A 72089-nucleotide genomic window follows, 5' to 3' on the forward strand; every position below is an offset into this window, starting at 1 on the left:
CCGCAACTAACATGCTTTACGGGTGTAACAGGACCTGTCCTATTAATAGCCCCAGTTTGTGGTTCACACATCTACCCAGCAACCAACACATTTTACTCAATATCAAAACCTATGCTCAAGTGAATGACAGTAAATGAGACACTTAAGTATGAGCTGCACAATTATATGGCACGATTCAGGTATGGCATTCCCCTGTTGTCTGAGGGCTTCAGTGAGCTTGTGATGTGACTGAACTCCTCCTTAAAGCATTTTTATGTTTTGGAGCAAGACAACTCGAGGATATTGAAATTGACAGCACAGGGGATGATTTACACTGGTGGGATAACGGGCTTAATATATCGGCACACCCTTGGATTCGTATTATTTCACACGCTCTGGTAGTTCTCCAACTTGTAATGGCAGTGCATTTGATGTATGTAACTCACGTAGTTAAAAACTATGTTAAAGAAGCTCGACTGTGGAAGGGGTTTAAATAAAATAAAAAGAGAACCCTTCTCCACTGGCGCATAAGCCAATTGTGTACTCATGCCTATGACTAACCAGCACTAACAAATGAATTGAGCACACCAAAAGAGTAGATCCAAGACAAAGTAGAGGAAATCCCAGGTGGGGTAAGATCAGAAAAGATAGAAGAAACATCGGATTCCCCAGGCGGGGAAGAATTGGAACACCGGAACAGTGAATGGAATTTGAGTGAGGGGTCGGAGGACTGCTCCCCCCCCTCAAGTGTGTGGACTGTGAGAATACTGGGAAAGTCTCCATTTCACATTCACTTACTAACTAACCTGAAATAGACACACTGATTGAACCATCAAACCAATAATCTAGAGTTGGCACGGATGGAAGAAGGCCGAAAATGAGAGATCGAATGGAGTTTTCTCCCTCTCCCTCAAGGTGGGGAGTCTGTTAGAAATTAGGGGTACCTAAAATGGTACCTTTAGACTAGTATTAGAGTAGCTGGATAGATGCTTAAATAAATAACCATCTTATAAAGCTAAGTTAGGATTTTGACTTTGTTTAACAAAATTGCTTGCTAAGATGCATAAGTTAACCAGTGTGTGAGAATAGAGGATATCTTTATGAATTTAATGATTCATTTCATGGTACAATAGTCTGATAATGAATTGAAATAGTTAGTTTTACAGCTGGCTACCTGAACAGCTTTGAACAATGGGGCCTCTGACTGGAGAAATCTGAAGGCCGAACTTGGTATGTCTGAGTTGTTGACTCAAGGCTGGGGAGGACAAGGCAGGATGAGATAAGGGAGCTTTGGAAGGACAGGACCATATGAGATATGGGGAAAACAGTTCTCAGCATACTGTAAGGCCATGATTGGTTAGGTACAGAAACCATGTGTAATGGCTGCGAGGACCCCTGACAGGTGGAAGATAACATGAGGGTGGGCCTTTTTTCCATGGCTTAAACAAAGAACTTGACATAACATTGGGCACCTTGTTTTAAGGGGAACCTCCATAGGTTAAATGGTCTTGTCCATATTCTACCCCAGGTCCACCCCTAAAAAAAGTATAAAAGAAAGACCTGAAAAGCCCCCAGCGCAGATGGTGGAGTGGAGAGCTCCCGAGGGTGGATCCATGCTGACTCTAGTCTAACACTCTTGGGTAGTTCAAAAAGAGAGAGAGAGGAAGAGCTGTTCGTGCATGCCAGCCATTCTACCCGACTTGGACCAGTATCCACTACTTGTCACGGTCATATGTTATTGCTGTATAACTAGTGTGTTATATCCGTCTTAAACTTCAATTAAACACAACATATCCACCATATTGGCTGCAGTCGACCCTGATTATTTGAAAGGACCAGAGATAAGCTAGTCTCGTACAAGTGACTTACACCATAAACTTTCAACTGGAATCATCTACAGTACCCTACTTGTCTTGTAAGTGTGATGCATTACACATTGTTTTAACGCCGTGGAAAACAGTGGGAAAAATCACCATCTCCCCTGCCTCTTGCCAAGCCAATTTTCTCTTCATACCCATGTGGCTAAGCAGTTGGCATTAGACAGGCAGGCATCACTGAATTGTATTAGTGAAAATAGATTCTTTCAGGGTGAATGTAAGCAAAGATGGATTATTGCTCTCTTCTATAAATATCATCTTCACACTCAGAATTATTTTTGAGTTTTATTTTTCATTGCATATCCATTTCCTTATGAGTGTATGAGATTTTAAAACTGCATTGTTGTGATAACCCATTAAAGCAAAATGTGACAGCTGCATGCAAGAGTTTCCATAATCCATACTACATCTTGTGCTACTGATGCACCATTAATAAATCTAGATAAAGATGATCAAACTATAGCTCCTGAGCTGCAGAGATCATGGAAAGTCACCAACACTTTGTGATATAATCCAAACATTATATACTGCTGCTAACCCATCTGTTTCACTAATGTCCTTTAGGGAAAGGAATCTGCCGTCCTTACCTGATCTGGCCTATATGTGACTCCAGACCCACAGCAATGTGGTCGACTCTTAACTGCTCTCTGAAGTGGCCAAGCAAGCCACTCAGTTGTCAAGAAGGCGGCTCACCACCACCTTCTCAAGGGCAATTAGGGATGAGCAATAAATGCTGGCCTTGCCAGCGATGTCCACATCCTGTAAATGATTTTTTTTAATGGAGAAGAGCTAATGGATTGCATTATTTGTTACCAAATAATGTTTGCTCCATGAAACATGGCAGAGGTATAATTGTGCAGTACAGTGAGGGAATAGAATTCCATACAATGGTAACATACTGTGATAAGTATTGCTTAGAGCATGTATAGTCGTACAATAATACATATTTAACCAAATTTTCTGAACTTTTGGAACACTCAGTGTGTGCTTGGTACAAATTCAGAAGGTCTGATCTTCATGACTGTGGATTTTAGTGAATACCACCATCCATGCCAGGTGTACCAAACAATTCCATTATCTGTCCTTGAAGTGAAAGGTCCTCTATTGTAATAATGCCCATTCAAGTTAGCAGAGTGGCATCTGGAAAAATCAAAGAAAGTTACAAATTGTTGAAGAAGCTGGAATACTACAAAATAATGATTGACCATTTCAACTTAAATTAAGAATCTGTAAATACAGCACAAGATTGCATACCAAACAAACTTTATTTTGCTGACTACTGCTAGTGCACACAATTTGTATTTCAGAGTAACAGGATAGTCTATCTATGGTGTAGCCTTAAAAGCTAATAGCCCAGAAATTACTGTTTGCAATAATAGTCTAAGTACACTTAGCACTAGCTGTCATTATGTCTTGCTCTGTTTCTGCTTGTATCTGTGTCATCACTTGTTTCTCTCTTTCTTTGTGTACTTTTGTAGTTCTTTCCGTGTTATGTTATTCATTCTCTCATTCCTTTGTCTCCTTTTTAAATCTTTCAATCTTGTGTCAATTGAAGTTGTGGGTGCTGGTTGGTTGGAGGATGGGGTGGTGGTTAAGCCGGGCTGTATGTACGTTTAGAGTGGCAGGTGGAGGGAGGGATTTGACTTGGGGTACAAGACAATTTTAGTGATGGGTGGTGAAATTACATAGCCACAGGGATGTCAAATTTTTAAAGAAGCAGAAGTTAGGCTCCACTTTCACCATTGAGATCATCTGTAACTAAGTTCATCCCAGCATGCAGGGTGCTCAGTGATAGGGACGCCAGGGCTGAGGAAACTCCTGGTGTGAAAATTTATTCCCCACACCCCTGCCCCCTCCAACACCATAGGCCATGTTTAGGAAAGACAAAGGGTCTGCCCCAAACAGATCACAATGGAAACTAGTGGCCTAGGCAAGGACCTGATGTATCTGGGACCCAGTTAATTTCCTAACCTATCCACTGCACTCAAAAGTGGTCCCAGAGTCATTTTTACCCCATTACCTCTGGGTTGCTCGTCCAGTACCATAACCACTAGGTTACCATACCTGCCAAACACCCATCAAACAACCTTTCTGCCCTGCTGGTGATATTTTCATAGATTGCAACTGTGATGAACATTAGAAGGCAGATTTTTTGCCCATGAGTGTCTGGATTTTTTTTAAATTTTAATGTTTCCTTTGTTTAAATGGTACATGCAGTGCACAGCCCTGTCCAATTGAGGATGGTATTCTAAGTTGTTATCATGGTTTTAGCACTGAAAAATAATTGAACTTGCAATGGCAACAGAGTCAATTTGTGCCTGGCCTTATTTCCACCAGCAATAAACATTGTGCAGCAGGTCAATAATTTTGTCCTTCTAACTGCTTCCATGATGAGAAATAATATACATGGGTAGAACATAAGAACATAAGTAATCGGAGCAGGAGCAGGCCATTTGGCCCTTCGAGCCTGCTCTGCCATTCAATAAGATCATGGCTGATCTTCTTCCTCATCTCCACTTTCCTGAACTATCCCCCAATCCCTTGATTCCCTTAATAATCAAAAATCTATCAATCTTTGTCTTGAATATACTTAACGACTGAGCCTCCGCAGCCCTCTGGGGCAGAGAATTCCAAAGATTCAACACTCTCTGAGTGAAGAAATTTCTCCTCCTCTCAGTCCTAAATGTCCGACCACTTATTCTGAGACCGTGACCTCTGATTCTAGAATCCCCAGCCAGGGGAAACATCTTCTCTGTATCTACCCTGTCAAGCCCTGTAAGAATTTATATGTTTCAATGAAATCACCTCTCATTCTTCTAAACTCTAGAGAATATAGGCCTAGTCTACTCAATCTGTCCTCATAGGACAATCCCCCCATCACAGGAACCAGTCAGGTGAAACTTCATTGCACTCCCTCTATGGCAAGTATATCTTTCCTTAGCTAAGGAGACCAAAACTGTACACACTACTCCAGGTGTGGACTCACCAAGGCCCTATATAATTGCAGTAAGACGCCTTTACTCTTATACTCAAATCCTCTTGTAATAAAGGCCAACATACCATTTCTATTACGTCCGTGTATAATTGAGACAAGGACTGCAAGAGTTGATTATAACAAGTCTTTACTGAATGGAGACAACCTGGAAACTGAAACTACAGAAGCCTGCTAGGGCCTTTTATACAGGGGTGGTCACTGCCGGTACTGCAGTCTGAGACCAGTTATTCCCTTAAAGGTACATACACAACAATTCCTCCCCTTTTAGATAAACAGTACATAACATTCATTTAACAACTAAATAATAACTAATTACAATTACAATTACGGTTGCTAGATACATTGGTTGAAGTTAAGCAATTATAAGTTCAGTCTTTGAGGAGGCTTCCTGATTCTGTCTGGATAACGCCTCTTTGGGATATCAGGTTCTTCTGGCAAGGTTGAGTCGGGATCAATGTCGTTGTTTGGTTCGTCTGCTTCCAATATCACTGATTCTGCGGTAGATGCAATTGGTACTTCGGTTTCATCGCCAGGTGTATCAGATCGTGGTGTAGAGTTGACGTTTTCCAGTGACTCTAGAATCTGGTCAGCATGGCGTCTTACAATGCTCTCTCCAACGTCCACGGTATATATTAGAGGTCCTTGCTGTGTACAGATCGTTCCTGGCTGCCATTTCTCTGTGCGGTAGTCCCGGGCCAAAACTGGTTGACCTATCTTAAAACTCCTGGTCGGCCTTTCATTCATATTCTGAAACTGCCTGTTCTCCACATCTCTTCTGACGTTTGGCTTAACCAAATCCAAGCGACATCGTAGTCTTCGATTGAAGAACATCATGGCTGGAGTTTGGTTGGTAACCGCATGTGTCGCATTCCGGTAGGCAAAGAAGAAGTTATCCACCTTGTGTTGTAGGGGTATATCTTCATTACACATTGCCTTGATAGCCTTCTTGAATGTTTGAACAAACCTCTCGGCCAATCCATTAGTGGCTGGATGATATGGGGCGGATGTGTAATGCTTAACACCATTGTTCTTTAAGAACCTCCGGAACTCTTCAGACACAAACTGTGGTCCATTGTCAGAGCAAATCTGTTCAGGCAGCCCATTCCTGGCGAATATGGTTCGTAAGACTGTGATAGTTTTTTCTGTGGTGGTTGAGGACATTTTTGTTTTTTCTGTGGTGGTTGAGGACATTTTTATTACCTCTGGCCACTTTGAATGTGCATCCACCGCAATTAAAAACATCAAGTCCATAAAGGGACCAGCAAAATCAATGTGCACCCTTTGCCATGGAGATGAGGGCCACTCCCATGGATGTAGAGGGGCTTGTGGTGGGGCGTTTTGGACCTTCTGGCATCCTGTACAGCTCTTGGTCATCTCTTCGATTTCTCTATCGATTCCCGGCCACCACACAAACGCTCTGGCTAAGTTCTTCATTTTTACCCCTCCCAGATGACCCTCATGAAGCTCATTGAGCACTCTATCCTTCAATTTGGGTGGAATTACTACTCTGGATCCACACATCAAGGTTCCTCTGCACACTGACAGCTGTTCTCTTCTTGGCGAGAATGCTGGCAGCAGTGGTTCGCCATGTGCTGGCCATCCCTTCACCGTTAAATCATAGACCCAGGAGAGTGTCGGGTCATTTCGTGTTTCCTTTTCTATGTTTGCATTCGTCACAGGGAGACATTCGACTATAGTCGAGTGGAATAACTCCACTGGATCCACTGCCAGTTCTTCTTCCACCGTCGGCAACGGTAGGCGCGACAATCCATCAGCATTCCCATGCTGTTTAGTTCCTTTGTACTCGATGTCATATTGGTGTGCCCCTAGGAAAAGGGACCACCTCTGTAGCCGTTGTGCCGTCATTATCGGTACGCCCTTCTGAGGGTTGAAAATGGAGACGAGAGGTTGATGATCAGTTAGTAGAGTAAATTTCTGACCGTGCAGGTAGTGATTGAACTTCTTCACCCCCCACACTAGGCTGAGGGCCTCTCTGTCAATCTGGGCGTAGTTACGCTCGGCTGAAGTTAACGAGCGTGGCGCAAAAGCTATCGGCCTCTCTGAACCATCAAGGAATTTATGTGACAGTACCGCCCCAATGCCGTAGGGAGACGCATCACACGCCAGTCTTATCGGTAGTGATGGGTTGTAGTGAGCCAATACTTCTCTTGAAGTGATTAGGTCCTTACTCTTCTGAAAGGCCCGCTTACATTCATCGCTCCATTTCCATGCTACTCCCGTTCGTAGTAGGGCGTTCAGTGGATGCAGAATTGTGGACAAATTCGGCAAAAACTTATGGTAGTAATTCACCAATCCAAGGAATGACCTCAGTTGCGACACATTTTCAGGCGCTGGAGCCTTAACTACCGCTTCAATTTTGTCAGGGGACTTATGAACCCCTCTTCATCAATCACGTGGCCACAATACGATATCTGTTTCTTAAAAAAACTCACACTTGGGGCGATTGGCTCGTAGCCCATGTTCACGTAGTCTAGTGAGCACCTGCTCTAGGTTGGCAAGGTGTTCACTGTCATCTTCACCTGTCACTAGGATGTCGTCCAAGTAACACTGAGTCCCCGGAATCCCTTGCAGGACTTGTTCCATCGCTCTTTGCCATATCGCCGGAGCTGATGCTACTCCGAATACCAGTCGATTATACTGGTAAAGACCTTTGTGAGTATTTATCGTGACATACTTCCTAGAGGATTCTTCAACCTCCATCTGCAAATATGCTTGTGCTAGGTCAATTTTTGTAAAACGCTTCCCTCCAGATAGTGAGGCGAAGATATCTTCTATCCTTGGAAGAGGATATTGTACTGTGTGAAGGATTGGGTTCACCGTCACCTTGAAGTCCCCACAGATGCGAACCTTCCTTGGCTCCTCAGACTTATTGTTTAACGTTTTCTTCATGACAGGAACGATGGGTGTCACCCACTCGCTCCAGTCTACCTTAGATAACACGCCTGCATTCTCCAGATTCTCCAGCTCTGCCTCGATGGCTGGGCGAATTGCATATGGTACCGGTCTTGCTTTGAAAAATTTGGGAATTGCATTCTCCTCTATTTTTATCGAGGCGGTTACGCCTTTAAGAGTGCCCAGTTCTTGTTGAAATACCTCTTTGGCATCAGCTAAGATTGTTGACAATCGTCCAGGAGTGACGTCGTCATCCTTTTTACCAGCCACCATCAGTGCCTTAATGGAGTGCCAGTCTAAACTTATCTTTCTGATCCATTCACGTCCCAATAACGGTGGTCCACCATCTTGCAGAATGTAGAGATACAATTTCCGTATTTCCTTGCCGTTGTATTCGACAGGCACCCTTATTTTTCCTCTGGGGTATACTTTTTGCCCCGTATACGTCCTCAAGACAATGGATGTCTCTCTCAAGGGTATGTGTGAGAATAGCCGCTCGTAGTCTCGTCGATTCATGACGGTTAGAGCTGATCCTGTATCCAATTCCATTTTGACTTGGGACCCTGCTATTGTGAGGGTGACCCAAATGGTTCGGTGATCCTCTTTTGCGATTACGTTGTGAAATTTGAGACAGCTTAGTCTCTTGTTCCCGGATTCACTATCGCTCATCTGGTCTTCGGAACTACTGTCCGTCATCTTTTGTACTTTCCTGTACAGTTCCTTAGTAGCCTGTTTGTTGTCGTTGGTCTTCTTCCCAGACCTGCAAACTCGTGCAATGTGTCCCATCTTTCCGCATTGCCTGCATATTTTGTCCTTGGACCAGCAGTCCTTCTGGTCATGGTTTGTTCTGCCGCAGCGATAACATTTTGCAAATCCCCCGTGTCATTTCATGGGTGCCATATTCCTGTGGCTTTTGTTGTATTTCCGCAGCTCCCCTTGCTGCTGCTTCATACGATACTGCCACACTGAAAGCCTTATCTAGCGTCAGCTCTTTCTCTGAGAGTAACCTCTTCTGGGTTCCTTCACTCAGGAGTCCACAGACAAATTTGTCCCGTAAGGTATCTGCCAGTCCTGCTCCGAACTGGCAGTGCTTTGATAGCTTGCGTAGTTCCGTAAGGTAATCAGCATTGCTTTCATTTTTATGCTGATTTCTCCTGTGGAATTTAAATCTTTCTACTATCAGCAGCGGTGTAGGATTTAGGTGTTCCTGTAGGATAGCAACAATTTTGTTAAAACTCTTCGCCTTCTGTTTGGCTGGAGTAATCAGGTCCCGCAATAGGCCATACGTTCTTGCGCCCATTAAATTTAGCAATACCGATGCCTTTTTCTCATCGGCTATTTCGTTTGCCTCACAATATACCTCGACTCTTTCCACATACGTGGTCCAGTCTTCTATTGCATTATCGAAGGCAGTGATAGCGCCAGTCTTTGGCATCTTGAAAATCTAAGTTGGTGCCTCCCGCGCTTTGCCTTCGTCCCCGATGGATCAAAATGGCGCCTCCCGCGCTTTTCCTTCTTCCCCGCTGAGTTAAGATGGCGCCTCCGGCGCTTTCCCGCCGCTGCCGCTGCTGCCAACGCTGTTGCTGGCGATTATATTTATTTTACTATCCTGTAATGGCGCCGCCCTATGGTCTTCGCGCCTCCCCGATCGTTGCTGCCACGCCGCTCTCGGCGGTATTTTTATTTTTCTATCGCGCTTCAATATTTGCTCCGTTAATTGAAGAACCGTTCCCATCGTGGAGCGGGCCCTCTGGGACACTTCCCTCCCTCTTCTTAGGTCCGAACGCTGCCCGGCTTCGAAGCACCGGCCGCGCCCTGTGTGCTCCACCCTCTCTCTCTCTCTTTGCTTCCCGACTCGCTGCCCGGCCCCGTTGCAGAGCCACCCGATCGCGCTCTAGCCCACCGCAGCCCAGGAAGGACCTGCCACCAGCCCAATTAGCTGGGAAACCACAGACTGGAGAACCAAGCCTGGCTCTCGACAGTCTCTCCTGCACTTTTCAATTCGATGATTTGGAGGGCGGTTGTCCACGGTCGACGCCCGTTTCTCGAGTTTCTTTGGATTATTTTTTTTTCTTTCTTCTGGCTTCGACCTTCAATAACGTCGTCTGAGGTGCTGCTGAGTTGCAGGTAAGTTCGTTTCTTACTCGTCGCCAGTATTATGTCCGTGTATAATTGAGACACGGACTGCAGGAGTTGATTATAACAAGTCTTTACTGAATGGAGACAACCTGGAAACTGAAACTACAGAAGCCTGCTAGGGCCTTTTATACAGGGGTGGTCACTGCCGGTACTGCAGTCTGAGACCAGTTATTCCCTTAAAGGTACATACACAACAATTTCCTTTCCTAATTGCTTGCTGTACCTGCATGTTAACTTTCAGTGATGCGTGTACAAGGACACCCAGGTTCCTCTGAACACCAACATTTCCCAATCTCTCACCATTTAAAAAATACTCTGCTTTTCTATTTTTCCTACCAAAGTGGATAACTTCACATTTCTCCACATTATATTTCATTTGCCATGTTCTTGCCCACTCTTAGCTTGTCTATATCCCCTTGAAGCCTCCTTGCATCCTCCCCACAACTTACATTCCCACCCAGCTTTGTATCATCAGCAAACTTGGATATATTACATTTGGTCCCCTCATCCAAATCATTGATGTAGATTGTGAATAGCTGAGCCCCAAGCATTGATCCTTGTGGTACCCCACTAGTTAAAGCCTGCCAACCCGAAAATGGCTCGATTATCCCTACTCTGTTTTCTGTCCATTAGCCAATCCTCATTCCATGCTAACCTCACTCCCATGAGCTCTAATTTTGTTTAATAACCACTTGTGTGGCACCTTATCGAATGCCTTCTGAAAATCTAAATACACCACATCCACTGGTTCCCCCTTATCTATTCTGCTAGTTACAACCTCAAAGCACACTAACAGATTTGTCAAACACGATTAACAGATTTGTCAAACACGATTTCCCTTTCATAAATCCGTGTTGACTCTGCCCAATCCTATTATTATTTTCAAAGTGCCCTGTTACCACATCCTTAATAACAGATTCTAGCATTTTCCCTACTACTGATGTCAGGCTAACTGGTCTGTAGTTCCCCGTTTTCTCTCTCCCTCCTTTCTTAAACAGTGGGGTTACATTTGCTACCTTCCAATCTGCGGGAACCGTTCCAGAATCTATGGAATTTTGGAAAATGACAACCAATGCATCCACTATCTCTATAGCCACTTCTTTCAAATCCCTGGGATGTAGGCCATGATGTCCAGGGGATTTATTGGCTTTCAGTCCCATTAATTTCTCCAGAACTATTTTTTTACTAATACTAATTTCTTTCAGTTCCTCATTCTCGCTAGAGTCTTGGTTCTCCCACTATTTCTGGGAAGTTTTTTGCATCTTCTTCCATGAGGACAGACACAAAGGCTGCGATTTTGCCTGCGCTCAGAGGGCGGGTTTGGAGGCGGGTCAGAGGTTAAAGTCATTTTGATTGACAGCGGGTTCGGAACCCGCCGTCATCCCACCTCCACGCAACCTTCCTAAGTGTCGGGTCCCCGATTTGCAAATGGACCCGACACCTAGCGGCGGGAAACAGATTAAAGGCAATTAACTGCCTATTAACAGGTACTTGTGAGCAGTTTTCAGGGTCTTTTTCAATTTTCCAGATTCTAGGTCGGGTTTTACGACGTCCGGACAACACGCCAGGTAAGTGTGGCATGTTGTGAGTCTGTTCTGATGTTTGTGAAAAGATGACAGCTGCAGAAGTGGTGTCAAGGATGCCATGTTGCACATGGTGAGTTTCAGAGCAAAGAAAATGTTGGTTAGTGTGTTCTTTATACATATACAGATTTCTTTAGCTTACAAGTTTTTAAATCCAACTGTAGGTCCAGTGCCACCTCATTGGGAGAACCTCTCTCACCAGTGACAGATCGCTTCTGTCATCTCACCTGCAACTGCCATCTATTCCAGCAACATTGGAGCCAATGAAACAATCAGACCTTGGTCCTCCGAATCCTTCCACAATCATCCTCAACACCAACATCACCAACCTTCACCGCCATCACCTGATGCGGCACAGGACACACGGTATCAGCCCCTGACAAAATTGCTGGCCGGGAGGCCAGCGATGGCATCAACAAGGCCAGACTTTCTTCACTTGATGCCGTAAACCCTGGCTGCCATATAATGCGCCAGGTTGACACCATCCCACACCAGCACCGTGAAGCATCCCTTTAATGTCCAAGCCATTCCATGCACACACATCACTATAGCGGGGCGGGGTGTGAGTGTGGGGGTGGGGGGCGGGGGGGGGGGAAGTTATGACTGAACAATCACTGGAACTCAGTAAGACACTTCTCAATGTGCGCTCAGATCTGTCCAATAAGGGGCACTTTTTGAAAAAGAGATTTCACTGTATGACAACACATTACCAGAAACTCCACATGGACATTGGCTAAACCTCTCAAGTGCCCACCCTTGTGTGTTGTTAGTTGGTATGCTTGCAGCAGAATGAGGGGGAGTGTGAGGGGTGGCTAGTGAGATGGGGAAGTGATAAAGTAGATAGAGCATATGGAGGGTGTCATTGGAGGGTCTGGCTGCAAGAGTTCACCTTTGTGCAGTGATTTTCAGTGTTTTCAGCACCTCAATGCTGTCAAACACTGAAAAATCAACTGTCAAAATAAAATTGTGCATGGTCCCTTTAAGGAAACCGGCAGATGACGCATCATCAAATGACATCATCAGACCCTGTTTCCTGTTAATTGGCTGGTAAGCCCGCAGGGGCAGGCTTAACAAAGCCAATCAAGGGAAAATCATGTCTGCAGAGTGGAGGCAGCTGGGGGTGGGACTGGATACCGGAAACCAGCTGACCCGCCCCCATCCTGACACCGATGAGAAAAAGTATTTGTTTAATTTCTCTGCCATTTCCTTATTCCCCATTATAATTTCTCCTGTCTCAGCCTGTAAGGGACCTATATTTATTTTTGCTAATCTTTTCCTTTTTATATACCTATATAGAAGCTTTTACAGTCTGTTTTTATGTCTCTCGCTAGTTTACTCTCATATTCTATTTTCCCTTTCTTTATCAATTCCTTGATCGTCCTTTGCTGAATTCTAAAATCCTCCCAATCCTCAGGCTTGCTGCTCTTTTTGGCAACATTATAAGCCTCTTCCTTTGATCTGATACTATCTTTAACTTCTCTTGTTAGCCACGGTTGGACCACTTTTCCTGTGGGGTTTTTGTGCCTTAAAGGAATGTATCTTTGTTGTAAGTTACGTATTAATTCTTTAAATGCTAGCCATTGCTTCTCTACCATCATACCTTTTAATGTAGTTTCCCAATCTACCTTAACCAACTTGCCCCTCATGCCTACATAGTTTGCTTTGTTTAAATTTAAGACCCTAGTTTCAGATTTAACAAAATCACTTTCAAACTCAATATAAAATTCTATCATATTATGGTCACTCTTCCCTAAAGGCCCCTTTACTACAAGGTTGTTAATAAACCCTTTCTCATTGCACAATACTAGATCTAAAATAGCCTCTTCCCTAGTTGGCTCCTCAACATACTGATCTAGAAAACTAACTTGCATACATTCCATGATTTCATCCTCCACACTATTACTGCAAATTTGGTTTGCCCAGTCTATATGTATTAAAGTCCCCCATGATCACTGTATTACCCTTGTTACATGCACCTCTAATTTCCTGATTTAGACTTTGCCCTACATTACAACTACTGTTAGGGGGCCTATAAACAACTCCCATCAATGTTTTCTGCCCCTTGCTGTTTCTTAGCTCCACCCAAACTGATTCTACTTCTTGATTTTCAGAGCTAAGATCCTTTCTCTCTACTCTCTTTATCCCATCCTTTATTATCAGGGCTAACCCTCCTCCTTTTCCATTTTGCCTATCTCTTCTAAAAGTTAAGATCCTGGAATATTTAGTTCCCAACTTTGGGCACTTTGCAACCATGTCTCTGTAATGGTTATTAGATCAAACCTGTTAATTTCAATCTGTGCTATTAATTAATCTATTTTGTTGCGAATGCTTCGCGCATTCAGATATAGTGCCTTTAGCTTTGACTTATTTCTATTTTTCCCTGATGTCACCTTAGTCACTGATGCCTTATTTACCTTTGTTACTCTCTCTGTCCCTTCCTGACCCACTCTGCTTATTTTTACCCAAAACTCTACTCTGCTCTAGAGCCTTGACATTTCTCTTGCTGCTTTTAAATGTACTCTTTCCTGAATCCTCCCCGCTTCATTAGTTTACAGCCCTGGCTACTGCCCTAGTTATTCGGTTCGCCAGGACACTGGTCCATGCTCGGTTTAAGTGGAGCCCGTCCCAACAGAACAGCTCCCTCTTTCCTCATTACTGGTTCCAGTGCCCCATGAACTGAAACCCCTTCCTCCCACACCACTCTTTGAGCCAAACATTTGCACCTCTAATCTGTTTGTCCCTATACCAATTTGCGCGTGGCTCAGGTAACAATCCAGAGATTATTACCTTTGAGGTTCTGCTTTTTAATTTGGATCCTAGCTCCTCAAACTCCCTCAGCAGAACCTCATTCCTAGTTCTACCTATGTCGTTGGTTCCTACGTGGACCACGACAACTGGATCCTCCTGTTCCCACTCCAAGTTCTACTCCAGCCACGAGGAGATGTCTTTAACCCTGGCACCGGGCAGGCAACACAACCTTCGGAAATCTCAGAAGCAGCTGCAGAGAACAGTATCTATCCCCCTGACTATACTGTCCCCTACCACAACTACATTCCCTTTCACTCCCCCCACTTGAATGGCCTCCTGAACCATGGTGCCATGGTCAGCTTGCTCATACCATCCTGCAGGCTTTTCCCTCATCCACACAGGCAGCAAGAACCTCATACCTGTTGGATAAGGCAAAGGCTGAGGCTCCTCCAGCACTGCACCTGGGGTCCCCTTACCTGCCTGAGTTGCAATCACACCCTCCTGTCCCTCTCCCTGACCACTAACCAGGCCTGTACCACAACCTAACCTAAGGGATGTGACTGCCTCCTGGATCAAAGTGTCCAGGTAACTCTCCCCATCCCTGATGCCCCACAATGTCTGCACCTCAGACTCCAGCTCAAAAACCCTGAGCTGAAGTTCCTCAAGATGCAGGCACTTACTGCAAACGTGGTTGTCCGGGATCACAATGCTCTCCACAAACTCCCACATGCTGCAGTTGAGGCACACCACCTGCACTGCCATCCCTATATGACCTTGTTTTATTTAATTACATTTAATTGAATTTGAATTAGGTAACTTAGTTCACAGTATAGTTTCTTGACTACTTACTTGATCTAGATTAAGTTAAGGGTACTGAAATTAATTATCTACCTGTAACACAAAGCACTACAAGTAGTGTAGGCAAAAAGCAACAATTCCTTCCCCCTCTTCTCCGAATTCCCACTCTTTCCAAATGAGTAATTCAATGGTTGTTGAATGACAGTCCGTAAAATAAGCCGCAGCTTACATCCTGCCAGTGCCTTAAATACTGCAGACACCACCACCCAGTGGAATATCCTAAGTATCATTCTCTGGGAAATATTACATTTATTCTCTTGCAGTTTTTGCTGTAAAAGAGCAAAATGGAGGAACGATTCTTCAGTTTACATGTAGATTTTTAACTCCCCAGCTTCAAACAAAATGTTTCGGTTAGTATGGCTCCAGTATTTGTCTATTGCAAAATTAACTTTCAATGTGGCACAGACATTGTTGTGTGCTGTGGTATAATGGATGGAAATCACCCTCTTAAAAAGCAGCAGATGTAAAACCTGGAGAATTCTGGTCTAACACGACTGCCGATAATAGATGAACTAAAATTCATTGTACTGTACTTCAAAAATAATTAATTTTTCAGAAACCTGTTAAACCACCATCCAGCACTATCTTCCTTTGCACAGTTGCCCTCATAACGGTCATTGTCCCTGTCCTTTGTGCTGAACTTCATGCCATTGTGATTGGCCCACCATGCAACCTCTGGGTGATAAGCACCACTCAGAGAGTCTCCTGCAGTTCCAGAATATGCACCAAAACTTAACTGGTATAAATTCTGTGAAATAAAAAGAAATAAATGAAGAATAGATTAGAAAGAATAGATCCAAAACAATTTCCATGAGTAAGAATGATACCAAAGCCTGTCGAACCCAAGCTCAACACAGTGCCATACGAAACCACTGAAATGTGCTGTGCCACAGACAATTTGGCCATGTATCAGATCCAGGATTCTGTGGAGGGTAAAGTTTTGATCTGACCTTGATTGTCAGATATGCAGCTTCTCAGAACAAGGATTAAAAGGTGAGCAGATAGAAGACAAGTCAACAAGGGCAGCTCTGCAAGTCAACCATGCAACAGGTCTAGCTGCAGGTTCTCAACCTGATCTCCTGATCAAGAAATAATGGGGTTCGCAGGTTGATGCAAATGGGGTGCAGCAATCAATCCCTGCACCTGAATGAGTCGGCCTCATTTAACTTACACCAGTGAGCTGTGGACCCTTGGTAGGCAACCCCAGGCAGCTCATCGACAAAGAGGAATGAAAGATCGGGCCGCAGCAGCCCTCAGGTAAGTGGTTAAAGAAGATCGGGAAGGGGTGCGATCAGGCCGGAAGGGAGCATAGTTGTGTTCTGGAGGGAGGGTAATTGGATTAGAAGGGAGGTTTTCTACATTAAAGGTACTACATGAATGCAACTTGTTGTTGTCACTTTGTCTTTAACCATTACATGAAGTGGCCTGGTAGCTCTGGTAATACATTTGGATTAATCTAATCCATGAACAAAATTGATAGATTTTTGACAAAGCTGCTGTTTAGATCACTTGACAGCACATGCTCCTTCTCAATGCCCGTAAAAAGATCGTCAGGGAAACAAATCCAAATTTAAAAGCTTGCTTCCAGTTCACCCATGTAAACTGGTACAATATTAACGACTATAACCAAAAAAAGAGCAAAAAACACACAAGTAAATTTGCTTATCCCAGTCATTTACTAGTCCTTACCTGCTCATTGTGAACTTTGAAACTTTTGTACTGTGCATAGCGTTTTCCACCATCCCAGTCAGTGAGATCAAATTTCACAGCATAGTCTCCTGATAGAAGGAAAAAATGAAAAGTTGAATTTTCCCTCTATCCTTTCGGTCTGTCAAATAAGAATCCTGGATTAACTTGGCTGTCATCTATTTCAGTTTCAAAATAGTACAGTGTTTATATTATTTCTTGAGCCATGATTTTCCAGGTGCAATTCCTAATCCATAATCTAGTAGCCTTATTCAAATTGCAAAGTTTAAAACTAAAACTTTGGAATACAAAGTATTTAAGCAAGCCTGGTTTGTCCTCAAACCACAACTGGGTGTTGCTGTGTTCAGTGTTAGGCCACCTCACAAGTCCCAGGGGTTAAATTTCTCCTGCAGATAATTTTAACAACAAAAAAATCAGTTTAATCAACAGAGATATTTGACCTCAAATGTCCAGTGAAACCAATTGTAGAAAGAATCAAAGGAATTCAATTTAGATAGCTTGTCAATATACAGTATTACAAATACAGGGTAGTGTTCTGTCCAAGGTATCTTTAAACTCGTTTTGTAACTATAAAATAATTGTAATTTTACGACATGGAAGATGGCCATTTGGCCCATCATGCTTGCTGTGGCTCTTTGAAACAGCTATTCACTTAATCCCATTCCCCTGCCCTTTCCCATACCCTTCAACATTTTTCTTTTTCAAATATTTATCCACTTCCCTTTCAATAACAATGATGGATTCTGCTTTGACTACTGTTTCCAGTAAGACATTCTGTCCTAAAAATCCTCTGCTAAAAAGAAAATCTCCAAACCCCCCCCTTATAATAGACTACTTATTACATCTAGTGATAAAGCAAAAGAGTCTGGTTTACAATTATTACATTGACAGGTTGTCAATGTTGGACATTTTTGATCATTTCTGTGGTGCCTAACCATAATGTCAACATGGACAAATAAGTAAATCTAACAGCTTCATTAGTTTATTAAGTCATGAGACCCTGGAATAAAGAAAATGCTATAATTTCAGATTTCTAATATTTTCAGTTTTTCTGTGCCGTTGGCACCCTTGGTTTTGCCATAGTCAATAATAAACTCCCAGCCAAATGCTACTTTTCTAAATAATAAATACAGGACTTTTTTTATTTTTAACGGTTGACTGGCTGTATTGTTAAGCTTCAACATTTGGGTTGTGTTATTCAGGTTGTGCTGCCAATTTTTGACATTCATAAAATCATAGAATGTTACAACACAGAAACATTTGCCCCGCTAAGTCTGCACCAATATTTTTTCACATGAACAACCTAATCAAAACCCAATTTTCTGCTGGCTAGATTTTCCCCAGTACTGCCGAAATAACGCCAAAACTGTACTTCCATCCATTGGTGTAACCCAATTTTCCTCTGTGCACCTTCACTGAATAGAACCATAAAGATTTACAGTACAAAAGGAGGCCATTTGGCCCATTATGTCTGGGCCAGCTCCTTTCCACTGTCCCGCTCTCTTCAGTTATTTATCTTCCTCTACTTCAAATATTTATCTAATTTTCCCTTAAAAGATGTCTCTGCCTCAACCATTCCATGCTCCAATATGCAAAGAAATGTTTCCTAACCTCTCTTCTAGTGATAACTGTAAATTGATGATCTATCATCAATGACTTCCCCAACTAGAGGAAGTAGTTTTTCTCTATTTACTTCAGGATAAACCTTAATTTTAAAACCTCTATTAAATCTCTTATCCTTCTCTGTTTCAATGGAAATAGTCTGAGTATTTCCAATCTCATCTTATAAATATAGTTTCCCATCTCTGGCATCTTTGTGGCGTATTCATTAAATATATTCAAGAAGGAGTTGGATATATTTCTTAAGGCTAAAGGGATCAAGGGATATGAGGAGAAAGCAGGGACAGGGTACTGAATTTGGATGATCAGCCATGATCGCATTGAATGGCGGAGCAGGCTCGAGGGGCCGAATGGCCTACTCCTGCTCCTATCTTCTATGTTTCTATGTTTCTATTTACCTACGCTGTACCCTCAGGTACATTGGTTTATATTGCTAAATTATTAAATAGAATTTTAAATCTGTGATCGATAGATTTTTGCTAGCCATTGGTATTGAGGGATATGGAGCCAAGGCAGGTGGGTGGCGTAAGGACACAGATCAGCCATGATCTCATTGAATAGTATAACAGGCCTGAGGGGCTGAATAGCCTACTCCTGTTCCTATGTTCCTATAATTAAAATACTTAAAAAGGTTTGAAGAAAAACTGAAAGAAACATTAAAATAAAAACTTTAATGAAATATATACTTACGATACACTTTTTTCAAATTGCTTACAGCTTGCTTGTGTCCTCCAAATTTGGCCAGACCAGGCCAGGCCTTAGTGGCTCTTCCAGTGGGGGGTTCATTTCATGAGGTAAGCCATGGGGGTAGGGGAGGGCAATGGAGCCCTGCAGCAAACTAGGCCCCATCCCCGCTATCACAAAATGGGACACTGTAGCAAGTCATGCTCCCCACTCCCACCACCCACTATCATTTCCATGTAGTGGGGTGAGGATGTGGTGGCCAAAGATATCTATATTCAGTGGGAGCAGAGGAAAATCTCCAAAACACTTTTTGGGGTAGGGTATCAGTGGTAGAAATAATCCAACCCTTGGTAAGCAATATGCATTCAACAAAATGATCAAAAGAATAAAGTATTTTGAGTAATCCTGGTGACTCAGAAGCAGTCATGTATGTTTAATTTTATCTGCATTCAAATGATTTTTTCATCATATTGCTCCATCTTTTCCCATTCTCAATCCTATGTTGAAATTGCCATATTGAAGATATTGAAAGACTTCAATGGAAATAAAAATCGAGAGAGATGTAAAATGGGCTAACAATTCGCTATCACCCATTTTACACTATCACAAAAAGTCAAGATTTACCCCATTGTTCCTTAGACAAACAGATAACCATCATATAAGCCCGTTTGGCACATAAAGGTAATAAGCTGAACAAGACCTATCACATATTGACACAATGGCATGAGGATGACCAGACATGACCAATTTTCCTATTTAGTTACGTGGTGTAATGTGAGCAGGCAGGGAGCTGTTCCAATCGTCCCCTGCCACCCAATACCACTTCCACCTAAAGTGATAATGAACATATAATAGGGGAAAGTTTAACTCCCTCCGCCTGGTGGAAACTGAGCAGATTGGGAGTTGAAATCAGGCAGCTGTATTTGCCGCTCCATTCCCACTCTGCAGCAGGATTAATGCCGCTGTTTCTGCCAGCGGCTGAGGCGCCCGTCTGGCTCAAGCAAGAGCCTCATGAATACATGCAAATCGGAGTCCTATGATGTACATAGGACCCCAAAGGCATTTTAGTGGCGTACTGAGCGGGGCACCCAGTAAAACCTGTCAGTGAAGAAATAGAGGCCCTATAAGATAAGTTTTATACTTTCCTTTTTGGGGTCAGGAACAGGAGTGCCCCACCAGGCCCCATGAGGGAAGTCTGGGCATCTGCCATTCTTGGTTCCCCTCCCCCTTGCCAAATGCAAAACCTTGCCGAACCCACCCTTAACTTCCCTGAGTGATGGTCGGTGGCTGCCCAATCTTTGCCTGCACTTTATGCTCTTTCAGGTGGGCAGCTGGCCAGTGGGATGTAAATGAGACCCAGCAGTTAGTATCGACCAGGCCGTCCATGGAGACTCCTGGGCTGGTGACCCATGCGCCTACTGGCTTTCTGCCTGAGGAATAAAGTTGCCTCTTGTATGTCTACCCAAATATGGGTGAGTGTATTACAATGGGAGGCTAAAGCTAGGATTACATCATGCAACATATTTTCTGTCATTTGTGTCACAGCACTGCTGCGTGTAAGAGATGCCTGTGCATCCTGGTGCCCAGCATTGCTATGGACTGCAGGAGAAGGGTAGAGTAGTGGCTATGTTACTGCACCAATAATCCAGAGAATTTGGATTCAAATCTCATCATTGCAGTTTGAGAATTGAGTTCAGATTTAAAAAAATAATCTGGAAATAAAAAAAGCTGATATCAGTAAAAGTGTCCATGCAGCTGTGGATTGTCATAAAAACAAAATTGAAAAGAGTAAAAGAGAAGACAATATATATTAGAAAGTTGTGATATTTTGATGCCAAGGTGGGGTTTTAATATCCTTAATATTGTCTAAAGAAGGAAGGAGTGGGGATGGTAAGGAGTTTTGAAATGCTGAAAAAGAGTGAATTAGAGTCGGAGACTCTTTCGTGCCACTGAGGGAGAGAAGTCAGAACACTAATTTCTCTGATGATATTTTTATAACGTGACAGGCCAGAAATTTCACTGGAGGGCTTTTGGGGGAAGATCTGGGCAGGGTAGAACTTCTACCTGCCCCATGGAAGCACCGCTGACCCTGGCCCACTTTCCCGGGATGGGACATTTACATATTTTACATAGCCTATGCTATTCATGGCACAACTGGGGTGCCCGCCTCAGGAGTAGGGATGGAAACCCGCTGAGCATAAGTGGTCCTAACTTTGCTGCACAATCAATTTTAAAAATAAAAAAAGTGCCAGATGGACTACAGTCAGGAAATTAGCCTTTTAACTCTTAATCCACCTCTGAAGCCCTTAGGGTGCCAGGGACACAGGGGCATCCTCTGTGTGCAGTGTTCACCTTGTTTTAAACTCTAAAGGCAGTAGATTTGCTTTCTGTTGTCATGAGAAAGCTGCTAGATCAGGGTGACTATTGTAACCTGAAACATCAATTTATATTTCAGTTAGAAAATGGTACAGCTTATTATATACAAAGATACTTACCCTGTGATGTAAGATAATTCAAGTTGTCATTCCCAATCCAATATTCTCCATTGACAGATTGGAAGTTTCCAAAACCATTCTTGTAATCAGACCAGACTCTAGATAAAAAGTATGCACTGTATTATATTTCATTATTTATGAAAAGTAAAACAGGCTAACACACAAAAGGCATCAAGGGGTATGGGGAGAGAGCGGGAATATGGTATTGAGATAGAGGATCAGCCACGATCATATTGACTGGCGGAGCAGGCTCGAAGGGCCGAATGACCTACTCCTACTCCTATTTTTCTATGTTTTCTATGTTTCTACACAGCAGTGTGCATTAGAAAGGGCTAACCAGTAATGGAAGCTTAGATACAATTCTCTGCTGGGGTTAATTCAAAACAGGATTTATTGCCTTATAGAAAATCCGTATGCTGTGGACAGTAAACCAAACCTTACTTGAATTGTGAAAATGATTTAGTACAAAGCAAGATTGAGTACTCAACTGCTGATAAGCTCAGGATTTGACTATTTGCTTGACTATTTTTCTCTTCAAATAGTAGATGCATTGCTGGTCATCTTCCAGAACTCGATAGACTCTGGAACGGTACCCATGGATTGGCGGGTAGCTAATGTTACCCCACTATTCAAAAAAGGTGGTAGAGAAAAGGCGGGGAATTATAGACCGGTAAGCTTGACATCGGTAGGGGGGAAAATGCTAGAGTCCATTACAAAAGATGGAATAGCAGAGCACTTGGAAAGCAGTGACTGGATCGGACAAAGTCAACATGGATTTACAAAAGGTAAATCATGCTTGACTAATCTACTGGAATTTTTTGAGGATGTAACTGGTAAAATAGATAAGGGAGAACCAGTGGATGTGGTGTATTTGGACTTTCAGAAGGCTTTCGATAAGGTCCCGCATAAGAGATTAGCGTGCAAAATTAAGGCACATGGGATTGGGGGCAAGGTATTGACTTGGATAGAGAACTGGTTGGCGGACAGAAAGCAAAGAGTTGGAATAAACGGGTCATTTTCCGAGTGGCAGGCAGTGACTAGTGGGGTACCGCAAGGATCGGTCCTAGGACCCCAGCTGTTCACAATATATATTAATGATCTGGACGAGGGAATTGGATGTAATATCTCCAAATTTGCAGACGACACAAAGCTGGGGGGGAGGGTATGCTGTGAGGAGGATGTCGTGAAACTCCAGCACGATTTGGACAGGTTGGGTGATTGGGCAGAAACATGGCAAATGCACTATAATGTGGATAAATGTGAGGTTATCCACTTTGGTGGCAAAAACAGGAAGGCAGATTATTATTTGAATGGCAATAGTTTGGGAGAAGGGGAAGTGCAAAGAGACCTGGGTGTTCTTGTACACCAGTTGCTGAAGGTAAGCATGCAGGTGCAGCAGGCGGTTAAGAAGGTAAATGGTATGTTGGCCTTCGTAGCAAGAGGGTTCGAGTACAAGAACAAGGGTGTCTTGCTACAGTTGTACAGGGCCTTGGTGAGACCACACCTTGAGTATTGTGTGCAGTTTTGGTCGCCTTACCTGAGGAAGGACGTTCTTGCCATGGAAGGAGTGCAGCGAAGGTTCACCAGGCTGATACCTGGGATGGCAGGAATGACGTATGAGGAGAGATTGGGTTGATTGGGCTTATACTCACTGGAGTTTAGAAGATTGAGAGGGGATCTCATCCAAACCTATAAAATTCTGTCAGGCCTGGACAGACTAGATGCAGGAAGGATGTTTCTGATGGCCGGGGAGTCCAGAACCAGGGGTCATAGTCTAAGGATAAGGGGTAAGCCATTTAGGACTGAAATGAGGAGGAATTTCTTCACCCAGAGAGTGGTGAACCTGTGGAATTCTCTGCCACAGAGGGCGGTGGAGGCCAGTTCATTAAGTATATTCAAGAAAGAGTTGGATATATTTCTTAAGGCTAAAGGGATCAAGGGATATGGGGAGAAGGCAGGGACCGGGTACTGAATTTGGATGATCAGCCATGATCTCATTGAATGGCGGAGCAGGCTCGAAGGGCCGAATGGCCTACTCCTGCTCCTATCTGCTATGTATCTATGTTATAATAGGGTGATGTCATATGAACTGCCTGTGGTAGTCTTGTCTGTCTTCAAGCTGGACGAGAGGGCACATGCATTATTAATTATGTATGTGTATATATATATATACATACACATCCATTATTAATTATACACCTGCATCCATTATTAATTATGCCTGAACATCCATAATTCATTAGATAAGAAAACACCATATCAACTGCATTAGTTGTATTTAACTCGTAACCCTATAAAATAAAGATCTTTGCCCCAAAATTCCTGGTTTTGGGAAGATAAATAAGATTTCTGTCGGGGGCAGAAATTTGGAGAAGAATATGGTTCTGCTGAGATTCTGGGCTGTTTACAACACCCCTTTAAATTCTGATGGGAGTGGGGTGGGCATGGGCAGATAGCTATTTACCAGTCTGCAATGGTGTCTTGAAAGTAATTTCAGCTGATGGCAATGATCAATTATTTCAGGAGAAAATAAAGGAGCCAAACATAAACATTTTAATTTCAGGTGTTAACACTGGCTATTTGGCTTAAAAAGGGACTCCAGCCTTCAGTAAAAAAATAATTTAAAAATATATTTTTCTATCCATTTTTGTTGATTTCTTCAATTTTTGCAAACAGTGAGTGAAGGCTTAATTGGAGGAACTATCTGGAAGCATTTGACAGAACTACTAGAGTGAGCGAGTTGAATTCAAATCAACAGGTACGATCATTAAACCGGGCTGTTTCAAGGCATTTATGCTGAGGCTTTCACACCAATTAACCTGACTCTGTAAAGTAAACAAAGTAGTGCCTGTCCATTTAGAAATAGCAAGACTCCCGTTAAAAGAGGATGTTGCTTGGTCCTGACAATGACTAAAGTCAATAGTGGCCACTGGCAGTGCCAAACTCAGATCCTTAGGCAGGCTAAGAGATCACACGTGCCTAATCATCTGTTTTTGCTGAATTTGGCCTTTGATTTAAACAGGATAGACTTAACGACAATGAAACCCCCATATATTACATAAATAAATAAATATATTTTCACTGGAACTAAGCTGATTGATCATAATAGTCTCTACATTCCTATGTTCCTATCCTATTCTATATAAATGAGGTATGTGTCATTGTCAGCTCCAGAGGCACATATTCAAAAACAGCTACTCATATTCCCACTGTTTCCAACCGCCTCTGCAACAATTTATCCCTCACATCCTGTCAAGTTATACTGGCAGAACATTACAGGCCTCAGATTGAGTCCAAAGGAGAGAAATAGATCTCTTTAACCCTATATTTTATTATTATTTCCAAATGAGCATTTGGAAACGACCAGTTAGGATTCTTATGGGAAATTTGACTACTGTTTACTTCCAATAATAGGGCATCAGAAACTCCTCCAAACCAGTTCCATCAATGATGTCATCAAACCCAATTTTAAACAAAAAGTTAAAGAAATTCAAATTCTTCATTCATTAGCGATCTTTAGTCACAAAGCACAAATCTCATATTGTGCCGATAGTGTGTTAGTGAAAGATAATAAACTGAAATGTTATTTACTTTTAAAAGCTCTGTTTGTCAGGCAGAGGCTTTTCCCATTGAGATAGCTACTGTAAAATCCATAGAAGTTGGACCTTTGTAAAAGTTGCATTTATTTTATAGTTGCCACTTCAATGAAAAGTGATTTTGTACAAATTAATAAGTTACTCTTCTATGTTCAGGGTGCCTAAAATAACTGATTGCATTTTAATGTGCATTATATTTTACAGTAAATTTCAAATGCTTACATTGTTTTTGTAAAAACAATTGTACCTGTAATTTGTTTTGGAGGTTACTCAATCAAAGCAACACATCTTAAGAAACAGTTTACTCCGATGAAAGTTCCAGCTCAATTAGTAACGGGTGCAAAGGTTAATTTCTGATAACAGCAACTTCAGGTTGAACCAAATTTTGATAGAAAATTTGATTAGCATCATTTGGGAAGGAATGTTGATAGCTTCTACCATAAGAGAGAAGGATCAGTAACATTTGAGTGAGTTATATAGGGTAACCTCAGTAATATAACAAAAAAAATCCATCAGATACATTGTTCATATGCTGATTTTCTTTTGTTTATTTTATTTTTCATTTTTTTTAAATCTCTTTTTTGGTCTGACAGATTCTAATGGTATTCGTTTAAAAACAGTACTGAACCTGTCAAAGTTTTCACTGCCATCAGTCCGTCTCTGGATGACAGTCCAGCCTCCACCTTCTGTCATGTCACAGTATGCAAGGAAGCTTGTGGAAGATGCCAGTGGCTGAATTCTGTAAAATCCACTTCGCCTATTTCCACTGTTGTAGGTCTCTGCACAATCTTCATCAAAAATAAAATTCCAGAATTTGCTAAGTTAGTATTATTTCTGAGGAGGGGAGGAGGTAGAAGGATGGGGGAATAAGTGTGGAGGGATAGGGAGAAGGACAGGAAAGAGAGAGGAGGACAGGGCTGGGGAAGGGTGAGGAAGGCGGTTGGGGGTGAGGGAGAAAGGCGACAGGGAAAGAGAATGGGAGGACGAGGGGGTGGAAGAGGAGGAAATAGTGAAGGGATGTAAGGACAGGGAATTTCTCTCAATGGGGGGAAGGGAGGGGATTCATTTCACAGGTGGGGGTAATAACTTCCTCAATTGAGGGGGGTGGGCACAAATTAAACTGAGATGGGAGGCAGGGACGCAGGTGTGTTACTGGAGTGGGGATACACATCGGGGAGCTGCTGCTACCAGGGGGGCAATGGAGCTGAATCAGGACATCAAAACTTGCTGGTCTGCATAACTGTCTTAGTTGGAGAGGGACTTGATATGCGGGCGGAGCAAGGGGATATAGTATTATAGAATCTTACAGCACAGAAGGAGGCCATTCGGCCCATCGTGCCCATGCTGGCTCTTTGAAAGAGCTGTCCAATTAGCTCCACTTCCCTGCTCTTTCCCCATAGCCCTGCAATTATCACCCCTTCAAGTATTTATCCAATCAAATCATGGGTACAAAGCTTCCTGGTGGGAGGAATGATGATCTATTGACAAAGGATGGGATTCCAAACAGACAGTGCGGTGCATTGAATCAGGCCACACTCAAAGGTGACTGCGTTTCAATTTAGATTCATGCAGAACTAACAAATTAAACTGGATTACAATGGAGAACATTCAGAAGCCGGGCTGGAAAGGTCAACAGGCAGGGGAGCACACAATGAACTGTGGGGTGCCACTGCTGTCACTATGACCTCATACTTTAGACTTCTAATACAGCTGGGAGCACCGAGACTAGAGCCACACAACTCCATTAAGCATGCCTGCAGAGGGATTGGATGCTTGGGACCACGAACAGACAGCAATGGTAGAAGATGATTCATGGTAGAAAGCCAAGGCATCTTATACAGCTGGATGCTTAATTTTTTTCTACAATTGGAATTTAATCTTAAACCTTCATTAAATTCTTATAACTATGAAAAGAACTTTAAATCTGGCCTACATATCTCTTATTGTGGCTTCAGGAGAACACGTTGCTGGGAAGACATCGGTTTGACTCCCCAAAGCCTTTCCACCATCTACAAGGCACTCCCTCCACCACCGGCGTACTGTGGCTGCAGTGTGTACCATCTACAAGATGCATTGCAGCAACTCGCCAAGGCTTCTTCGACAGCACCTCCCAAACCCGCGACCTCTTCCACCTAGAAGGACAAGGGCAGCAGGCGCATGGGAACACCACCACCTCCAAGTTCCCCTCCAAGTCACACACCATCCTGACTTAGAAATACATCGCCGATCCTTCATCATCGCAGGGTCAAAATCCTGGAACTCCCTACCTAACAGCACTGTGGGAGTACCTTCACCACACAGACTGCAGCGGTTCAAGAAGGCGGATCACCACCACCTTATCAAGGGCAATTAGGGATGAGCAATAAATGCTGGCCTTGCCAGCGATGCCCACATCCCATAAACAAATCCAAAAAAAAAGCACAGTGGGAAACTGTATGCTGACTCGCATCAAGACTGTACAGCAGGATCTTTTTATTCTTTCAACTAACATCCTGTGGCAGGTTAACATTTCAATCAGTTATCGGAATGCCAACTCACGTGTAACAGGTACCACAGGCAAATGCTGACTCATGAGATGGATTTTGCCTGACTAAGAGTTTCAATATATTTTGAAAGGTAATGTCATTACCCACTCATCGATTTTAACACATAATTATCACATGGAACTTCCTCCAACCAGGTTTTAAACAGGTTGCCAATTATGTGCTAGATGTTACTGAGCTGATGAAGGATTTTAATTGAAATATCCTGAGCTTTTTTCATACACTGACTGCTTTGTGCATTTCTAGTATTTTCTGTTTCTTTATTTTCAGCATTTGTGAGGTATTTTTAATCACAGTGACTTTCAGCATTTGAGTTTTTTAATCTCAGTTACAATCAACATAGCTTTATGCCTGTAGAAATTTTAGGGTTAAAAGTAAGTTATGTGAGACCTGCAAAAAGTATTCTTCCTCCCAGTTCATCAGTAGCTTTATCAACATTTGAAGCACCAATGCCATGCAGATTTTCCCTTTCATTTGTGAAGCGCTCAATCTGCAGTTGCTGCTGTTTGATCCGAAGTTCCAGAGCTTTCACTTGAGCCCGTAGTCTTTCCTGCTCCTGTTGACAGTCAGCTGGTGCCTACAGAATCAAACAAGACAGTCATTCAGAACGCCTACTTTCGCGACAATCTGCCATGAGAAAATAGGGAAATATTTCTGTACTCAGTTTATTTTTACTATTCATTCACGGGATGTGAGCATCACTGGCAAGGCCAACATTTATTGCTCATCTCTAATTGCCCTTAAGAAGGTGGTGGTGAGCCACCTTCTTGAACCACTGCAGTCTATGATGTGAAGGTACTCCCACAGTGCTGTTAGGGAGGGAGTTCCAGGATTTTGACCCAGCAATGATGAAGGAACAGTGATACATTTCTAAGTCAGGATGATGTGTGACTTGGAGGTGATGGTGTTCCCATGCACTTGCCGCCCTTGTCCTTCTAGGTGGTAGAGATCGCAAGCTTGGGAGGTTTTGTCGAAGAAGCCTTGGCGAGTTGCTGCAGTGCATCTTGTAGATGGTACGCACTGCAGCCACGGTACGTCGGTGGTGGAGGGAGTGAATGTTTAAGGTGGTGGATGGGGTGCCAATCAAGCAGGTTGGTTTGTCCTGGATGGTGTCGAGCTTCTTGAGTGTTGTTGGCGCTGCGCTCATCCAGGCAAGTGGAGAGTATTCTATCGTACTCCTGACTTGTGCCTTGTAGATCGTGGAAAGGCTTTGGGGAGTCAGGAGGTGAGCCACAGAATACTCAGCCTTTGACCTGTAAATACCACAGTATTTATGTGGTTGGTTCAGTTAAGATTCTGGTCAAGGGTGACCCCGCAGGATATTGATGGTGGGGAATTTGGTGATGGTAATGCCGTTGAATATCAAGGGGCGGTGGTTAGACTCTCGCTTGTTGGAGATGATCATTGCCTGGCAATTGTGTCGCATGAATGTTACCTGCCACTTATCAGCCCAAGTCTGAATGTTGTCCAGGTCTTGCTGCATGCGGGCACGGACAGCTTCATTATCTGAGGAGTTGCGAATGGAACTGAACACTGTGCAGTCATCAGCGAACATCCCCACTTCTGACCTTAGGTTGGAGGGAAGGCCATTGACGAAGCAGCTGAGGATGGTCGGGCCGAGGACACTGCCCTGAGGAACTCCTGCAGTGATGTCCTGGGGCTGAGATGATTGGCCTCCAAACAACCACAATTATTTTCCGTTTTGCTAGGCATGACTCCAGCCAATGGAGAGTTTTCCCCCTGATTCCCACTGACTTCAATTTTACTAGGGCTCATTGTTGTCAGACTTGGTCAAATGCTGCCTTGATGTCAAGTGCAGTCACTCTCACCTCACCTCTGGAATTCAGCTCTTTTGTCCATGTTTAGACCAAGGCTGTAATGAGGTCTAGAGCCGAGTGGTCCTGGCAGAACCCAAACTGAGCACTGATGAACGGGTTATTGGTAAGTAAGTGCCGCTTGATAGCACTGTTGACGACACCTTCCATCACTTTGCTGATGATTGAGAGTAGGCTGATGGGGCTGTAATTAGCCGGATTAGATTTGTCCTGCTTTTCGTGGACAGGACATACCTGAGCAATTTTACACTTTGTCAGGTAGATGTCTGTGTTGTACTGGAATAGCTTGGCTAGAGATGCAGCTAGTTCTGGAGCACATGTCTTCAGTACTACAGCCGGGATGTTTTCGGGGCCTATAGCCATAGCATATCCAGTGCACTCAGCTGTTTCTTGATATCACATGGAGTGAATCAAATTGGCTGAAGACTGGCTTTTGTGATGGTGGGGACCTCAGGAGGAGCCCAAGGTGGACCATCCACTTGGCACTTCTGGCTGAACATGGTTGCAAATGCTTCACACTTGTCTTTTGCACTCACGTGCTGGGCTCCTCCATCATTGAACATGGGGAATTTCATAGAACCTCCTCCTCCTGTTAGCTGTTTAATTGTCCACCACCATTGATGACTGGATGTGGCATGACTGCAGAGCTTTGATCTGATCCATTGGTTGTGGGATCACTTAGCTCTGTCTATAGCACGCTGCTTCTGCTGTTTAGCATGCATGTAGTCCTCAATTTTAGATATGCCTGGTGCTGCTCCTGGCATGCTCTTCCACAGCCCTCGCTGAACCACGGTTGGTCCCGTGGCTTGATGGTAATGGTAGAGTGAGGGATATGCTGGGCCATTAGGTTACAGATTGTGGTGGAATACAATTCTGCTGCTGCTGATGACCCACAGCGCCTCATAGATGCCAATTTTTGGGCTGCTAGTTCTGTTCTGAATCTATCCCATTAAGCACAGCGGTAATGCCACACAATACAATGGAGGGTGTCCTCAGTGTGAAGACGGGTCTTGTCTCCACAAGGACTGTGCGGCGGTTACTTCTACCAATACTGTCATGGACAGATATATCTGCGACAGGTAGCTTAGTGAGGACGAGGTCAAGTAGGTTTTTCCCTTGTGTTGGTTCTCTCACCACCTGCTGTAGGCTTTGTCAGGCAGCTATGTCCTTCAGGACTCGGCTAACTCAGTCAGTTATGGTGTTACCGAGCCACTCTTGGTGATGGACATTGAAGTACCCCACCCAGAGTACATTCTGTGCCCTTGCCACCTAAAGTGTGTCTTCCAAGTGGTGTTCAACATGGCGGAGTACTGATTCATTAGTAGAGGGAGTGCGGTAGGTGGTAATCAGCAGGAGGTTTCCTTGCCCATGTTTGACCTGGTGTCAAGAGACTTCATGGGGTCTGGAGTCAATGTTGAGGATTCCCATGGCCACTCCTTCCCGACTGTATGCCACTGTGCCACCAACTCTGGTGGGTCTGTCCTGCCGGTGGGACTAGACATACCCAGGGATGGTGATGGAGGAGTCTGGGACATTGGCTGAAAAGTATGATTATGTCAGGCTGTTGCTTGACTTGTGCCAAAATTGGGAGAGCTGTCCCACAGACAAGTTCCCAGATGTTGGCGAGAAGGACTTTGCAGGGTCGACTGGGCAGAGTGTGCCTTTGTCGTGTCCGAATCCAGTACCTAGGTCGATGCTGGGTGGTCCATCCAATTTTATTCTCATTATTGTTTCTCATAGCAGTTTTGGTACAACTAAGTGGCTTGCTAGGCCATTTCAGAGGGCAGTTAAGACTCAACCACATTGCTGTGGGTCTGGAATCACATATAGGCCAGACTAAGTACAGCAGATTTCCTTCCCTAAAGGACATTAAATATAGAAACCAGATGTTTGTTTTGCGACAATCCGGTAGTTTCATGGATTACCATTACTGATACTAGCTTTTTATTATTTAATTAACTGAATTTAAATTCCCCAGCTGCCATCTTGGGATTTCTCATGTCTCCAGGTTATTAATTTATGGAAAATGAAAGCAAAAATCTAATTGAATAACTTGATGCTAGACCCTCGCTGCAGTTAATATTTCTTTAATTTGTTTATAACCCTATTTTTTAAATTAATGTTAAACAGCTGTAAACCTAACCTCAACTTTTACGAAGCTCTATCTCTGTAACTGTAAGAGCTCCCGTTATAACAGAAAAAAGGAATTAAGGTTACAGTCATTGGGGAGTCACTCCAATCTACACTGAACATTTTTTCCTGGTGTTATGGAGAAAATACATTTTTAAAACTCGGAGGAAGGCATTGCCAGGACTGTTGTACCAAGCTAAAAATTCCACCTAACTGATGTTTAGGATGGAATTTAATACAGAGAAGTGTGAGGTGATGCATTTTGGCAGAAGGAACAGGGAGAGGCAATATACACTTAATGGCACAGTTTTAAAGAGTGTGCAGGGACAGAGGGACCTGGGAGTTAATGTGCTTGAAGGTGGCGGGACATATTGAGAGAGTGGTTAACAAAGCATATGGGATCTTGGGCTTCATAAATAGAGGTACTGAGCACAAAAGTAGAGAAGTTATGCTGAACCTTGATAAAGCACTGGTTAGGCCACAACTGGAGTATTGCATCCAGTTCTGGTCACCACACTTTAGGAAGGATGTGAAGGCCCTTGAGAGGGTGCAGAGGAGATTTACCAGAATGGTTCTGGGGATGGGGGATCTTAGCTACAAGGACAGGTTGGAGAAGCTGGATTTGTTTTCATTGTTTTCATTAGAGCAAAGGAGGTTGCGGGGTGATTTGATAGAGGTGTACAAGATTATTACGGGTTTGGATAGGCTAGACAGGGAAAGGCTGTTCCCACTAGTTGATGGTACAAGGACTAGGGGACACAGATTTAGGCCTAGAAATTCAGTATAGCTATGTTTGGGGCGCTACAGCCGGGCGTTCGCTAAATTTTGCGCCCGGTGCAACTTAGCGCCACCTTCGCCGATATTCAGTTGCATCGCCCCAAGAAGTTGCTGCTGCACTAAAGCAGGCGATGCACAACTATCATAAGGTGCTAAGCTGGCGTGCCGAGGCACTAACACTGAGGGCGGGCGCAGCGCAGGTGCGGTGAGTTTCTGAATGAAGGCAGACACGCTGGCGCTGGTCAGCTCTTAAAGGGGAAGGGTCGACTTGTTTGGCTGCCATGTCCTGCTCACTGCAGCCCTGAAGCAAGGCCTGACCATTGCTGGTTCATCAGTTCTACGTCCTGAACCATGGGGAAGCCCGCTATTCTTCCAAATCCCATTGCACGCTCTTGCTGCTTGTCCAGGGTCATGGGGAAGGAGATGTACTGATGTCTCCTTCTGAAAAGGGCATTGTTCACCTGGTGGATGCAACAATGTACCGCGAACTGGGAGATGTTGGCAATGTCCCCAGTAGCAGATTGGAAGGAGCCGGTGGCACAGAAGTTGAGAGCCACCGTCACCTTCACTGCCACCGACAGAGACGTCCTGCTCCTCAGCTGTGGCTGGAGATCTCTGCGAAGCAGGTGGCAGATCTCAGTGACCACCTCCCTTCTGAATCGCAGCCTCCGAACACACTGCTCCTCAGACATGTTCAGATATGAGAACTGCTGGCGGTATACCATGGGTGGGTAAGGCCTCCTGTGCCGACGCCCGTTGGCCCTTCTCCCTCTGGCCATGACTGGCACTCTCTCACGGCGTCTCTGATCCCTCTCAATGCAATGCAGAAAGCCAATGTTTCCACCCATTGCAGCCCCCATTATATGTGGCAACTCAAGGCTATGGCACTGAAAGTGAAATCCAAGTGCAAAGCTCTGGTCTGAAGCCAGAAGTACCTGTGCAAGCGTTGAGTCAAACCAGAAAGCTCTCTCCCTTTGTCTCTCTCCAAATATCCATCTCTCACAAAGAAGGAGTGGAACAAAATGGCTGCCACTTATACTGCAGGAGGAGTCCCCTTTAATTCCCCTCTACCAGTCGCTGGGGGCGCCAGGCGCACATAAGGGCGGCGCCACTGAAGTTCCGGTTCGGGGCGCACCAAGGGCGTTGCACCATGAAATGACGTCAGGATCTGCGCGCGCAGCTGAGCGGGCGCTGCGGTTTCGCGCCGCCGCTAAATCTTAAGTGAAGTTCGCGAGAGGCGCAGATCGTGCCGCGCCCAGGCGCTAGCCGCTTAACGCCCCACTTCTCCTCCTCCTAAGGCGCTAACAACTGAATTTCTAGGCCTTAATGTTTTAGGCAAGAGATACAGGGGGGGAAGTGAGGAAAAACTTTTTTACGCAGCGAGTGGTGATGGCCTGGAATTCGCTGCTGACAGAAGTGTTGGAAGCGGACACGCTCAATGTTTTCACAGGGAGACTGGATAGGTACTTGAGGGAAATAAACTTGCAGGGCTACGGGGATAGAGCGGGGGAATGGGACTGACTGGATGCTCTAGAGAGAGCCGGCACGGACTCGATGGGCCGAATGGCCTCCTTCTGTGCCGTTATGACTCTATGACTGTATGTCTGAATACGTAAGTGGAACATTTTCTATCAATAGCAGCCCGAATCAAACAACAGACCATAACATGGTGACATTAGCTGCAAGAAAGTGGGTCATTTTTTATGTTGAAAACCTTCCGTGACTTGCTCGTAATTAAGACAAAAATGATTCTGGACAGTTCGTCTTCCTAAAGTACTGACAATCCCTTGATCGGAATGTTGCTCTCTTGCCGGTGCGACTGCTCAAGGCAGTGGCCAAACGGAGTGAATCATTCCCGGCAGTGCAAGGTTCAGATGGGAGTTATAGGGGGCGGGGAGGCAGAGCCGAGGTCGGCGTGGTTTGTCAGTGGAATGTCTGTGCCCGATTCCCAGCTGCACAAAAGAAAACATCTGGCACAGCAGAGCTTTACATCCACATCCACTCTCTTTGTTTTACAAAATGGTTATTCCAACGTCACCTTATTTTAGTTAGAGACGTTCTGAACAAACATTTTATTAAAAAAATTGTTCGCGATGTCTTTTGCTTTCAGACTGTAACTTTTGAGTCTGGGGTCTCTTCATAGAAGATGAGAGGGGTAATTAACAGCAAAAGCACGTCTCCGCGTTACATTGCATTGAACTCACTTACCGAGCGGCAGCAGCCCAGCAACAAGATGCACACGAGCAGGGAACACACAAAAACCCAGACACGCTGCATTTCGGGATTTCTGTTAACATAAAATGAAAAGAAAAATAAATCATCCCAGCAGGCCAACATTACAAGACTGAGATTTTGGATCTACAAGAAAATAGCCTAAAATACTTGGAATAACTTATGAAAAAGACAAAGGCCGAACACTTACCTTGCTCTGAGATTGGAAGGTGCAAAGCTCCAAGTGGCTGCAAGTTTTTTGCAGACCAGAAGCGTTGTAGCTTCAGCTGCTTTCAGAGCTTGTGATTTTATCTCCAGTGAGTCAGTGGGCAGGAATGTTTACCAAAGAGATGGCGGTTGTCAGAAAATCAGCACTGGTCAGCAGAGCGACTCGGGGGGGGGTGGTGGCCGCAAGAAAGGAAGGCAAAAAACGGAACATACCCCGGTGCACAGATAGCTGGAGCTGGTTAGGCTTTTACACAGGAAGATGGAGACAGCTGGCTTACATTTTATACATGCAGTACACAATTAGATAAGACTATGACCTAGAAATTCAGTATAGCCACTTTTGGGGCGGTAAAGTCGGGCGGCCGCTAAATTTTGCGCCCGGCGCAAAGTCGCGCCCCCTTCGCCGATATTCAGTCGCAACGCCCCAAGAGGCTGCTGCTGCGCTAAAACAGGCGATGCACGACCATCTTTAGGTGCTAAGCCGGCGGTGCTGAGCGATACCCCCGAGGCCGGGCGCAGCGCAGGTGCGGCGAGTTCTTGATTGACGGCAGACACTCTGGCGCCGGTCATCTCTTAAAGGGGGAGGGTGGATTTGTTTGCCTGCCACGCCCTGCACACTGCAGCCCTCAACCTAGGCCTGACCACTTCAGCTTCACCTGTACAACGCCCAGGACTATGAAGAAGGCCAGGGAGAGAGCGCAGCGCTTCAGCGACGGAGACCTGAGGGTGCTGGTTGGCGGAGTGGAGCGCAGGTGCCATGTTTTGTTCCCAGAAGGTGGCAAGAGGCCGCTGCCCAGCGCCTACCGGAAAGCCTGGAGGGAGGTGTCCAACAGGGTGTCTTCCAACAGCGTGGTTGCCAGGACTCCTGTGCAATGCCGGAAGAAGTTCAACGACCTCACTCGGGTTGTCAGGGTGAGTACCCTTTCCAGTGTCCTCCTCATCCTTGCATGTGCACCTCACATTATGGGCAAAGGGACCTGAAAGCCCTAATGGTCAGCCCTCATCCAGCAGCTATGGGACTGGCATGAAAATCAATTGCACATTCAGCACTTTACACACTGTCCAAGCTATTCGACCATGGGAGGCATTGCAGACAAGATCAGGGCTACACACTGTACAAGCTATTCGACCATGGGAGGCAGTGCAGACAAGATCAGGGCTACACACTGTACTTAGAGGCCGTCCTTTCTCTTGCAGGCCAAGGTTGCGCACAACCGGCGCAACCGCACTGACCTCAAAGAGCTCTCCGACCTCGACCAGCGTGTGGAGCGCATTATGGGAGTCCGGCTGATTGGCCCTGTCGCCAGTGGAGATGCCGACCCTGTTCTGGGCACCAATGGTAAGGGCATCACCTTTTGGACCTCTCTCGTTCCACTTGCGCATCAGATCAGCATCCTTTGCCACTGTCCGACCAATGCGGTGAATGGCACCACTCATGCCTCCCTCGCTGCCGCCCTGTCCTCACTCTAAAGCTACTCTTGTGCCTTCCTGCTTTCAGATGGTGAATCGCCAGGTGAGGAGGCGGGCCCTCAAGCTGCCACTGTCAGCCCTTCGGAAGACGAGGGGGAGGAAGAGGAAGCCGGCCCATCAGTGCCACCCTCAGCCGCACCAGCCCATGGCGATGTAGGGGACACGTCTTCCCTGGAGGGGAGCCGGGGGGAAGGGTCGGAGGAGAGTGAAGCTCCGGGGCCCAGCGGCCTGCAGCAATGTGGGAGGGGTGGGGAAGCTCGGCGGACTTCTCCCCAGAGGGTGAGTGCGGCCTCCAGTCCTGCGACGGTCAGCGCAGAGGAGGTGCGCCTCTTAGAGGAAATGGCCGTCCAGGCTGAGCGCAGGCACACTGAGCTCATGGCTGCAGTGGCAAGGATGCCTGACTCCATAGAGTCACTGGCAAGGAGTGTGCAGGAATTCGGGGCAGCACAGGCCAGGAGTCTGCAACAATTCAGTGCAGCACAGGCCAGGAGTCTGGAACAATTCAATGCAGCACAGGCCAGGAGTCTGCAGGACATCGCGGCAGCACAGGCCAGGAGTCTGCAGGACTTCACGGCAGCACAGTCGGCTTCTAGCCAAGTGCTCAGTCGTGCCGTCCATTCACTGGCTGGTGTCATGCGGACACAGACCAGGGCCACACGGGCACTAACTGCTGCCACCCTCGCTGGATCAGCCAGGCATCGCAAGGGCACTCGCCGCGCAGCAGCAGCCCAGCAGTCTGTCCTTCAGCTGTTTGCTGCGCATGCTGCAGTGCTGGCCCGTGCGAGTGCCAGTGTCTCAGGCGACCAGCGAGCACCTGCGATCTGCCAGGTTGCCACCATTCCTGCAGCCGACACTGCCACTCCGCCATTGCAGCTGCCACGAGCTGCTGGACAGACTGCTGCCGCCCAGCCAGAGTTGGAGCAGTCAGCAGCCGGCCACTCCAAGGCCAGAGCTGGTGCAGGCCGACCACCAAGGGCATCTGCCGTCTCGCCATCTGCCCCTCAGCAGCCTTCCCCCAGCCTTGCTGCAGCCACTGGGCTTGCATTGAGGAGGAGCAGCAGGGCGGGCAGGGGCCAGGCAAGGATGCGCAAGGCATCACCCTCGCAGGCCAAAAAGTAGAGGTATGCACAAATGCCTGGTGCTTGTTGTAAGGCCGACACTGGTGCAGTTGTTTTTGTGTAAGGCCGAGACTGGTGTCTTTATTTCTTTATGTAAGGCCGAGACTGGTGTCTTTATTTCTTTTTGTAAGGCCGAGACTGGTGTCTTTCTTTCTTTTTGTAAGGCCGAGACTGGTAGTTTTGTGTTTTTGGAGGGGGCTTCTCCACATGAGCATGTAATGTGGGAAGGGCAGAGGTTTTCAATAAATTATTGTTGTTAAATTGCAGTGTGCATGGTTTTTTGGTTAAGTCCTGGTTGCCCTGCTCGGCTGAGGGCTTGTGGAGCGGCTACATTCATCTGCTGACATTGGCACAAGCCATTCCCTGAGAGGGGGCCTAGAAGCGACGTTCAATAAGCCGGCGACGAGCGGCCCTTGCACTTTGTGCCTCCCTCCTGTGCTGGTCCTCCTCCTCCTCCTCCTCCTCCTCCTCAGGTGGTCCTCCAATCTGTGGTGGCAGTGGCTGAGTCCTGCGGATAGCCTGGTTGTGCAGCATGCAGCAAACGACCACGAAATGGGAGACTCGCTCCGGCGAATACTGTAGGGCTCCACCAGAACGATCCAGACAGCGGAACCGTTGCTTCAGGACGCCGATTGTTTGTTCGATGATGTTCCTGGTCGCTTGATGGCTCTCGTTGTATCTCTCTTCAGCGGGGTGCTGGGCGCACGGAGCGGGGTCATCAGCCAGGTACACAAAGGATAGCCTTTGTCCCCGATAAGCCATCCGCGTGGGTGAGGCTGGGCCTGGAACATGTCTGCCACAGAAGTCTGTCGCAGGATGAAGGCATCGTGGCTGCTGCCTGGAAAGCGGGCATTGACAGCTAGGATGAGCTGCCTGTGGTCACACACCAGCTGTACGTTCAGCGAATGGTAGCCCTTCCGGTTGCGGTAATCCTCGGCATTCTCCAGAGGTGCCCGCAAAGCCACATGCGTGCAGTCAATGGCGCCCTGCACCATGGGGAAGCCCGCGAATGCTGCAAAGCCCATTGCACGCTGTTGCTGCTTGGCAAGGGCCATGGAGAAGGAGATGAACTGACGTCTCCTTTGGAAAAGGGCATTGGTCACCTGGCGGATGCAGCAATGCACAGCGAACTGGGAGATGTTGGCAATGTCCCCAGTAGCGGCTTGGAAGGAGCCGGTGGCATAGAAGTTGAGAGCCACCGTCACCTTGACTGCCACCGACAGAGACGTCCTGCTCCTCAGCTGTGGCTGCAGATCACCGCCAAGCAGCTGGCAGGTCTCTGTGACCACGTCCCTTCTGAATCGCAGCCTCCGAACACACTGCTCGTCAGACATGTTGAGATAGGAGAACTGCTGGCGGTATACCCTGGGTGGGTAAGGCCTCCTTTGCCGACGCCTGTTGCCCCCTCTCCGTCTAGCCAGGGCTGCCACCCTCTCACGGCGTCTGTGAGCCCTTTGGATGTAATTGAGAAAGCCTGCGTTGACACCCATTGCAGCCCCCATAATATGCTGGCAAACAATGAGATGTCAATGAAGGCAAAGACTAGTGGAAATCTGTGGCCTGAAGCCAGAAGTACCTGTCCGAGTGTTGGGCCAAAGCAGAAAGCTATCTACCTTGGTCTCTCTCCAAAGATCCGTTTCGCAAGAGGGAGTGCTGCAAAATGGCAGTCTTTTATATTGCAGGAGGAGTGCCCTTTAATTTGCGCCCCCCGCGCCCCGCATCGGCTGAGCACCGTTCCACTTAACAGTCGCTAGGGGCGTCAGGCGCACAATGGGGCGTTGCCACTGAAGTTCCGGTTGGGGGCGCACAAAGGGCGTTGCACGAGGAAATGACATCATGATCTGCGCGCGCAGCTGAGCGCGCGCAAAGACTTTGCGCCGGCGCTAAATCTCGAGTGAAGTTGGGGCGAGGCGCAGTTCTCGCTGCGCCCGGGCGCTACCCGCCTAGCGCCCGACATCTACTCCTCCTAAGGCGCTAACGGCTGGCGCAACCAACTGAATTTCTAGGCCTATATACGCTGCTGGTGCCCATCTTTCACAGTTCACCTTGTGGAAAGGGCTTATGATTTTAATAGATCAGGTTCAAAGCTGTAACCAGGTCATTACATTAAAAACAAGATTAAAAAGGTGCAACAGAAAATGCTGGAAATACTCAGCAGGCCAAGCAGCATCTGTGGAGAGAGAAACAGAGTTAACGTTTCAGGTCTGGGACCCTTCATCAGAATTTTGCTATTAAAAAGGTGCAGTGTGGGGAAGCAGAAATAACTAATTTATGAGGAATTCAGACCAGTACAGTGAAGCTTTTTTTTGCAGTTTAAATGGTTGGTAAAGTAAGAGGCAGGGTTTTGCTCCGATTAGCTGCTGGCACCTCAGGCCAGGCACCTCTGTTGTGCCTCAGCAGGCGTGGACTAACGCCCTGAATATTAAAATGACCCCGTCCCAGGATTTAGGATGAGATCAGTGGGTCTGCAAAATGGCAGGCAGAAGTCCTAACCTGCCGTACTTACACCTTCTTACAAAGGCCAGCAGAATCTTAGGCTCTCTGGAGGAGAAATTCATTATAGCCCAGGAATGGGTGCAAACTTCTGAAAAGTTTGAGATTTAGTGCCAGGTGCTAATGAATCTTGCTGCATGCGAAATTAAGTGTTAGCGCTCAAAGAAAGGACTGGAGCGCCACATCAAACGCTAATGACCTAGCTCAGTGGTGTTAGACTCAAAGCGCTTGCCATCTTTGTCTGCCGTCCGGACACGCCTTGGCGTGCCATCTTGCCGTCCGGCGGAGGTCTTCAATGGAGGGCTCTCTACGCGGGAGTCCTCCCTTTTTCTATTGGGGACTTAGCCTGGAGGATGTTGCACGGTGCAGTCCCATGCAACAAGGTTTTAAACAGGTTCACGGACTCCCAGGCTGCCTGCCTTTTCTGCGGCCTAGAGGAGTCCGTTTTCCATATATATGTTGAATGCGAGAGGTTACAGCCCCCTTTCACTATTTGAAGGGGAAGCTCCTCGATTTTTGGCTGCACTTCAGTCCCACGCTCCTGATCTTTGGTCACCTGGTGCAGAGGGGAGCGGGCAGATCGGAGGACCTCCTCGTGGGACTGCTCCTGGGCCTGGCGAAAATAGCCAATAACAGGTCCAGGCCGCGGGCAGTCGTTCGGCCCGATTGCCTGCCTCTCTTCTGCAGCTATGTTTGCGCCCGGGTGGCCCTGGAGATGGAGCACGCGGTGTCCGCCGGCACACTTGAGGTCTTCCACCGGTGACTGGAGTGCATCATCACCCCGGCCAACAAAATTCTAATTTAATTTGCTAAGTTTTATTTAATGTTTTACTAATTTACAGTCAATTTGGTCAATCACCCCACCTGAAAGAGTAGACTCAAAGCGCTAAGCAATTTCAGGTGCAGTCTAATCGCTTGTCATCATTGCCACAGGATCTTTCCAGTTCTTAAAGGGGAGGTTCAGTCATGCTGCAGAACCTCATTCTCAGCATTACTGGTTCTGCAGCTGTCTCAACAAGCAGCAGAAGGCCAAGGAGAAGGAACCAGACCACTGAAGGAGGTGTCATTATGGCAGATCAACCACTCAGGGAGAGAGCTCGCAGAGTCTGCGACCAAACATTGGAGGCGTTGGTCCTCGCTGTTGAGAGATGGAGGGCAGTGTTCTACCTGGCAAGAGGCAGAAGGCCCTCACCGCAAGTCTTCCACACCATGTGGAGGGAGGTAGTCCAGCAGGTCTCGGGCAGCACTGTGATCCCCAGGAGCCACACACAGTGCAGGAAGAAATTTAACAACCTCACTTGGGTGGTCAGGGTGAATCAATGCTTCAACAAATGCTACATACCACTGTCTGAACCTCAGTCTGCACACACTGCCCAAAGCACCACACCTCCAAGCACTCACCCACCAACAATCTCCACCTACCAACACTCACACCCACATCACACACCTTGCACACAATGACAGCTATTCAACTATGGCAGGTACATCTCCCAAACACATTGCTCCACACTCACTCACACACTTTCCTTTCTCTTGCAGGCCAAGGTGGCTCACAACAGGAGGGAGCAGGAGTGCACAGGCGGGGGACAAGCCGACACTCAACTACTGTCTGCGCTGGAGCAAAGAGTGCTGCAAATCATTGGGTGCCAGGTGGTGGGCGCCGTGGTCACCAGCAACGTTGACCCCCTTGGGGACAACAATGGCATGTTCATCCCTACTCATTCTTTTCACATCCCACTTCCCCCTCACCCCACAAGCCTTTCCCACTTTCCAGCTAATCATGCTGTATGCATGCCTTTCTCCCTTCCTGCCCCCCTCCCCTCACCTTAACCCGACTCTTGTGCCTTTATGCTTTCAGATAATGAGCAAGCACCTGAGCAGCCTGTCCTTGAGGATACCATAGAGAACGAGGCGGGAGAAGATGGAGGACAAAGAACACACTGCGTCACTGCATGTCTCACCCGCAGGCACCAGCTCAGATACTGGCACTACGCATTCTTTAGAGGCTAGTATAGTAGCGGGATCTGCACAGGGTGATGCACCAGGGACAAGCGGGCTGCAGCAAGGCCAGGGGGGAAAGGGTAGCTCGGGGGCCAGCTCCCTGGATGGCGAGTTCGCGTGTGAGTTCTGCTGCACAGGACTCAGATGAGGACCTCGAATGGGAGGCCTTTAGAAGAAGGGTGATGGGCATGCACACGAAGATGATAGGTGCAATGGCAAGGGTGCCTTAGAGCCTCTCGGCAATGGTAAGGAGTGTGGAGGAGTCCACCTCCAACATTGCACAAGGCTCTGCGCACATCATGGAGCCCATCATTTCCAATCTGCAAAGGATGGTAGACTCCCAGAAAGACTGTGGGGACCCAGACCTCATGCCGCGTGTGATGGGCGATGTTGCAGCTTCCGCTACAGCAGAGGCAGAAGCCATGCAAGTCTTAGTGCTGTAATGCAGTCTATGCTTGGTGCCATCGATTCTCAGACTGCTCTCATGCAGTCTCAGCTTGATGCCACGCAAGCTCTGACTGCTGCCATCGTGGCTGGGTCGACCACCGTCTAGGCCAGCAATCTGTGCTACAGCAGATTGCTAGGGATGCTGAGGTGCTGCCCTGAGGGAGTGGCAGTGGGTCAGTGGAGCAGGAAGCTGCTGTCCTCTCTCAGGATGACAGCATTCGTGTTCCCACCACTGGCACTCCGCCATTGCCCTTGTTGCTGCCTGTCATCCAGCCAGCCCAGACTGCTGCTGCCCATGCTGAGCTGGTGCAGTCTACAGCCGGGCCTTCCAGGCCCAGAGCTGGTCGAGGGTATCCTGCAAGACCACCTGAAGTCTCCCGCACGGACACTCAGCAGCCTTCCACCTGCCGTACTGCAGCCACTGGGCCAACACTTCATAGGAGCACTAGAGTAGGCAAAGGCACTGTAACGAGGGGCACTAAGGGATTGCACAAGGGTGAATAGCTAATGTTGTTGTAAAAATGTATTAATTGGCTTTGGATAATTTGGTGGTGTCTCTCAGTTCAGCTTTGCACTGTGATATGGCCTGCGACAGGAATGGAATGATGGGGTTGAGGTGAACAACAGGGATCTGGGGCTTAATTTATGGGAACTGCAGTCTGATGAGCCAGTCATGGATCGCCCTTCCAGAAGGCCGATTGAGTGGCTGCCTCTTCCCTCGCTCACGTTCCTCCTCTTCCTCTCCCTCTTCCTCCTCCTAAGGTGGTCCCGCAATCCCTGGTGCCAAGGGCTGGGCCCTCATGGTGGCCAAGTTGTGGAGAATGCAGCAGATCACAACGAAATGGGACACCTGTACAGCCGAGAACTGGAGGGCTCCTCCCGAGTGGTCAAGGCAGCAGAACCGTTGCTTGAGCACCCCGATGGTCTGCTCGATGATGTTCCTGGTGGCAGGATGGCTCTCATTATATGAGTACTGAGCAGGAGTGTTGGGGTTGCGGAGGGGAGTCATGAGCCAGGTGGAGAGCGGATAGCCCTTGTCTCTGACCAGCCAGCCATGAGCTTGATGTGGCAGCTGGAAGAGTGCTGGCGCAGGATGAAGGCATTGTGGCTGCTGCCAGGATAGCGGGCATCCACATTGAGGATTTGCTGTCTGTGGTCGCACACCAACTGCACATTAAGTGAGTAGTAGCCTACGGAAGACCTCAGGATTGTTATGCGGTGCCTGCAAAGCCACGTAGGTGCAGTCAATGGCGCACTGTGCAATGGGGAAGCCCGCTATCCTGGCAAAGCCACATGCATGCTCGTCCTGCTTCTCTCTGGTGATGGGGAAGGAAATGTAGTTCCTTCTCCTACTGTAGAAGGTCTCTGTGACCTCCCAGATGCAATGATGGATGGTTAAATGTGAGATGTTCACCAGATCTCCTGTCACAGACTGGAAGGAACCGCTGGTGAAGAAATTAAGGGTGACGGTGACCTTGACTGCCACCGAGAGAGCCGCGGTTGACCTGATCTGAGGCTCAATGTCTGGTTGCAGGAGGTGGCAGAGTTCGGTGACCACATCCTTGCTGAAGCAAAGCCTTCTAATGCACTGCTCCGCGCCTAATTGGAGGTAGTAGAAGTGCTCTCGGAATACTCTCGGAGGGTAAGGCCTCCTGTTGAGAGCCCTGATGCGTCTCCTCTTCCCTCTGGCCACATCTTGCAATCTTTCTCACTGCCTCCGCTCCCTCTGCAGTAGATCCTGGAGGGCGAGGTCGACTGCCAGTGCAGCCCCCATTAATGTAACAATGTGTAATACTTTGATATTTTGTCTCCTGGGGAAATATAACAAATTTTTAGTAGCCACAACACTCCTGATGCTAAAGAACCTTTAAATGACTGAATTAAACCCTTGCACAATCGCAAACTGACAAGTGTAAGGGGAGGGTTGTGTGTGGTCAGCTTTACCTCTGACTCCCTGAGTGGTTTGAATCACTCCCACTCCTTTGGTTCTAGACTTTGGACTTATTTCGGGGTTGTAATGAAATTGCAACAGACACCTGAGTTGGTCAAAAGAATTGAGATTTTTATTTTGAGACAGGAAAATATACAATAGAATAAATCTTATACTCTAAAAGGCTGGGGAACACTTCGGAATATGCGAGGGAGAATTACAATAGACAAAAATCCCTTACCCTCCCAACCCCACTATCCTAACTAGTTTGAAAACCAGAGTCCAGGAAATGCTCACCAAACGACTTTCTTGACAGATTGTAGAGGTTCGCAATTTCGGGGTTCTCTTTAGTTGTGGCGGTTGGGGCCTGCCATACCCCGGACGTGGTGGAAGACTGCACCTGCGTTGGGTCTTCAGTATTGGTCTGTCTGCTGATGCGGTTAGCTGCGTAGTTGGATTTATCGGGTAAGCACCCAATTTTCTTTGGTTAGGTAAAGTTTTTAGGGTCTTTTGTGTCGAATCTTACCCAGGGATAAGGCAGACTAGCCTGTAGAGTGGAAACAAGTTTGTGATTTTCGATTTCTCGGTGGTTGGTTTTTTGTTGGTCGCAGTGGCCCAATATTACCTGGTTGGTGGTAATATTGGTAGTTGTTGGTTTCTTGAGGCCTTTGGTTGCCGCGATTTCCTTTTTCTTCTGTTTTGTTCTTCTTTCTTCAAGTCTCCGATTCTCCGACTAAGTAGGGTGATGATGATATCTTTTTTGAACCGTACTTTCTCTCTTGTACTGAACTTGGGCCTTCTTTCTGCGTAACGACTCACTGATGCTGTTTCACTAAACAAGCAGGCCGCAATTATACTGTTTTGAGGCCTGGCTTATCTGACCACCAAATCTCTGGTACTTTTGTTAAATTTGGCGGGCTTGTTATTTTTAATATGTTTCAATTCTTAACGAGCTTCGGGGATGGTCCATCTATTTTTAATTGGCTTTTAACTGGTTTCGGGATTGCCTTGAAATCAGTTTAAAATGTGTAAAGCGCTTTGGAAGTCTTTCTGATTGGTTTTAAACTGCTGTTTGATTGTCTTTTCCTGCTGGAGCCAGGTTCTCTTTTGTTGACTGTTGGTATGTATTGTTTTATTCATGTTCTTGGTGGCTCTGTGAGTTTCAGCGGGAACAGGTTTTATTGTCTTTATGTAGAAAGGTTGGGGTGGCCCAAAACATTCCCAGACGACCCAATACTCAAACTGTCTGTGTTTCGGGGGCCCATCCCACCTCCTCTTGTCACAGTTTTCTGCAGGCCTGAACATGCCTTTTAAACTAGCCAAATCTTCCTGGGGTTTTGATTTTAAGCCCCTTTGGCCCAATATTAATTCAAACAGTCCAATATCTCTCTTTTCTTACTTTGGGGGAATCTGTGTAATTTTGCGAGCCTTACACACACCCCTGTGATACTTTATTACTATAGTATCATGCAGTTGTGAGCAAAATTTTCTGATCCTTGGGAGCCAACCTTCCCCCGTGAAGGGGTTAAAATGAACCCTCTCAGAATTACAGATGCAGACAGGCAGCTGAGGTGTCGGCAGAATTAAAATCGGACAAAGGAGTGGGGGTCATGTGCAGGCAGAATTAAAATCGGACAAAGGAGTGGGGGTCATATGCAGATGAGCCAGAGCTAAAAGAAACCAGGTGGTGATAAGAAGTTTCACAATAACAACTGACTTACATAAAAAGGCAGAACTAAACCCGTACAGACTGGAAAAGTGCTGCTTTCGCTAGTCCTGCACAAGGACAATGTGTAGAGAAGTTCTGCAAAACAAAGATAAGACGCAGCTGCGGGACAAGACAGAATGTGTGTGTTTAATGTAACAAAGAACATTTTAGAGGCTTTCTGAGTAAGCGATAAGAAATGTGCTGTTCTAGCTAAATTTATAGACACAGCAGAATATAGGGGTATGGGAATTTGACCTGTGACCAAAGGCATAGTAAGATGTAACTAACCTTTAACCACACAAGCATGACTAATACTGAAAAGAATAAATAAGCCATATGTGATCAGGTGATTATTGTAATACAATGTGATTGGATGAAAATGGAATAAAAAGCTGTACCAACCAAGAGAGAACGAGAAGTGTATCACTAGACCGCGGGGTCTATGGTCTTCTCCCAGAACGTTCTGTTAATAAACTGTGTACCTTTACTTTAAGACAGACTCGAGTGAATTTATTTTTCACCAACACCCTGTATTACCTAAACTAAAGCTCAAAACAAAAACACTCTCCTGTTCCCCTTAGGTGTAGTGTTTAACAAAATATACAAGGTACAAAACTTTTATTACATTCACATTCACATCCAAGCACGGAGGGGGTCCAACACCCCTGCATCACTTGGAAAAATTACATACACATAGGAAAAATAAATGACACACACACTCATCAAACTTTATTTTTAATAATGGTCAAGGTTGGTTTTATACCTGGTCATAGACTTTATTTTCCCATGCTCCCTCATTTTGAGAGCGGAGCATCTGGTCGCTTCCTTTGCACTTTGTACACAACAGGTAGTAAACTATGCCCAGCTGGCAAACCACTAACAGATGTGAAGCCAGCCTAATCCAAGAGGGGACCTCTATATTTTAAAAAATGTTCCACCAGGGTGGAACTACAATATCCAAGATTTTGGCCCCTATCTCGACTGTCTTCTGCTCTAATGTATAGAAATGTTTCTGTGAGATGACCACTGCTTTTAGTAAGATGTTCTGGTAGAGGGGGAATTTCATAGCCAAAATGTGGTACGTAGTTTTCCCTGACAGTGAGGTGAACAGTTGAGGGTTCGGGGATGGGTACAATCCGTTCCTGGACCACTTGAACTTCTGCCTCGGGTTTAAAACAAAAACTGCTGTCACTCACTGGACACCAGATGTGCTGTCCATGCCGGTAGTGGGGCACACTTGTGGTGACACAGTTTGTTCCACCCCTATGAATGCCACCTGTGGGGAAACATGGCCTTGTGCCATTACCTCCATGGTACAGTTCACAGGTTGTGTGCCAGCAGCTTTAAACCCGCACTGTGGTCTCGAATAGGCATTCAAGTGCTGGGGACACAGTATTATGTGTGCTCCCTGGCTCCGGTACCCGGAGAGGTCTGTATCTGTCATAGCGTGCTCCCACTTTATGACATAAAGGTGGGACCTCTGCGAAATGAACATGTGCACCCCCTTGAATGATCCCAATGTTCTCCGCCCTGTATACCGGTGCGGGTCGGGCTGTCCCACCCATGACCGGCATCCTCACTACTATCCCCATGATAGTGTGATTGGAACGTCCACAATCCACTGGGACAGGGTAGGCTTCAGAGGCTAGGTGGAGCTGACACGGGCTCAGCGAATTACTAAACGGGTGGAGGGCTGCGAGATGCTTGTTGCTAATCCAGGAGGGGACTAAATCTTGTTTTAAATCCTCCGGGTTGCTGCGGCCCTTGCCCAGCAACCATGCCCCATATAGCACGCACACCTCATTCTGTGCAGCTTGATCCGAAGCATTCCTGTCTTCCCGTATAAGTGCATTTACTGTTTTGGCGTGTCTCTCCAGCTCAGCTATTATCTCCTTTAAATGGACCATCATAGACTGGTCCTCATGTAGCTCTGAGCCCACCACTGTGTTCTCCTCTGTTAGGAGTTTTCTCAACTGGGTCTTTAAACCATTTATCTGAGTTTGTAATTCTATATCATCTAAGCTGTTTATCACGGAGGACCCTGTACTATCAGCCGTAAAAATATAATTCCATGTTCCCCTTCTTTGTCTCCCCACGCCCATATTATGCTCAGGATGTAGACTGCACAGTTTCGCATTGTCTACCCTGGTAAAGTCGAATTCATAAAATTTTATAAACATTCCCTTCAACAGGGCTTGGTACAACTGTTCTGTCTCTTTAGGGCACCACTCAGGTAACTGCACCTTGGTCAGGTTCAGGATCACTGAGGCCACTGCATATTGTACCCCCTGGTACAGCAACTTATTGGTTGGCACTAGGACTAACCCATTCCCTGGCCCCTTGGTGGCGGTAGGACACCTCTGTACTATAGTCCGTGATGTTGTGGTCGTGGGCAGGGGCTTCCGTGGGCGGGTTACGAGTTCGGTGGCATTCACTGAATCGGGGAGTGTGGGATCGCGCACGCATGCAGGCTGGAATCCCACTCCATGCCCTCCCCGGCATCTTGCCATTGCGGATGGAAAATGATGGATATGCCTGTGGGGCAGACCCTCTCTGAACCCCACATACAAACATAAATCCCCTAATCCGGTTCCCACCACTTGTCCCAGCACACACTCAATCCCCCTCAGGTCCCTGTAATCGTCCGATGGGTATTGTTCCCCAATCGTTCCCAATCGACTGCGGGGTTTCCTATATCCTTGCTCAGTTTTCTGAGCAACCACCACCTATCCAAAGGAATCTGTCCCTTGCATGTCAAACACACACGTTTCCCCACGGTGACACTGACCCTTGTAGCAATGACCTGTACCCTGGGGCACGGGATGGAGACCTCCCCGTATGTGAATCCGGTCTGGCTGGAGTACTGGGTTGAGTTAGACCCCAGCCACCCTGGCCACCTTCCCTCATGAAAGTAGATGGCGAGCTGCTCCACACCCCATTCGCCACCCCCTGTGGTAACGATCGGTGCTCTCTTGTTATGTTCATTAATAACTAGACATTCTTATTATGAACAGCTAGCTTCTAGCTAGTCATTTATTCAGTACACGTTCTCTAGATACAGCATCTGTAGAGATTCAGCATGTGTACTCGTGTACAGGCAGCCATCTTGACTACTGCCTTCTGGGTAGCCTAGTGCATTGTGGGTAGTGTAGTCTTAAACACATACAACTAAACATACAGCTCTACGGCTCCATCTAGTGTACTATTCTAGAATGACATGTTATTGATCATTACATCCCCCTTTCTTTGAGGTTAAACAAAATCAATATCAATCAACTTTCAAGAAACACGACAAAGAAGATATCAGTAACACTTTTGCTAGTGCTCTATAAACATAAACATTTTCACAACAGTCAACACATTTTCAAAGTAGTTTTCTTTGTACTCAAAGATTAAGTCTATCAGGCTTTTTTACTTGACGTGTGGATCTTCTCAACGCAGGTAAGTCTGATGTGTTTTCATGAGATTGTTCTGGTGGTGACTGACAAGATTCAGTTGCGGCATTGTCATCAATCTGCTCTTGGATAGTTTCTTGTGTCTTCAGGAGGGAACGGTGGTTCCTCCTGAGAATCTGTCCTTCCTCAGTTCTAACAGTGTATGACCTTGGTCGTACTTCCTCAAGAACTGCAGCTTTCCTGTTCCATGCATCTGGATCCTCAATCCTGACAACATCATCCCTTGTCAATGGTTTTAGAGTTTTGGATGACTTGTCATAGTATGATTTCTGTTTCAGCTTTAACAGTTGAAGTCTCTGTCTCAATTCCTTACTTTGCTGTTCTTTTGCACAGCAGGGTAGCATGGTGCGCAACTTGCGACCCATTAGTAGTTCAGCAGGTGAAGAACCAGAGTCTAAAGGTGAGGCTCGGTAGCTCAGCAGGACGAGATAAGGATCAGACTTGCTTTCTGTCGCTTTCTTCAGTAGCTGCTTGAGAACTTGAACACCTTTCTCTGCCTTACCATTTGACTGAGCATACAGAGGACTGGATGTGATGTGCTGAAAGTCATACTGTGCTGCAAACTGTTGCCACTCCTTACAGTTGAAGCACGGACCATTGTCGCTAACGGCAATCCTGGGAATTCCATGTCTGGCGAAGATGGATTTCACATGCATTATGACACTGCTTGCTGTGGTGCTTGAGAGCAGCGCCATCTCAGGATAGTTAGAATAGTAGTCAATCACTATTAGATAGTCTTTACCATTTAAATGAAAGAGGTCCATACCAACCTTTTGCCATGGTGCTGTTGGTATGTCAGCTACTATCATTGGTTCCTTTGTTTGTTTGTTTTGGTGTTTCTGACATGTCTCACATATGCCTATCATGTTCTCAATGTCCTTATTTATGCCAGGCCAATAAACAGTGTCTCTTGCTCTCCTTTTGCATTTTTCAATTCCGAGGTGTCCCTCATGAATCCTTTTGAGCATGTCTTGACGTAGAGCTTATGGAATGACTATTCTGTTCTGTTTTAGTAATAGTCCACTTACGACACTCAACTCTGACCTTATGTGATAGTATTTTGGACAGGAACCTTTTGGCCAACCATGATGAATGTTCTCTATTACTGTTTGTAACACTGTATCTTTTACTGTTTCTTCTGCTATTTGCTTTGATTTTGTGTCTGACATGGGCAGCGCAGCAGTGACCATACTCACATGAACATCCACGTCTTCTTCAGTAGAGCTCACTTGACTCATTGTGGGTGCTCGGGATAGTGCATCTGCTAACAGTATGTATTTGCCTGGTGTGTAGATCAGTTCAAAGTCATATCTTTGCAGCTTCATCATGAGTCGTTGAATCCTTCGAGACATCTCAGTCAGATTTTTTTTTATGATGGCAACCAGTGGGCTGTGGTCTGTCTCAACTGTGAAGGTGGGAAGTCCATATATGTAGCCATGGAACTTTTCTAATCAACTACCAAGCCTAGACATTCCTTTTCAATCTGGGCGTATCGACACTCAGTATCAGTCATAGACCTGGAGGCATAGGCAACAGGCTTCCAATCTTCACCCTCTGCTTGTAGCAAGACCGTGCCTAGGCCATCTTTTGATGCATCCATTGACACTTTGATTCTCTTTGTTGGGTCAAAGAAAGTGAGTACAGGTGTGGTTGTCAGCACTGTTTTGAGGTTCATCCACTCTTGTTCATGTCTTTCTGTCCATGCGAACTCATTTGTTTTATGTAGCAGGTCTTGCAGACAGGCTGTCTTGGCTGACAAGTTAGGAATGAACTTTCCAATGAAGTTTATCATCCCCATGATGCGTAGTACTCCTTTTTTGTCAGTGGGTCGGGGCATTTTGAGTATGGCGTTTACTTTTTCCATATCTGACTCTATTCCTTTACCAGATAGAATATCTCCTAGGAAAGTGACTTCCTGGACGCCAAACTGACACTTTGCTTTGTTGAGCTTCAGTCCATTCCGGCGTATGCTCTGTAGCACTTTAGTCAGTCTCTCATTGTGTTCTTTCAGTGTTGAGCCCCAGATGATGATGTCATCAACATAGATCCGGACTCCTTCCAGACCTTCAATTATGTGTTCCATCGCTCTATGAAAGATTTCAGATGCAGATATTATCCCGAAAGGCATTCTGAGGAAACAATACCTGCCAAATGGTGTGTTGAAGGTACAGTATTTGGTGCTCTCTTCATCCAGTTTTAGTTGCCAAAATCCTTGTGAGGCATTGAGCTTTGTAAAGTATCTGGCACCTGACATTTCACTGATGATTTCTTCTCGCTTGGGAATAGTAGTCAATCACTATTAGATAGGGTAGTGTTCATGTTTTATGTTTGCATTTAAGTCCTTTGGATCCATGCATATTCTTAGATCATTGTTCTTTTTCTTTACACATACCATGGAGTTAACCCAGTCTGTTGGCTCTTCGACTTTCCTGATGACTCCTAGTGTAGTCATTCTGTCCAGTTCTTTCTTGAGCCGGTCACGCAGGGGTGCTGGAACTCTTCGTGGAGCATGTACCACTGGCTGAGCATCCTCCTTTAGCTGGATCTTGTAAGTGAATGGTAGAACTCCAAATCCTTTGAACACATCCTGGAAATTACTCACTACAGAATCCATTGAGTCATCTGGTCTGCTTATGGCACAGTTTATACGGTAGACTCTCTTGACCAGTTCTAAGTCTTCACAAGCTTTGTCACCTAGTAGTGAATCAAGTCCTTCAGCCACAACAGAAAACATGAGATCACAGAATCACAGAAACCCCACAGTGCAGATAGAGGCCATTTTGGCCCATCGAGCCTGCACCGACACATATCCCACCCGATCCCCGTAACCCCTACACCAACACATATCCCACCCTATCCCCGTAACCCCATGTATTTAATCCCCCTAACACTAAGGGTCAATTTATCATAGCCAATCAACCTAACCCACACATCTTTGGACTATGGGAGGAAACCGGAGCACCCGGAGGAAACCCAGGCAAACACGGGGAGAATGTGCAAACTCCACACAGACAGTCACCCGAGGCCGATGATGCACTTTGTCTTTGACTGTCACTTTAAGTCTGCATACACCTAAGCTATCTATTTTCTGTCGATTATAACTCTTCAGTAGTACTGACTTTTTCTGTATTTTGGGCTTTTCTTTCATGTTTTTAATGTCACTCATACTGATTAAGTTTGCTTTTGCCCCAGTGTCTAGTTTCAATGTAACTAATGCTCCATTTACCTGCAGTGGGATCATCCATTTGTCCTCTTTTACTGCATTAACTTTATGTTCAGCATTGTTTATTCCTGAGGGCTGCACATTTTCTGCATCCTTTTCTATATTGTCACATGACACCATTCCTACAAAAATTGTCTCACTTAAGTCAGTGTCCTCAATCACATTGACTTGGACTTGTTGCCCTTTCTTTGTTTTTACTTTTGAAAAGCATTGTTTGGCAAAGTGATTCTTTCCATGACATTTTGTGCACATTTTTCCAATCGCTGGGCATTGTTTTAGCTGGTGTTTGTAACTATAGCGTTTACAATTAAAAATGTCATCCTCCGATTGCTTTTCATTTCTGTTCTGCCCACGTTTCTTTCCTTTGTAGGACACAGCACCGACAGCAGCACTGACTACAATCGCATCATTATTGATTTCACTGAAAGTCTTCGCGTGCTTTTGAGCTAGCTCGCTGGCTTGACATATTTTCACAGCATTTTCCAATGTTAGTTTGATTTCTCTCAACAGACGTTCCCTGACTTTTTCATCATGAATACCAAACACAATCTGGTCACGAATCATGGATGCTTTCAGCTCAGAGAAATTACATGTCTGTGCTTTCAGTTTCAGATCGGTCACAAAGCTATCAAAAGTCTCATTTTGCTGTTGTGCCCTTGAACGGAACATGTATCTTTCATAGGTTTCATTCTTTTTGGGAGAACAAATTGTATCAAATTTCTTTAGCACATCGTCTAATTTTTCTCTGTTCTCCTCTGGATTGAATACAAATGTATTAAATACCTCTATCGCCTGTGGGCCTGCAACCGTGAGCAGCAACGCTATTTTCCTTGCGTCTGGCTTCGTACCGAATCCGATGGCAGCAATGTAGAGTTTGAATTGTTGTTTGAAAGTCCGCCAATTGTAGTCGACATTTCCCATGAGATTCAAAAACTCCGGCGGCTTCAAATTCTCCATGTCGCGTTTCACAATTTTGAGCAGATCTTCACCAATCCTGGTACCATGTTATGTTCATTAATAACTCGACATTCTTATTATGAACAGCTAGCTTCTAGCTAGTCATTTATTCAGTACACGTTCTCTAGGTACAGCATCTGTAGAGATTCAGCATGTGTACTTCTGTGTGCAGGCAGCCATCTTGACTACTGCCTTCTGGGTAGCCTAGTGCATCGTGGGTAGTGTAGTCTTAAACACATACAACTAAACATACAGCTCTACGGCTCCATCCAGTGTACTATTCTAGAATGACATGTTATTGATCATCACACTCTCTCTCCCGAGCACCCATTGATGTGGGAGTTCTCCACGTCTCCTCGATCACCGATGCTCACCCCTACCAGGGCGAGCAGGAGCAGAACCTTTTTCATCCCGATTTCCTTTCTGTAGTGACACACAAACAAAATAGTCATGTCCCGAGAAGGTTCTCTGGCCTGACACAGTTATCAAAATTTCCAAAACTTAAACTTATCCTAAACTAAAATTAAACTATTAAATTCCAAAACTACTTAAGAAACTGTAAAAACATTCTTAAAATACTTCAGAAAGCTATATACATCCACCACCCGTCTCCGGGCGGCCAGGCTAATTACTGTTAGGCCTCTGCCTTTTGTGGAATCTGGGCAGCTTGTACGCCTGGGCGTAAGGTGACCTGTGCCACCGGACCCGGAGAGTCTTCCTTAAAAGACCTGGGAGTTTCCCAGAATCCCAGTTAATCGGGGGAGCGTGCCCTCCTGTGTTGCAGCACACTACCCCTTTCTGTGTGGCTACTGAGTCCCTATCCTGTCCTGTGGGTTCCCCGCAGCTTGATGCCGCAGGATGGGGACCCTTCTCTCTCTCTTTGCCCAACACTACCTCTCCTGTGAGTCCCTCACCTTTGGAGGCTGTAGGCTGGGGATCTGTGTCCTTAGACTTGTCCCTGACCTCGGGTTTTCCCCTTTTGTTAAGGGTTCTCCTGGGGCTGGACCGTTGAAAATGATACTCGGGTGACCATGGTAGTTTAGGCTGTGGTATGCGAGGAGACCTTCTTAAGGCTCCGGCTACTGGGAGTGTACCTGAGTCCCACTTAATTGGTGGGAGGGCCTCTCCAGTCACACATGTCACTGCCCCCACCCTTGCTGTCTGTGAACCCGACACAGCTGCAGGCTGCTGCTCTCTAGCTTTATTGCGTTAACCCTTGCTGACCGTTCTCCACTCTCAGTCTTAAACAGCTTGCACTGATTAATGTGGAACCACTTTGTGCGGCAGGGCATCTTGACGGTGTTATGTATTGTGTGTTCTATTGTGTGTTCTCCTCCCACCTGTGGTGGCGCTGTCACAGGAGATAAATGGTTGGGTATTCTCTCGGTTAAGTTTAGCTCTCTTTGTTCGGAACTTTCCAGAATTTCCTTTCCTTCCAATAAAGCACTTCATGTTTGAATCTCTGAGTTCTGAGTCCTAAATTGTGTCTAGGTAGAAAGGTACCGACACAAGTGGCGACGAGGAGCGGATGAATCTGCGTACGTTACGGGTGCAGTGAGTAAACAGAAAATTTAATTTGAAATGTGAGATGGCTACTATATTAGGAAACATCGGTGATTTTGATGAAAATGTGGAGCAATGGAGCGCATATACGGAACGTTTTGACTATTTTGTATTGGCGAATGCGGTGGCAAATGAAAAGGCCGTGCCTACCTTTTTGAGTGTAATCGGGCCGTAGACTTTCAATTTACTTCGCAGCCTCGTGCAGCCAGATAAGTCAGGAACTAAAACATATAAGCAACTAGTGGAAATTCTTGGAGCACATTTTTCACCAAAACCTCTGGTTATTGCTGAGAGATTTAGATTTCACAAACGGAATCAAGAGGAGGGGGAATCAGTGACGATGTTTATTGCTGCTTTAAAAAGGTTGTCGGAACACTGCCAGTTCAAGGAGGTGCTGAATGACACCATTAGAGACAGACTTGTGTGTGGTCTGCAAAATGCAGCCACACTGAAGCGCCTTCTTACTGAGGACAACCTTACTCTTGAAAAGGCCATTGAAGTTAGTGTCTCCATGGAGATGGTGGAAAAGGAGGCTCACCAGTTGAGTTCAACAGGGAGAGTTCACAAGGTGTCGTCTGAGCCTAAAGGTGCACGGAACGGCACATGTTACCATTGTGGGAAAACGGGCCATCACGCTAATGACTGCTGGCGTACAGAGCTGGAATGCTGAAATTGTGGCAAAAAGGGTCACATTGAACGCGCCTGTAGAGGTAAAAAAAGAACAGACAGAGCTGGGAAGCATGGAAGCAAAATGTCTGTATTTGGACAAGAGAGGAAAAAGAGTGTTCATTCAGTGCAGTGTGATGGAACAAGCAAAACAGAGGGGAGCGACACCTCTGAGGAGGAAGAGGTGCATATACTGACGGTTGCAGGTGATTCAAATGGCTACTGGGTGTCACCACTGGTGGAGGGACAATCAGTGCGGATGGAGGTGGACACAGACGCGGCTGTGTCCCTTGTTTCAGACACTGTCTACAACAAAATGCTAAAGCATCTTACCCTTCAGCCAACAAACATTGTGCTAAAGACGTATACCGGCGAACCTGTGGCCATGAGAGGCGTCTTTGAGGTGACAGTTAAATTGAATGGACAGACTGCAAAACTGCCACTATATGTGGTAAAGGGAAATTACCCATCACTACTGGGACGTGCGTGGCTAGAGAAAATCACGCTGGACTGGCCTGCAGTCCGCATGATGTCAAAAGGGGAGTCAGGTGTGACTGCAGTGTTAAACAAACATGCAGAACTCTTCAATGGGGAACTTGGGAGCATGAAAAAGATCAGCGTGAGACTGGACATTAAACCTGACAGCAAGCCGAAGTTTCACAAAGCCCGACCTGTGCCCTATGCAATTAGGCCAAAAGTTGAGGCTAACTTGGAGGCCTTAGTCGAGAATGGAGTCCTGGAGCCTGTGAGCGTGAGCAAATGGGCCACACCCATTGTTCCTGTCCTGAAAAAGGATGGATCTGTTCGAATCTGCGGGGATTTTAAAGTGACTATTAACCCGGTGCTGTCTGTGGAACAGTACCCTCTTCCCCTCATTGATGATCTTTTTACGGGCCTGGCCGGAGGGCAAAAGAGCAGCAAAATAGACTTATGCCAGGCTTATCTACAAATGCATGTCGATGACAAATCAAAGGAGCTGCTGACAATTGTGACACACAAGGGGCTATACAGGTACTGCCGCCTTCCGTTTGGAATTACGTCGGCCCCTGCTCTATTCCAAAGGGCATTGGATCAGATTTTGAATGGACTGCCAGGAGTCCAGTGCTACCTGGACGACATCCTTGTCACTGGGACAAATGAGGATCATCTTCTGAACTTGGATGCGACACTACAACGACTGAAAGAGTACGGACTCAGAGTTCGTAAAGACAAATGTGAATTCTTTCAGCCTTCAGTTGAGTACCTGGGGCATGTGATTGACGCTACTGGCCTGCATAAGGCGCCGCCAAAGGTCAAGGCGATCGTGGAGGCCCCAGCACCCCAGAATGTGAGCCAGTTACGTTAATTTCTGGGGCTACTTAACTACTATGGGAAGTTTATTCTAGACTTAGCAACATTGCTGAAGCCGTTACATCAGTTGCTATGTCAAGGCAAAACATGGAAATGGACTGAACTGTGCAACGAAGCTTTCGCCCAAGCAAAGAAAGCATTGCTGAATTTGGAGGTCCTGACACACTTCGACCCAAAGCTACCCGTGCAGCTAGCATGTGATGCATCACCATATGGTGTGGGAGCAGTCATATCCCACATCATGCCTTCGGGTGAAGAGAAACCTATCGCCTTCGCATCATGCACCTTGAACAAGGCCGAGAGTAACTATGCGCAGATCGAGCGCAAGGCCTTGGGAATCGTTTTTGGAATTCGAAAATTTCATCAGTACCTGTTTGGGAGAAGGTTCACACTCCTGACAGACCACCGTCCATTGACTTCAATCTTCGGGCCCCACACCGGAATTCCGTCTCTCGCTGCAAGCAGGATGCAAAGGTGGGCTTTACTGTTGTCAGGACACACATACGACATCAAATATCGCAAATCAGACTTGCACGGCAACGCAGACGGTCTCTCGAGGCTACCCTTGCCTGTTACTCCCCCAGAGCCTCGTCAGATAGACATCTTCTACTTTAGACAAGTGGAGGGAGCACCTGTCACTGCAGTTCAGGTGCGAAGGTACACCCGCAACGATCCAGTCCTGTCTGAGGTAATGGACGATGTCATTCGAGGGAGAGCGATAGGAGATTCTCCTAGTTTGAAACCTTACGTTTCAAAAAGAAATGAGCTCTCCGTCCAGGCAGGTTGTCTTCTTTGGGGACGCCGTGTCATCATTCCACCACCTCTGAGGGAACCTATACTGCAACAACTTCATACAGGCCACGGTGGGATGGTTCGGATGAAGGAAATGGCAAGAAGCTACTTCTGGTGGCCAGGTCTCGATGAGAATATTGAGGAGAAAGCCAAAACATGTTCCCCATGTCAAAGGGTCCGGAATGTTCCACAGCTGGCAACCCTACACCCCTGGGATTGGCCTGCAGAAGTGTGGCAGCGAGTACATGTGGACTTCGTCGGTCCTTTCGAAGGGAAGATGTTTATGGTGGTTGTGGACGCTCGTAGCAAGTGGCCGAAGGTCGTTGTGATGAGGTCTACCACGGCAGAGAAAACAATTGAGAAACTTGGTGAGATGTTCAGCCGTTATGGCTCACCGGAACAACTCGTAAGTGACAATGGTCCACAATTTGTATCACAGGAGTTTGCAACCTTCCTGCATGTGAATGGTGTCCAACACATCAGGTCTGCGCCCTATCATCCCTCTACTAACGGCCAGTCAGAAAGGTTCGTGCAAACTTTGAAGCACGCCTTGAAGGCATCGCAAGGTCAGGGCTCAATCCACCAACGTCTGAACAGCTTCCTGTTGTCCTACAGGAACGAGCCGCATGCCACAACCAAAACTTCCCCCGCTTCGCTCATGATGAAGAGGCAGTTGCGGCCAAGTTTTGACTTACTCAAACCTCCAAGGGCAGAGCAGATTGTCCATCGTCAACAACAAGCTCAAGTTGAAAAGAGAGAGAAAAGAGCCAAGGAGAGACGGTTTCATCCGGGAGAGCACGTCCTAGCTCGAAACTACAACACTGGACCGAAATGGGTTCCTGCTACGGTGATCGCGCAGACGGGCCCTGTGTCTTACACGGTTGAGACTGCTGAGGACGTCGTCTGGAGAAGACACACAGATCAACTGTTGCTAGGAGCAGAGACAGCCACAGAGGCTCCAACGGCTGGTTGGCCTGAACTGTTTCCGAATGATACCGCAAACCAGCATCCTTTGCCACAGTGCTCTTCTCCAACACAGGAAGTCAAAGAGACTGTTCCACCTGTGCAAACTCCTGACTTTCAACTGACACAGGCACCTTCTCCATCCAGGCCTGTGTCAATGCCTACTGCTGTGGAAGCCAGCGATGACCGCCGGTATCCTGTCAGAGAGCGGCGGCCTCCAAGACGCTTGGATCTGTAGGCTTAGTGACTTACCCACACGACTGGGGCAGAATAAACCCCAGGGTAAAGTCAGGGTTTGAGGCAGTCTACCTCTACCTTAGGTTAGTTGAGTGTATTGAAAGTAACTTACCTATTGAGGAATAATGTGGACCTTCCATTTAAGAGGGGAGGAAATGTTATGTATTGTGTGTTCTATTGTGTGTTCTCCTCCCACCTGTGGTGGCGCTGTCACAGGAGATAAATGGTTGGGTATTCTCTCGGTTAAGTTTAGCTCTCTTTGTTCGGAACTTTCCAGAACTTCCTTTCCTTCCAATAAAGCACTTCATGTTTGAATCTCTGAGTTCTGAGTCCTAAATTGTGTCTAGGTAGAAAGGTACCGACACAACAGACGGCATACACCATGGGGCTTGCCTTGTCCACAATGCTGTACAGCCCCATATACAATGGTTCGAAACTTCCCAACCGGGCAAAGTTCCTTACCATGACCTGATCCCCTATCTCCCACTCGTGGTGCCTGTTGGGTTCTACCAGCAATCGGTTACTCCGATTTTTCCCATGTTGCTAGCAGCTTGCCAGTGAATCTGTTTAAGGTGTTCAAACAGATTCATGACAAAACTGTCCTGGTTCACCTCTCTGAGCTGACCTTCCGTGAGCACCGGGGCTAGCACATGGGTGGGGGTCCGCATAACCCTGCCAGTCATGAGCTTGTGTGCGGAATACCCCATGCTTTTTGACTGGCTGGCTCGGATCCCCATTAGGACCAGCGGTAAGACTTCCACCCACTTTTTGGGCGAGTCTCCCATCTCCTTGCGCAGCTTTTCTTTTATAGTGCGGTTTAAACGCTCTACAGGACCCGACGACTGTGGGTTGTAGGCGACGTGCCATTTCCCTTCAATGCCGAGTACCATGAGGGTCTCTTGCATGACCTATCCGGTAAAGTGACTTCCTTGGTCAGACTACACATACTGTGGGAGTCCCCATCGTGAGAACACTTCCCTGACCAGGATCTTGGCTGTACCCAATGCGGTAGCTGTACGGCAGGGAAAAGTTTCTACCCACTTTGAGAACACATCCACCAGGACTAGGCAATACTTGTAGCCTCCCTGGGCGGTGGGTAGGGGCCCAATGTAATCGATCTGGATCGACTGCCATGGTCCCTCTACCCTCCTGGTGTGTCCCAAAGATACCTTCCTTTCCTGGGGGTCAGGGTTATTGGCAGCCCACACCAGACAGCTGGCACAGAACTCGCGGACCTGTTCCCTCAGTCCTGGCCACCATCCTGCCTGTTCCACCCTCTGCCAGGTGGCCTCAGGCCCAGGATGCCCCGCTCCTGGACCCTCATAGGCCAGTTGGAGGAATTCCCTTTGGTGCTGCTGCGGCACTACCCATTGCTCCCCCCTGAACAGCATGCCTTCATTGATGGTGATGGCTGCTGTACCGTATGGGCCCTCTACTTTCTCCCCTTTTGTGAGCGCGTTCAAGACGGCTCTGAGGATGGGATCCCATACCTGGGCCTGCTTTAGGTCCGGGACCAAAGCTACCCCTTGTGTACTGTGATGAAATATTCCATTCATCACTGCCTGTGACTGTGGTCGGTTTCATTGTCATTTCCGTTCCCCCAGTCCTCATTGTATTGTTTATTGGAATGTGCTGGAATGTGCTGTGTGTGTAGGGCTCCGCCCATACCTGGCCCCTTTTGTAAGCTAGCTCAGTCTGGCCTCAGTCTCCAGAAGGAAGATACCTCTCTCTCTTACGTGTTACTTTCTAAGTTAATAAAAGCCTTGTTTTGTTTCGCTAACATCGAGTCTCGGAATTATTGAGGCACATCAATTTTATTAACTTATTTTTCAACACTATGGATCAACTCCTGAAACCCGAACGTTTGGATTTGGATCAACATGCTCCGGACGCATCAGCACGCTTCGGACACTGGTTTGAGTGTATGGAATTCTTCCTGGACAATTCCGCAGCCGTCAAAGACGCTACGGACGCTGCGAGGATGAGACTCGGAATTCTGCGGAATTGGGTAAGCCACCGGGTTTACCCCCTCATCCAAGACGCCGATACGTACCTGGCCGCCTGCGACATCCTAAAGGTGCATTACCAGCAGCCTACGAATGAGGTGTATGCTAGGCATCTGCTCGCTACTCGCGCACAGCGACCTGGGGAATCGGTGGAGGAGTTCCTAAGCACCCTGAAAATGCTTGGCAAAGACTGCAAGTGCCGAGATGTAAAAGCCGCAGTGTACACTGACGAGCTTGTTCGCGATGCCTTTATCACAGGCCTCAGCTCCACTTACATCCGGCAAAGACTGCTGGAAAAAACGGGGTTGGACCTGAAACAGGCTGCGGACACCGCGCGATCCCTGGATGTGGCCCAGAGAAACTCGGACGCCTACTCCTCAGCCCGCGCTGTCCGCGCCGCCACGTGTGCACCGAGGGCGCCGCCATCTTGGAAGGCATCTTCCCCGCCCGGCAGCCCGACACCGGCGGGGCCCCGCTCTCCCCCCAGAAGCCCTACGACAGCCGCGACGCGTCAGGGACCCAACTGCTACTTCTGCGGGCAGCCAAAACACACCAGAAACCTGTGCCCGGCGAAAGGCACCACCTGCTTTAAGTGCGGTAAGAAGGGGCACTTCGGGAAGGTGTGCAGAGGGAACCCCGCCGGAAAACCAACCGCCGGAAAACCCGCCACCGCCGCGTGTGCGCCGTGGGAGCGGCCATCTTGGACGCCATCTTGCCCGACCTCGTGGGGTCCGCCATCTTATGAGCAGACAGCGTGGACGCCATCTTGTATCGATCAGGGCCCTACAGTGGCATCGGTCACAGTGGACCAGACCAGGCCGCACCCGCTATCCAAATCAATGGTGGACATCGAGGTAAACGGGTGCCGGGTTAAATGTTTAATTGACAGTGGAAGCACGGAGAGTTTTATCCACCCTGAACTGGCACAGCAACTCTCCCTAAAGATGGACCCTGCTCAGGGTACCATCTCCATGGCTGATAAAACCCAGACATCGACCATTCTGGGTTACTGCACGGTACAACTGGGCGTTAACGGAACTGTATACGATAATTTTAAAGTATTAATCATGAAGAACCTATGTGCGAGCGTGATCTTGGGCCTGGATTTCCAGTGCAACCACCAAAGCATCACGCTCAAGTACGGTGGGTCCCAGCCGCCCCTCACAGTGTGCGGTCTGGCTACCCTGAAGGTAAAGCCGCCTTCGCTATTCGCGAACCTTACCCCTAACTGCCGGCCAATAGCGACCAAAAGCAGGAGGTACAGCTGGGAGGACAGGCGGTTTATCGCGACCGAGGTAGACAGGCTCCTGAAAGAGCGCATTATTGAACGCAGCAACAGCCCGTGGCGCGCCCAAGTGGTAGTGGTAAGGGGTAGCGAGAAGAAACGGATGGTGATTGACTATAGTCAAACGATCAACAGGTACACCCAACTAGACACCTACCCGCTACCCCGCATATCAGAAATGGTGAACCAAATCGCCCAATACCGGGTGTTCTCCACCATCGACCTCAAGTCAGCGTACCACCAGCTCCCTATCAGACCAGAGGACCGCCCGTACACCGCCTTCGAGGCGAACGGACGCCTCTACCAATTCCTCAGAGTCCCCTTTGGGGTGACGAATGGGGTCTCGGTTTTTCAGAGGGAGATGGACCGCATGGTCGATGACCACCACTTGCAGGCAACCTTCCCCTACCTCGACAACGTCACCATCTGCGGCCACAATCAGCAGGATCACGACTCGAACCTGGAGAGGTTCCTGGAAACCGCACAAAAACTCAACCTCACCTACAACGAGGACAAGTGCGTTTTCAACACCACGCGCCTCTGCATACTAGGCAGCGTGGTGGAGAATGGGGAAATCGGACCAGACCCCGACCGATTGCGCCCCCTACGGGAGCTGCCCCTGCCCAACACTCCCAAAGCCCTGAAAAGGTGCCTGGGGTTATTTTCTTATTAATCCCAATGGGTCCCCAACTACTCCGACAAAGCCCGCCCCCTCTTGAAAGCATCCTCTTTCCCGCTCTCTGCTGAGGCCCACGCCGCCTTCAAAAGCATTAAGCAGGATATTGAGCGGGCCACGCTACAGGCAGTGGACGAGAACACTCCATTTCAAGTGGAAAGTGATGGTCTGACTTCGCCTTGGCGGCCACCCTCAACCAGGCGGGGCGGCCCGTAGCTTTCTTCTCGAGGACCCTCCAAGGGCCCGAGATCAGACACTCCTCCGTGGAAAAGGAGGCCCAAGCCATCGTGGAGGCAGTGCGCCACTGGCGCCACTACCTAGCCGGCAAACGCTTCACCCTACTTACCGACCAGCGGTCGGTAGCGTTTATGTTCAATAATAAACAGAGGGGGAAGATTAAAAATGATAAGATTCTTAGGTGGCGGATCGAGCTCTCCACCTTCGAGTACGACATCATTTACCGGCCAGGGGCCCTTAACGAATCCCCTGACGCCCTCTCACGAGGGATGTGTGCCAGCGCCACCGGGGATCGGCTACAGACCCTCCACAATGACCTCTGCCACCCAGGGGTCACGCGGCTGTTCCACTTCATAAAGTCCCGTAACTTACCCTACTCGATTGAGGAAGTTCGGTCTCTGACCAGGAACTGCCGCACTTGCGCTGAGTGCAAGCCTCGGTTCTACCGCCCAGATAGAGCCCACTTAATCAAAGCTACACGGCCCTTTGAGCGGCTCAGCTTAGATTTCAAGGGCCCCCTCCCGTCTGTCGATCGCAATGTTTACTTCCTGAACATTGTGGACGAATACTCTCGGTTCCCATTCGCCTTCCCCTGCCCAGACATGACCAGCGCCACGGTCATTAAATGCCTCAACAGCCTGTTCTGCCTGTTCGGTATGCCGAGCTACATCCATACGGATAGGGGGGGCGTCCTTCATGAGTGAAGAGCTACGCCAGTACATGCTGTCCAAGGGGATCGCCACGAGCCGTACCACCAGCTACAACCCCCGGGGTAACGGCCAAGTGGAGCGAGAGAACGGGACAGTATGGAAAGCAGTCACTCTAGCTCTAAGGACCAAGGGCCTCCCTATCTCCCGCTGGCAGGAAGTCCTCTCGGATGTGCTCCATTCGATACGGTCGCTATTGTGTACGGCCACTAATGCCACGCCTCATGAACGAATGTTTGTCTTTCCCCGGAAATCCACCTCAGGCGTATCCATGCCGTCATGGCTCTCCACCCCAGGTCCGGTACTCGTGCGAAGGCATGTGAGGGGCCACAAGACGGACCCTCTCGTGGAGCCAGTACACCTACTCCACGCCAACCCCCAATACGCATATGTCCGGCACGCCGACGGAAGGGAGGACACCGTGTCCATAAAAGACGTCGCCCCAGCCGACATCGACAACAACCACGGCAATAGCAGCAACAACGATCACAGCAACTCTTACCCACCCACTACTCTTTCATCACCCCCGGAAGAACATCGACCAACGGCACCCCCACCAACTACCCCTTCAACAACCCTGGCGGCACCCCCGGCAGAGACCCAGGAGACTACCGGGGACACCCAGCCGACACCCGCGGCACCACAACAGCCACGTCGGTCGCAGAGGACTATCAAACCCCCGAACAGACTAAATCTATAGAAGGGGTGAATGTGATGAAATATTCCATTCATCACTGCCTGTGACTGTGGTCGGTTTCAGTGTCATTTCCCTTCCCCCAGTCCTCATTGTATTGTTTATTGGAATGTGCTGGAATGTGCTGTGTGTGTAGGGCTCCGCCCATACCTGGCCCCTTTTGTAAGCTAGCTCAGTCTGGCCTCAGTCTCCAGAAGGAAGATACCTCTCTCTCTTACGTGTTACTTTCTAAGTTAATAAAAGCCTTGTTTTGTTTCGCTAACATCGAGTCTCGGAATTATTGAGGCACATCATGTACCTCCCTTGTCCCGGAGTACCTGGCCATCTGGTCCCGTCGGGGATACACCTCCGCCGACGGGAGACCCCTGGCAATCAAGCCTCTGCTGGAGAAAATCATGACAGCCATAGAGGAGGAAGGGAAGGTCTATATCCATAAGGTTAAGGCCCATTCGAAGACAGAACCCATGAGGGAGGGAAATCAAAGGGCAGATGAATTGGCAAAGCAGAGAGCTAGGGAAGGAGAGTTTTGGGACCCCTACCAGACAGGTTTGGTAGCCACAATCCGGGACAAGGGAGGTACACAAGGGGTAGCTTTGGTCATTATATGATAGAATTCTTCATTAAGATGGAGAGTGAAGTAGTAGACTCAGAGACTAGGGTCCTGAATTTAAATAATGGAAACTACAATGGTATGAGGCGCGAGTTGGGTAGGATTGATTGGGGAATGTTACTCAAAGGGTTGACGGTGGATAGGCAATGGTAAACATTCAAAGATCGCATGGATGAACTACAGAATTTGTTCATCCCTGTTTGGCATAAAAATAAAACAAAAAAGGTGACTCAACCGTGGCTAACAAGGGGAATTAGGGATAGCATAAGATCCAAGGAGAGAACATATAAATTGGCCAGAAAAAGCAGTAAACCTGAGGATTGGGAGCAGTTTAGGATTCAGCAAAGGAGGACAAAGGGATTAATTAAGAGGGGGAAAATAGAGTATGAGAGTAAGCTTGCAGGGAACATAAAAACTGACTGTAAAAGCTTTTATAGATATGTGAAAGAAAAAGATTGGTAAAGTCAAGCGTAGGCCCCTTGCAGTCAGAATCAGGGGAATTTATAATGGGGAACAAAGAAATGGAAGACCAATTAAATACATACTTTGGTTCTGTCTTCACAAAGGAGGACACAAATAACCTCCCAGAGATGTCGGCGAACATAGGGTCTAATGAGAGGGAGGAACTGAAAGAAATCAGTATTTGTAGGGAAATGGTGTTAGGGACATTGACGGGATTGAAGGCCGATAAATCCCCAGGGCCTGATAATCTACAGCCTAGGGTACTTAAGGAAGTGGCCCTAGAAATAGTAGATGCATTGCTGGTCATCTTCCAAAATTTGACAGACTCTGGAACAGTTCCCATGGATTGGAGGGTAGCTAATGTTACCCCACTATTCAAAAAAGGTGGTAGAGAGAAAACGGGGAATTATAGACTGGTAAGCCTGACATCAGTAGTGGGGAAAATGCTAGAGTCCATTATAAAAGATGTAATAGCAGAGTACTATGTGAGGCAAAGGAGGAGATTGCAGGGGCTCTGACACAAATTTTCAGAACCTCTCTGGCCACAGGGGATGTGCCAGAGGACTGGAGAACAGCTAACGTAGTAGCATTATTCAAGAAAGGTAGTAGGGATTAACCAGGGAATTACAGTCCAGTGAGCCTAACATCAGTGGTAGGGAAATTATTGGAAAAAATTCTGAGGGACAGAATAGGTCTCCACTTGGAGAGGCAGGGATTAATTAGGGATAGCCAGCATGGCTTTGTCAAGGGAAGATCATGTCTGACCAATTTGCTTGAATTTTTCGAGGGGGTGACTAGGTGTGTGGATGAGGGTAGTGCAGTGGATGTGGTTTACATGGATTTCAGTAAGGCTTTTGATAAAGTCCCGCATAGGAGACTGGTCAGGAAGGTGAGAGCCCATGGGATCCAGGGTGCCTTGGCACATTGGATCCAAAACTGGCTTAGTGGCAGGAGGCAGAGGGTGATGGTGGAAGGTTGTTTTTGTGACTGGAAGCCTGTGTCCAGTGGGGTACCGCAGGGATCGGTGCTGGGTCCCTTGCTGTTTGTGGTCTACATTAATGATTTGGATGTGAATGTAAAAGGTATGAAACAGGCGAATATTTTCCCATTTTTTGTTTGGTGTTTATGTTTTTCAATGAGGGTGTGAAGGGTATAGATATGGTCGGCGGTGCGGTGTTTTGGAAGAAAGCCTATTTGGTTTTTTCTGAGGATATTATGTTTGTTAAGAAAATCAAGTAATCTACTATTTAGAATACTGCAGAATAACTTCCCTAGACAACTGTTGACACAGATGCCGCGGTAGTTATTTGGGTCTGATTTGTTTCCACTTTTATATATGGGGGAGATTAGTCCTTGGCACCAGATATCGGGAAAACAGCCTGAGCGTAATATGATGTTGAATAGTTTGAGTATCGCACCCTGCATCTCCATATTGCTGAACTTTAGCATTTCATTTTTGATGTTGTCTGGGCCACAGGCTTTCTTTAGGTGGAGAGATTTTGTTTTTGTGGCCAGTTCTTTCCGTGTGATTGGGGAGTCTAGAGGGTTTTGGTTGTCTTTAATTGTTGCTTCTAATGTGTGGAGTTTTTCTGTGACCTGATGTTGACTTGTGTTTGTTTTGTTTTTTGGGATGTCTTTGTAGAGGTTTTCAAAATGTGTTCTCCAGATGTCGCCATCTTGGATTGGTAATGCTTGCAATTGTGTTGTACTCAGGTTATTCCACATTTCCCAGAATTGTTTTGGATTGGTGGAGTTTTCAATTTCTTCGAGTATTTTGTGGGTATAGTTTTGTGTTTTGTTCCTAATGGTGTGTTTATATCTTTTGAGGCTTTCGTTGTATCTAGTACGTAGGTCCGGGTTGTTTGGTTGCCGATGCTTTTGGTTTGATATTTTTCTCAGGTCTTTTCTGGCATTTTTGCATTCGTGGTCAAACCATTTCATATTTTTATTTTGTCTTTTGTGATGCTTCCTCTTCTGTTTCACGAGGTCGGCTTTTACAGCTGCCTCATGGAAGATCATATTTATATCCTCTATGGCCGTGTTTACACCATCTCTGGTGATCTCATATAGATTTTCTTTAAATTTTGAAATTTTACTTGTGAGATCAGGTGAATTTAGTGCTGTGATGAATTTATCTCCACTGTCTGGGGCCCATCTGTATGTCTGGTTTATTTTATGTAGCTTACTGTGTTCTTTTTTTGTGTCTGTAGTTTGGGCAGAAAGTTTAAGGTACACATTTATTTGGTTATGGTCTGAGAGGGGGGATTGCTGCCTGACAGTGAATGCGTTGATATCGCAGGGGTCCAGGTCAGTGATTGTATAGTCCACCACACTAGACCCAAGAGTTGAGGAGTATGTGAGTCTCCCTAGGGAGTCCCCTCTGAACCTACCATTAACTATGTACAGGCCTAAGGCTCGGCAGAGTTGCACTACCTCCCTACCGCTTTTATTTATTTCACGATCAAGGTTGTTCCGATTTGCGATGGCTGGTGTGACATCTAAAGGGGTCTGGCCAAACACATGGTTGTTTCCCTGTGGGTCTATGAAGTCAGGTTCACAACCAGTCCTTGCATTTAGGTCCCCACATATTATCACCTTTCCTTGGGCCTGGAAATGGCTGATTTCCATGTGGAGAGTATCAAATAACTCCTCTTCGAAATATGGCGAATCTATTGGAGGTATGTAGATCGCACATAAGTAAACATCTTTTTTTGCTATTCCTATATTTTTATCTAGTTTTAGCCATACGTGTGATTTCCCCTGTTTTACCGGTGAGATGTGTTTGTCCAGTTCTCCCTTATACCACACCAATATTCCCCCGGAGGTTCTGCCCTTGCGTGTTTTAGTGTTCTTTACTGAGGGCACAATGATTTCATGGTACATTGGAGGACAGTGGGTCGGCATGTCCTTTTGGCACCATGTTTCTGTTAACACAGTTATATCAATGTCTTTTATAGCTTTTAGGAATTCAGGGTCTGTACTCTTCATCCCAAAAGTTGAGGAGCGGAGGCCCTGGATATTCCAGCAGCTTATGTGGAAAGAACGCATTTATATAGTTCAATAAAACGAAATAAAATGGACCTATTTTGTGGGATGAGTGTGGAAACACTATTTTCTATAATGCTAAGTGATGATTTAGTATAAATTTCATGAGGCATGCACATATATCTATCTAATAATAGTAATAATACTGATAAGATAACAATAATGATAATGATAAATAACAATATTAATAATTTCTCCGGCTTTCTATCAGGCTGTTCAGCATCGTCATGATCTTTCTCAGTTCTTGGTCTACAGTCTGTGGTCTAGAGGGGGGTCTTGGGTCAGGTATAAAAGCACGGTTCTGTTGTCGGTTTTGTAAAGGGGGGTGGGGGACATTGGTGGTCCTGTTTGGGCTCCCAATGGTAGGGGGGGTGGGAGGGCTCCCTCACTCGCCTGTCTCTCTCTCCCTCCCTCACTCGCCTGTCTCTCTCTCCCTCACTCGCCTGTCTGTCTCTCTCCCTCACTCGCCTGTCTCTCTCTCTCCCTCACTCGCCTGTCCCTCTCTCTCCCTCACTCACCTGTCTCTCTCTCTCCCCCTCTCTCGCCTGTCTCTCTTTCTCCCTCACTCACCTGTCTCTCTCTCTCTCCCAATTCCAATTCCAATTCAAATGCTTTATTGGCATGAAAGTTTACAGAGAACCATATTGCCAAAGCTTACATAGCAAAAAGGTACAGTTTTCCAACATTCTGTAGGTGTCAATCGATTTGACATTTGTTGGGTACATACAATATTACTTTTAAACAATATTAATTTTAAACAGTCTTTCTACTTCATTTGGTACGTTCAATATTAATTTTAAACAGTCTTACTTTTAAACAGTCCTCAGGTTGTGACATGTTGTTACATATTTGGCCCCAAGGTATGGTCTGTCTCCTTCTCCCAGGACTAATCTCAATTTTGACAGGTCATCCAATTTCTTGAAATCTGGGGTTGTTTGGCTTAGCTTGTTGAATAATATGTTTCTTGATGTGTTGAATTTTTCGCATTTTAGGAGGAAATACATTCTCTCTCTCTCTCTCTCTCCTTCCCCCTCTCTCTCTCTCCTCCCCCTCTCTCTCTCTCTCTCTCTCCTTCCCCCCTCTCTCTCTCTCTCTCTACTTCCCCCCCTCTCTCTCTCTCCTTCCCCCTCTCTCTCTCTCTCTCCTTCCCCCTCTCTCTCTCTCCTTCCCTCTCTCTCTCTCTCTCCTTCCCCCTCTCTCTCTCTCCTTCCCCCTCTCTCTCTCTCTCTCTCTCTCTCCTTCCCCCTCTCTCTCTCTCTCTCTCTCTCTCCTTCCTCCTCTCTCTCTCTCTCTCTCTCCTTCCCCCTCTCTCTCTCTCTCTCTCTCCTTCCCCCTCTCTCTCTCTCTCCTTCCCCCCTCTCTCTCTCCTTCCCCCTCTCTCTCCTTCCCCCTCTCTCTCCTTCCTTCCCCCTCTCTCTCTCCTTCCTTCCCCCTCTCTCTCTCTCCTTCCCCTCTCTCTCGCTCTTTCCCCCCCCTCTCTCTCCTTCCTTCCCCCTCTCTCTCCTTCCTTCCCCCTCTCTCTCTCCTTCCTTCCCCCTCTCTCTCTCCTTCCTTCCCCCTCTCTCTCTCTCTCCTTCCCCCTCTCTCTCACCTGTCTCTCTCTCCCTCACTCACCTGTCTCTTTCTCTCCCTCACTCACCTGTCTCTCTCTCTCCCTCACTCGCCTGTCTCTCTCTCCCTCACTCGCCTGTCTCTCTCCCTCACTTGCCTGTCTCTCTCTCCCACTTGCCTGTCTCTCTCTCCCTCACTCACCTGTCTCTCTCTCGTCCCTCACTCGCCTGTCTCTCTCTCCCTCACTCGCCTGTCTCTCTCCCTCCCTCACTCACCTGTCTCTCTCTCTCCCTCACTCGCCTGTCTCTCTCCCTCCCTCACTCGCCTGTCTCTCTCCCTCACTCACTCGCCTGTCTCTCTCTCTTCCCTCACTCGCCTGTCTCGCTCTCTTCCCTCACACGCCTGTCTCTCTCTCTCTCCCTCACTCGCCTGTCTCGCTCTCTCCCCTCACTCGCCTGTCTCTTTCTCTCCCTCACTCGCCTGTCTCTCTCTCACCTTCACTCACCTGTCTCTCTCTCCTCCCCTCACTCACCTGTCTCTCTCTCTCCCTCACTCGCCTGTCTCTCTCCCTCCCTCACTCGCCTGTCTCTCTCCCTCCCTCACTCGCCTGTCTCTCTCTCTTCTCCCTCACTCGCCTAAGCCTAACCCTCACTCGCCTGTCTCTCTCTCCCTCCCTCACCTGTCTCTCTCTTGCTCCCTCACTCACCTGTCTCTCTCTCTCCCTCCCTCACCTGTCTCTCTCCCTCCCTCCCTCACCTGTCTCTCTCTCTCCCTCCCTCCCTCACCTGTCTCTCTCCTTCTCTCCCTCACTCACCTGTCTCTCTCTCCCTCCCTCACCTGTCTCTCTCCCTCCCTCCCTCACCTGTCTCTCTCCCTCCCTCCCTCACCTGTCTCTCTCTCTCCCTCCCTCACCTGTCTCTCTTCCCTCCCTCCCTCACCTGTCTCTCTCTCCCCTCCCTCCCTCACCTGTCTCTCTCGTCCCTCCCTCACCAGTCTCTCTCTCCTCCCTCCCTCACCTGTCTCTCTCCCTCCCTCCCTCACCTGTCTCTCTCTCTCCCTCCCTCCCTCACCTGTCTCTCTCCCTCCCTCCCTCACCTGTCTCTCTCTCTCCCTCCCTCCCTCACCTGTCTCTCTCCCTCCCTCCCTCACCTGTCTCTCTCCCTCCCTCCCTCACCTGTCTCTCTCTCTCCCTCCCTCCCTCCTGTCTCTCTCTCCCTCCCTCACCTGTCTCTCTCTCCCTCCCTCCCTCACCTGTCTCTCTCTCCCTCCCTCCCTCACCTGTCTCTCTCCTCCCTCCCTCACCTTTCTCTCTCCCTCCCACCTTCACCTGTCACTCTCCCTCCCTCCCTCACCTGTCTCTCTCTCCCTCCCTCCCCTGTCCTCTCTCTCTCCCTCCCTCCCTCACCTGTCTCTCTCTCCCTCCCTCACCTGTCTCTCTCTCCTCCCTCACCTGTCTCTCCCTCCCTCCCTCACCTGTCTCTCTCTCTCTCCCCCCTCACCTTGTCTCTCTCCCCTCCCCTCACCT

General features: G+C 47.0%; 1 protein-coding gene across 1 annotated transcript; it reads right to left on the bottom strand.

The window, feature by feature from the left end:
• Positions 1-2128: 2128 nt before the first annotated feature.
• Positions 2129-35090, bottom strand: fgl1 (fibrinogen-like 1). Its single transcript, XM_085970778.1, has 8 exons — positions 34902-35090; positions 34688-34766; positions 28128-28314; positions 25823-25982; positions 21599-21696; positions 16782-16870; positions 15653-15840; positions 2129-2996 (listed from the first exon to the last, which is right to left on the bottom strand). Exons 2-8 carry the CDS (start codon positions 34754-34756, stop codon positions 2834-2836), a joined length of 954 nt encoding a protein of 317 aa, XP_085826904.1. The 5' UTR covers positions 34757-34766; positions 34902-35090; the 3' UTR covers positions 2129-2833.
• Positions 35091-72089: the final 36999 nt, after the last annotated feature.

The sequence above is a fragment of the Somniosus microcephalus genome, chromosome 2 (assembly GCF_052327205.1).
Source record: "Somniosus microcephalus isolate GS21.2 chromosome 2, FLI_Smic_1.0, whole genome shotgun sequence".
Lineage (NCBI taxonomy): Eukaryota > Metazoa > Chordata > Chondrichthyes > Squaliformes > Somniosidae > Somniosus > Somniosus microcephalus.

Excerpts from the sequence above, each read along its gene's own strand:
- fgl1 (XM_085970778.1), bottom strand. The coding sequence starts at position 34,756 with ATGCAGCGTGTCTGGGTTTTTGTGTGTTCCCTGCTCGTGTGCATCTTG. Across the intron at positions 28,315-34,687 it reads TGCTGGGCTGCTGCCGCTCG|GCACCAGCTGACTGTCAACA; the intron begins GTAAGTGAGTTC and ends TTGATTCTGTAG. Across the intron at positions 15,841-16,781 it reads TCAAAGTTCACAATGAGCAG|AATTTATACCAGTTAAGTTT; the intron begins GTAAGGACTAGT and ends TTTATTTCACAG.